The 72,089-nt window shown below is 37.6% G+C and overlaps 1 protein-coding gene and 1 long non-coding RNA gene across 2 annotated transcripts; one reads left to right on the top strand and one right to left on the bottom strand.

Annotated features, from left to right (window-relative positions):
* Positions 1-15,679: 15,679 nt before the first annotated feature.
* Positions 15,680-16,426, bottom strand: LOC129751628 (uncharacterized). The gene is made up of 3 exons (XR_008738760.1): positions 16,322-16,426; positions 16,150-16,263; positions 15,680-16,086 (listed from the first exon to the last, which is right to left on the bottom strand). It is a non-coding gene; the product is annotated as an uncharacterized LOC129751628 (long non-coding RNA).
* A 32,486-nt stretch (positions 16,427-48,912) lies between these two features.
* On the top strand, positions 48,913-50,856 carry LOC129738634 (fork head domain-containing protein FD4-like). Its single transcript, XM_055729877.1, has one exon. The coding sequence runs from the start codon at positions 49,217-49,219 to the stop codon at positions 50,237-50,239; it is 1,023 nt and encodes a 340-aa protein (XP_055585852.1). The 5' UTR covers positions 48,913-49,216; the 3' UTR covers positions 50,240-50,856.
* The last annotated feature ends 21,233 nt before the right edge of the window (positions 50,857-72,089 follow it).

Raw genomic sequence — 72,089 nt, 5'->3', positions numbered from 1 at the left:
TCAGCCCACCACTGGAGTCACTGAACGGCAGCCCAAGCTTGGATAACGGCAGAGTCATCTTCACACATCCCAACCACGGGCACGGCTAGGCCATGCCACCAGCTAGCAGCTTCCGAACTTTGAAATTCGTCTCTATTGGAATCGAATTCACTTGATGAGCAGGTCCAATTGTTTCAATGAGATCGTGATTCGTAATTGGAGAAACGAAGCGGCTTGATGATACGGTAATTATGTTAATTTTTTTTTCATTCTTTCAAGTTGGTGGGAACTAAGTTGAAGAGAAATTTGTTCTGTTGTAACTAAGAGCTACGCAGACTTACGACAAGAAAGTTATTTTCGATTGTAGCAGAAAATTGTTCAATCTATCTACAGTATGATTCAAGGATATCAATTTTGACAAATAATTGATAATGAACATTAAGATCAAAAATCGTGTAAAAATTGTTGAATTCCTAAGTGATGAAATTGGAAATGACTGATTTATTGTTCTCAAAATCCACATTAACATTAAAAAGTACATTTCTTGAATGAAATCGAAATTCAGGCGAGCATTTTTCGCATCTGATCACAACACATAGTTATTATATTCAGTTTTAACAAATCATGAACTTAAAAAAGCATTGTTTTGATTCAAAACTTATTCATGTTATTTTGCAGAATTATATTATTCTATATTTTTATGAGTAGAAATTAAAACTTGAGGTTTGTATGGGAGAATTTAATATTTTTTGTTATCCAAAACGAACATCAAATATTTTTTCACTATAAAACCGATCCATTTATTTTATCGTTTGTTTGGGAATAATTAAAAAATTCTCTCATGGAAATACTAGATCGAAACGGACATGTTTTATGGGTCTACCCACAGGCTCATATTTGATTTTTATTCCAATTTTTCTTGGGTAGTTCAGTTTGGACATATTAGAAGGAAATTCCAGCAAAGCGCTATGAAGCCAGGATCCCGTCGTAGTCTCATTAGTCTGGACTAAATAAATGATGCTCTAGCTAGGCAGGAGTTCAACGTCCTCGTAGTCTACAGCGAAAATGTTTCTGCAACCTGACCATAGCAAATGTACGGGAAAAATAACAACATTTAGGTACTCCACATTTTCGACGACGACAATACTTACTTACTTAATGTTCCCGCACCGATCCTCCGGTGCCTAGAGCCGTGGTAAAAGACCTCCACTGCTGACGATCTGGAGCCAGCGTCTTCACTTAGTCCCAGTTAAGACTCTCGTCAACAGTTCGTATTTCGGCGGCTAGGCTTCGCCGCCACGAGTTTCAGGGACTGCCTCTTCTTCGATGTCCTTCTGGATTCTATTCAAGCGCCTCGTTCTCATCTCTTCGTTCACCATCTCCAGTAACGTTCCCGAATCTCGATTTCTAACGCCCTTTGATGACACCGGCGATGTAGTTCCTCATTTTAGATCCAGATGTCAGGCCACCAAGCGCGGATGATATTCCGCAGGCATATCGGTTTACAAATATTTACTTGCAGTTTACGCGTCGTTACCGCATATGTGCACCAAGTTTCGCACCCGAACAGCTATACGGATTTGACGTTTGAGTTGAAGATTCGGATTTTCGTTCGAAGAGATATCTGACGTGAGCGCCAGATGTTCCGGAGGCTCGCAAAGGCAAATCGGGCTTTTCTGATCCGGGTTTCGATGTCTTTCTTGGAACCACTATCAGGCGTTATCTGGCAACCAAGATACTGGAAGCACTTTACTTTCTCAACTTGTTATCCAGCTACCACGAAAATGGAAGGATTTTCTGTGTTCTACCTTGGAGCGGTGAGGTCGTCGAGTTCGATACTGCATATTCGATTGTGTTTGGGCGAGCAAAACAATATCGTCTGCCAGGTCAAGATCGTTTAGTTGCTCCATTGTTGAAGGTGTGCAGACCAGTCCGGAGGTCTGCAACGCAGAAGCAACACCGGTGAAATACCCGATCTCGAACTACCGAGGGAACTGTGCGCTACCAGGCTAGCTGGCTTGCTGGCCGACTAACTGACCGACTGACTCGCTGCACGCTTGTGACGAATGACGCGGTTAATCCATTCACACTGAAGGATTCCACGACAATCTTCGGTTCGGTGCATATTCGATCGATCCAGCCAGAATCTCATCGATTACGATGAGAAAGAGTAGCGGTGATTAGATACATCCCTGTCTCACTTCAGCAGTTACCGGGATTGGATCGGACAAGACACCGTCGTGCAAGACCTTGCACAAAAATGCCTCGTAATGTGCTTCGATGAGATGGTCTAGTTTCTCTGAAACTCCATGTCGCCTTAGAGCCGCCCAGATGTGTTCATGGTTAAGTCAGTCGAATGATTTTTCGAAATCAACGAACACTAGGAAAAGAGAGTCCTAGAATTCATTGATTTTTTCCAATATGATTCGTAGCGTTGTGATGTGGTCCACACATGATCGTCCGGATCGGAATCCAGCATGTTGCCGTCGGTGTGTAGCATTGATTTTCTCCTGGATCCTGTTCAGGATCACTTTGCAGATCAATGTTACACTTTACAAAACAATGTTATGCCTCAAAGACGACACTGGGTGCCGAATTTGTCACACTTGTGAAACCTAAGTGTTACGATGAGATAACTTGCGGTGCCTCCTTAGCTCCTTTAGAAAGAGGAGTGACCAGTGGCTTATTAAATAGTTGCCCGGCAAGTTTTTCGGGGATGTTTTGCTTACCGTCGCTGAACTGATCTTGCCAAACTTGTGGGCAAACACAATCCGTGGGCAAACACTATCTGTGAAAACAAATACGAACCTTTCTGGAGCATTCCCTTTAAGGTTAGCTAGGTAAAATTTCCTACCCTGATTTTGTCCAAAGTCCATTTTGACGTATGTTCGTACATCGTACATCAAAATACCTACATTCGTCGTACTCATTGTTTAGTTGGTTACTCAGGTGATAAATCCTTATTTACGGATTGCATGCCAAGACACGGGGAGCCATCGCGTCTCCCCAGTTAGCTACGGTCCACGAGTTGAATGAGGTGGCTCATGACTTCCTAAACTTCACTTGGAGCCGCAGACCTTAGTTTTCATCTCGAACCGTTTACCACTATTCTTCAATGATGGGAGCTTCTTGCGCTGATGCGCTTCACAGCACACTCATAAACGAAACCACTTTCAGCAGTCCCTACTCGAAGCATGAATTCTTCTTTTACGTCTCGAGATCCATCATCTCCTCGTATTGGCGCAAGGTTCAACCTATACTCTTGGCGACTTGAGACCTGATCTCTCTTCTAGCGACTCGAGATCCGACCATCCTTACAATGCACGGTGGTGCAGAACATCAATCTAGCTGTACGAAATTAATAGCGCCCAGGGATGAAGAGATAGACATTTGACGTCTTCAGCAACATTGTTCAGTTTTACAAGGAGCATATTCTAGTATCAAAATTTTTTCCACCGATAGCGAGATAAAAATGCTAACTTTTTTGTTTTTCAAATTAGGGCTTTGATATCTTCGACAAAGTTGTTTATCTCATCAAAATACATAAGTTTGTTCAATATGTCAAAGTCCTATCACATCACCCTCAGGAGTTACAGTCAAAGTAAAAAAAAATCTCTTGAAAAAACAGTTTTTTGAACCTGACACGTTGTAGATTGGATAAAATGGTTCGCTGTCTTTGAAACAAAGTTGTAACAAGCCACGATCTACATTTGTCTCATACATTATGATGGGTTCAGAAGTTTCTGAAACTCTATAGAAAGCATTTAGTGTATTTTATTGGCAATTTTGGAAGGCTCGTCCATCGAAAAGTGCACATTTTCGCAACACCCCCTTTTTTTGGATTATTTTTGATGATAAGCGGAACCATTTCCATTTGAAATTAGTGCGGAAATCGGTGGAACTAGTAGAGATTTGAATGATTGAAAATACACATGTTATGTAAAAATTACTTATTTTACTCATAGAAAAAACGTTAAAACATTTAATTGATTAATAAAATGTTGCAGTTTTCTTTTTTATATTTTGTATTATTAAAAGGCATTACTAGAATAAATAAAGGATACTAGAATATGCTCCTTGTAAAACTGAACAATGTTGCTGAAAACGTCAAATGTCTCTTCATCCCTGGGCGCTATTAATTTCGTACAGCTAGATTGTTGTTCTGCACCACTGTGCAATGACTGGACGTTAATGTACACATTCCTCTCCAACGCAGGTCTCAAGGCCTAATCTCTCCTTTAACGATTCGAAATCTGACCTCTCCTCGTAGCAACTTGAGTATAACACAAGTACTCCTTTTCTTATTGACTCAAAAAAAAAAGAAGAGTTGTTGATTCAAGGCATAATCTCTTGTTTTACGAGATCCGATCCCTCAACATAAACACTGGGAGTTAAACACACAAACCTCTCCTCCAACGACTCGAGGTCCAACTTCTCATCACCAGCATTCGAGTTTCGACACCATTTGCACGTCTTGTTTTAGTGGAGAGCACCTTATACATTACTGCTATTTGTCACGACTCAAATGGCTCACTCGGCGTTGAAAGCCACTTCACTCCGTGGGTACAGTGAAGAAGGTAGGTATATTCTAATCCTTACAGGCTTGATCATTGGGGAGCATTACTGAGATATTCCCCATTGGTGGAGTATCCTACTCACGAACGTGGCATACCCATGAAAACTGATGTTGCTCGGTCGCTGGCAAATCTAGGATTTTTGGCTCCGTGGCTTTCTTTTGCCCGTCGTGTGCCGATCGAGTGTCGAGTGAGCCTCTCCATCCGAGAGCGGATTACTCCCTTCCTATAAGGTCCGCTGCGAAGAAAGGCTAGTCTTATTCCCATGCTTTCCTCTTAAGAAGCGACACTTCTCAGATTCTTTCCGACAGTAGGGTCTTAAATCTTAAATACGCGTGCGGCACACCTTGGAGGTCCGTTTTGCAGTAGGTAGAGACATATCTTTGTTGCTTCATTCATGGGGCGGACGCTCACAACACGGATACTCCCAGGCGATTGAGTCATCCTACACTGTTTGCAGATTAATGCCGATTCCAGCTCCTTTGAAGGGTAGGGAACCCATTTCAGACCGTACGCCAAGTGTTGGAATTCATGCACATTTTTTGTACTACTTTATCGACTGTCGTGTCAAATCTACTGCATGCAAGTATGTCAACACGTGTTGCTTCGAACCTTGGACAAGCGAAATCACATGTTCGGATATTACTTCACCCCACCACAAGCCGGACCAAGTGGCGAAACCACGTGTTCGAGCCGGTAGTAGTTCTGATCAAAGTACTGTGGCTGAATTCAAAGGAATCATCGACTACTTTGAAAACTTCACCGTTATTTCTCCCAATCCAGCTTCCAATGACCGGGATCAGACGATGGGTTCAGATGTCTTTCGCTGAGATGTCCTTCTACTACTACCAGTTGGACATCGAGTACCTGTTGGCGAACTCTCGCACGTTCGACATGTCCTTGTTGTCATAGCAATAGACCGATTCTTTTAACAAAATTTAGATGGGTCACTACGCAGGCCGCATCGAGTGAGACGGTCCGGTATCCACAGGTTCATCAGCCGCTATATGCTCTCTGCAGGTTACACTGTTTTCACAGGGCCTTCCTCCTGCTGCTACGGATTGCCGAGAAGTTCGACATAATCCATGGTAGAGCTTCCGATCATCAGGCCTTCCTTGGTTCTGTATTGTGCGTTTGTACACGATGTCGCACGGTCCAGCTGCAATGGTACTTTCTTGGGGGAATATCAAGTTGGTGATCAGGTATTGGTTTTGTGCTAGCTCTCGACTGCCTGTATGGCTACGGTGGTGGCACGAGCCAAGCTAAACGTCCACTGTAGAGAAGCCCGTGGTCAACCAGACCCCAGGGTATTCCCAGGCTGCCCTGATGAACTTCGCTCGTTTTTTTCGGTTTAATGTTGCACTTCAACGTTTGGTTTGTTCAGAGCGATTCATCGTCGATGTCTCGGTTACGTTTGAGCACTGTATTCAGAGTAGATTTCTTTAAGCCTTGGCGATAATTCCTCCTGACTATGTTGGGTTTTCAACGTTGATGTGAACAATTTTTTCTCGTCTTTCGCGTGCTACATTGAATAACTTTTTTCAACGCGTGTACCAAATTTTCTCAACTAAGTTCAAAAAGCTTCCAAACCAAAACGCTGTTATTTATTTTTCGGTACAATAACTAGAGGCGCTGCAGTAAATGAAAGGGAATCGGCTAAATACCAAGCGAAACAAACCTTTGCTAACACAGCGAAGGCATGCAGTTGGGATGGGATCAAATGCATTTGATAAAGGTTTTTCCAAACTGTTGGTCACATTTGGTCACGAAACCGGCTAAGCGCCTCACCCGTTCTTTTTTTTTCAATCTAAATGAGGGATGAATGACCCCGTACCTAGATATTAAAATCCCAATGATCTAAATAACTAAAAATAGGCTCACCCGCAAGATATATTACGATTACGTTAAAGTTACGACTTAGAATGATTCCATCGTCATCAAGGATATGACTACATCCTGCGTAGTGGATTTCAGCAACAGGATAACTCTATCGGAAGGGAACATCCAATAAGTGCCAAGTGGAACTGTGAGGATAAAACATGACCTTCCTCGCAATGCTTATCGTTTAGGAAGAGGAAAGAATTTTTCGCGTTACTGCCCTCTGAGTAGAGTGGCTCTCGATGCCTAGGTAGCCGGTTGAGTCAGTGTAAAATGCCGTCTGCATCGGGAATCACCCGAGTCTTGTCTTAAAAAGCTTTCGATTTTTGTCAGTAATTCGGCCTAGCAATCTCGGCTTAGCCAAGAAAAAACAATTATTATATTCGCGCTAAAATCCGTTGTCATGTCCAGGTTCCGATTTGTAAGAAAGTGGCTACTTAAGAAAATCTTGGAACGGTATAAAACCCTCTATATTTCTTTGAATTCAACTATTGCATGACGATCGTGACAGAACCAATGTATGTATGATGAATGAAATTATTCGTGTATAATTTTCCTAGTAACATATCTATATATATAAAAATGAATTTCTGTCTGTCTGTCTGTCTGTCTGTCTGTCTGTCTGTCTGTTCCCTATAGACTCGGAAACTACTGAACCGATTTGCGTGAAACTTGGAAGATGGGGGTATTAGAGTCCGGGGAAGGTTCCTATTATGGTTTGGGACACCTCCCCCTAACAGGAAGGGGGGGAGGGGCCTCCCAAACAAAAGACAATTTTTTGCATAACTCGAGAACCAATCAAGCAAATGGTATCAAATTTGGCATGAGGTGGTATTTGGAAACGGGGAATATTTTAATGAATATTAGGTACCCCTCCCTCTTCTCAGTGGGGTGATAGGAAGGGGGGAGGGGGGCTACCTTACAATTTTTCATATAACTCGAAAACTAATCAAGATATTGGAACCAAATTTGGCATGGGAAGGCATTTTGATACAAAAAATATTCCAATGATTATTTGAGACCTCTTCTTTTTTGCAGTTGAAAGGGGGAGGGGCCTCTTTCATTTTTTTACATAACTCAACAACTAATAAAGCAAATGGAACCAAATTTGACATGGAAAGGTATTTGGATACGAAAAATATTTCTATGATTATTTGAGACCCCTCCCTCTTTTCAGTAGGGAGATATATAGGGGGGAGGGGCCCTCTTTTAAATTTTTACATAACTCAAAAACTAATCAAGCAAATGGAACCAAATTTGGCATGCGAGGGTATTTGGGAACGTGACATGTTCTAATGATTGTTTGAGACCCCTTCCTTCTTTCAGCGGGAAGAAAGGAAAGAGGGAGGGAAGTTTCATACAATTTTTATCACGTAGCTCAAGAACTAAATCAGCAAATGGAACCAAATTTGGCATGTAACGATATTTGGGTACAAGAAATGCTTCTATGAATATTTGGTATCCCTCACCCTTTCAAAAAGTTGGATGAAAAGGGGGAGAAGAGGTCTCCTTTACAATTTTCAGTATAACTGGAAAGCTGATCGAGCAAATTGAACCATATTTGGCATGTGAGGGTATTATGATACGAGTAATGTTTCTATTATAATTTGAAGCTCCATCTTTTTATAGCGGAAAGATATAGAGGGGGAAAGGGGGGCTTCCATACATTTTTTTTCCATAACTCGAGAATTAATTTGAGTACAAAAAATACTTTTATGAATATTAAGTTCTCACCCCTCCATTCAATGGGGAGAACGGAAGGGAATGGTACTTTCTTTCAAGTTTATGCATAACTCAAAAATTTACAACGCAAATAAAACCAAATTTGGCATGGGATGGTATTTCAATACGAATTTTTTTTATGGTAAACAATTCCATTCTTGCAGTGGGATGATAGAATTGCGAATAAAGGAAGGGAAGAGGAAAGCTTACATTTAACTTTTGTTTTACGAAATCCGAGAAATGGACAAAACTTAACATGGACAATCATTTTGGTATGATTCTATGATTATCTGACACACCATCCTCCTTTCAATGAGTAGGTATATAAAAGGAGGGAGGTGAGCCCAAAACAATTTTATTAGCAGTCCTCAATTTATACTAACGAAGCCAACAAAACGAAAAAATGGGAATGATTATTGAAGACTAGCTGATCCCATACGAACTCCGTTTCGCTTTCAACTTGGAATATGTCATGAACAGTTTGTTTCATACTAACAGCCTATTGCCAAGCATTTTCCAGATGCACTTCTGAATTCATTGTTAAGAAATAATTGCAAAAATAACGGCCGATCACTTTGCCTGTTGTCTGCTTCTAAATTGGAAATCAGGAATCCTTTGACCGTGCCAAAAAACCACGTGTATAAATATTGACTGGATCATTGCATAACAACGCAATTATTGCCAAAAAGCAAAACCCCTTTTAGGGGGCGTTTATACAATCTTTGATGACTGAAATCGATTTCCCTTCCCTCAAAATTCCCGTGTGCCAATTTTCAAATCAATCAATTGTATAATAACGTCAATTTTGTTAAAAACAGTTGAAGAACAGTTGAAAACTACCGCGTGCAAATTTTCATTCCAATCCGATGTAAAATAACGACGATATTGCAAAAATATTGAAAGGTTTATATGGACGACCCCCTTTACCGGCCCCGTACATGAATTTAATACCTGAAATCCATTGCTCATCTTTCAAAACTCTCGTGTATCAATTTTCATCTGAATCCGATGTATAATAAGAACAATATCGCATCAACAGTGAATATTTAATATGGACGACCCTTTTGACCGACCCCTGATTTTAGTTTGGATAAGTGAAATCAGTTGTTTGTCCCTAATTACACCTATGCGCAAATTTTCATCCCAATTCGATGTATAAAAACGTCAATTTCACTAGGTTACTGAAAATTTAATATGGACGACCCCTTTTGCCGACCCCTTACACTGAACTTTAAACCTCAAATCATCAATATCGCAAAAACAGTGAACCGTTTATATGGACGAACCCTTTGACTGACCCCTTACACAAAATTTAACACCAGAAATCAATTGCTCGTCTTTCAAAACACTCATGTGCAAATTTTCAATACAATCCGACTAAAAATAACGTCAATATCGCGAAAACAATATTTGTCTTGTATGGACGACCCCCTTCAGAAGGGGTCATCCAAAAATCTGAACACATTTTTCATCTTTCCTAGACCCAATGAGCATCCATGCCAAATTTCAGACCTCTAGCTAATAAGACGACTGAGTCTATAGAGGACAAACAAACAAACAAACAAACAAACAAACATACAGAAATTGTTTTTTATATATAAAGATTACGATTTTCATTCAGCAGGGAGGGGGGGGGGGGCTCCCTTATCTGTTCTGGATTTATTTTGCATAAATCCAGAACATATCAAGCAAAAACAACCATATTTTATCAGTTGGATTGTTTGCGTACGATTAATTTGAGACCCTCCTTTTTTAGGGCGAAGCTTATAGAACCGGATTGAAATTATCAGATCTTTAACACAAATTTATAGATCAAGATTCAGAATATTAGTTTAAGTTATTTTTGTGTTGCAATCCGAACCTCCAGCTGCAGCTCTCATTTTATAACGATTGCTTATGAATTATGTTATAATTTGATCTAAAATAATGCCAACAAAACAATAAAAATTTGAATAAATTCTTAAAATATCATTCGATTTTGAAAGGTGTAGCAAAGCACACCGGGTCAGCTAGTATCAGATAAATAAGCATTTATTGGGTTGTTTGGAAATGTGTCTTTGGAATAACATACGATAGTTACATTTAAAAACTCTTCGGGAATCATTTGTAAAATAAAATTATGATTTTTTTTCAGTTTTTCAAACTTCTACGATGGCTGTACATAAAACTAACAGTTTATCTTTTACAGATTTCTATGCCAACGGACCCATCTTATCTGCTCTAATAAGCAACCGCTTGAATCAAACCTTTCCGCGGGCCGTGTCTCCAATTTTTCGGTCAACAAAGTGTATCGAAAGGTAACTAAATTGTGTCCAGAATAGAGTCCAATAGGGGCACAAAAAGACGACCCACCAACAACATTTCCAACTGCGTCCAATTGTTGCTTCCCCTTGGCCGGAATACCGAAGCACTCTTCCCCCTTGAGACGATTCGATTGGTTCTACCTGTATAGTGTGAGGCTTTTTTTTCTCATCGGAAAGATATCAAAAGTCGTTCCATCAAATGCATATCGGGATGAGATGGTTTCGCCACACTCCCTAATGGTTTGGAAAAACGACACGTTTTGCTTGAGACCACCCGCGGTTTTTTCTCTCGAACGTCTTCGGTCAATATGATCGACTTTATGGGAAAACGTTCGAAAACGGGGAAATAAGTTTGATTTTTAATTTAACACCTCGTGATTTTCTATGGACGAATTTCGTCAGCCGTAAGCAGCCGATTGGATTCGCGCAATGATGCCTTGGGCAGCATTTTTCCAGCAATTGATTTTCTTGCGGTGATTCTCGAGAGAATTTTTTTTTTGTTGGTGACCTCTTGGGTTCCTAAACCTTAGGTTACGGTGATTATTTGTTTGCGAAGAACCACTGAGCACCACGTGAGGTGAGCCCGCAGGGCGGTCGTTTGTGTTTAGCTACATTTTACTTTTTTTACAATGGAATGCAAAGAATTCGATGCACAACGTGTTTGTATTGGGTACGCAACTAAATTCGCGCAGTATGTCAATCGATGGCTCCAGCTTTTTTTTTCAAAATAAAATTGGGCTTGCAGTGAGAGATGCCAGGTGCTTTGGTCCTAAATCTGGACACAGCGAAAAAATATTAGGAATTTTCAGGACACCACTAGATTGATAAAAAGAATATGCAGCTCTGCTCACATTGTATAAATATAGCCGAAACTCAAACGAAGTCATCATTTGAACCTAGAAATCCTTTATTATAAGAGAAGCTCCATTTGATCCATAGAAAAATAAAATACCTGGCCACATCGCCGAAAGCTTAGATAAAAAAAATCACCAGCACCGTTCTTTGCCTAAATGTATAGTTGAATTTATTAAAATCAAGATAGTTTTCCAACAATAAACACGAGCTACCTGAGCAATGAAATAAAAATAATGATGGATCGCCAGAACTACAACAGCAATCACAATACTCTGCACGGTTTAATTCTCATTAAGAAAACTTAAAGCTCTCCTTTCTACAAATTGAATTTTATTTTTATTTTTTTAAATCAGGACAATTCAGTACATTTTTTGACCATTTTCCAAAATTCAGAACATTTAAAATGTTGTTGAACAACAAATTAGAACACCTTGCACTTCTGTACTTTTCGCGTTTTTTCGCTGTTCACAACGGGACTCGATCATCATTCATATTTAACCCTTCATTTCATGATTTTTTATTTTTCCGTAAAAATTATTTTTTACAGTTGGAAATGATGAGTACATCAAGAAAAAAAAATTAAAATAAAATACGATTTTTCACTTTTCCATACATTAATTGTTGCAAATTTGTTACTTTATGAAACGAATGGTTAAGTACTCTGGCCAAATTTGAGCTCATTTGAGATAGTTTCGAGCGTGAGTGAGAAAAAAAAATCTTTTTTTCTTGAAAATTTTAATACAAAGTGATGGTTGTATAATGCATAGTAATTTGTATTACATACCAAGCAACCAAAAGTTCGAATATCACTAAAAGGAACGAACTCATAAGTTCACATAGAGCTGTACAAAAGTTCTGTGGAACTTTTTTACTGTTCAAAATCCATTTCGAGGTCCATGGAACATCGATTTATTTTAAGTTCAGTCGAGTAAAGCTTCAAAGTACTATTTTGGTTTCTGTTTCTTCTTTTTTAGAACTTTAAAGTTGGTATGAAGAAACACAATCTACTTGTTGCAAAATTCTCATTTTTATTTTCAAATGAAGTAGCTATCAAAGGGTTGCAAGTCTTTTTGTACAGCTCAATGGTTTGACAAAATTTCTGTTGTATTTTTTGTAAACTTTAAAGTTTTTTATTAGTTCCAACGGGCGTTAAAAAGCAACTTCGCAATTTTAAACGGACACGCCTATCAAGCCTTCTCCTATCAAATGGTTTACTTTGAAGAAAAAAATTAAATAGGAAAATTGGGAGAGCCTAATGCCCTAATGAAGGTAAAATTTCATTTTTTATTTGTTGTTAAAAATATTTAGCAATGTTTATTATTTTTGCGCCCTAAATATATGCAGCATCATTTTCCATTTTTTTATTGTAAATGTTTTTGAAATAAAACGTAAAAAACAGCACCAATATTACAGTTTTGAATATTTTGGGATTTGTTGCAATCATGCTGATCAAAGTTACCCCAAAACATAAAATTTGGTTTTGTGATAAACATTTTATTGTAGCCACTCATGTCGTTTAAATATACTGCAATCATGTTTTATACTCCTTACTCCTTACCTCAAAATGTTTCAAAACTTTTAGATGCTCGTGCTACGAAAAAGTAACCTTTTCCAAGATATTCTACAATGAATGACAAAAAAAATGATCTGAGTTACCTCAGTTTATTTACGATACTTAAAAATATCATAAAAACAATCATTGTTTTCAAACTACTCATAAATATATTTATTTTATTCGCTGCCTGAAAATAAAACGCAAGAGGAGTATTCTAATCTTAATTGGAAATCTCCAAATCTTCGACACCGGTAAGTGTGTTTGATGAATCTTAATAACTGTTTAAAAAAATATTATCCATGCATGGTTTGTATGTCAGACATATGTTCAGTTCATAAAATTCCTATAACAAGGATGAACAATTGCGGTTCATCTTTTGAGTTTAGAAAAAATAAAATCTCTCAGGAGCTAATCGAGCTTGTTAGGATTGTTTGAGCAAAGAGCAGTCAAATCCGTGCCTCAATTGTCGGCTTAATAAGCATCTGAAACGGGTCGAAAACAATGTTTCTGTTTAAAGAATGAGAAAAGCAAAACCGCCAAACGGGGCAGCCAACAGTCGAAATAAATATTTATCCAGATTTCAAAAGCTCCGATTCCGACCAGTAACAGTTGGTTGAAAAGATGATTTGTGGTTTCTACGCGGTTAAATATCATAACAAATTGGATGGGTCTATTGATGTTAAGGGGGAGCCGAAAAACGTGTGTGTATTAGCAGGTTTAAAACGCTAATTCTGAACAGAAAATTATTTCTCCACGTCTGAATTACGTTTCGAAAAAAATGAGTGCATCTGGATAGATTGATTTATTGGATGTACACCAGGTTTGTGAGAATGTTTTTTGTTTCTTTAAGAAGCATACAAAGAGGTTTTTGAAGTAACATTTTAAACATATTTTTCGCACTTTTAGTCACGATTTCTTATCAGGTATAATGGAAGATTTTCACTTGAACAGAATTAGCAACCGTTTTTATTTTGCAGACCAGTCTAACTATCATTTTTATTGGTGGCTAGCTTAGATTCTAGTGGACATCGAAAAGAACGGTTTTTATACCAATTTTATATATTTTGTTTGGTCATGATTTGAAACAATCAAAAAATATATTCATACATGCAACATATAGTTCCTAACTTAAACATACTTAGACACCAAGTAAAATTGATTTCGAGCATTTGATAGCTGGTCTAGAGCCTTTTTCCGAAGCATGATTTTTCGATTTATTTTTTTACGCTTCGAAAAAAGTAAAAATGAATGATTTTAGCTAAATGTTGTCTGAAAACCAAAATTTAATCACGCCACGATGTTTCCAAAACAGTAAATAGAAAAAAAATCATGAAAACATTGTAATTTAGGCCAGGCAGGAGTATCAAACTGACTCTCCTTGTTCGAAGCCACCATCTTAAACACGTGCTTGAATTCTTAGGTAAAACATGTATGTTGTATGTATGTTGGTTATCCACCATGGGTGCACGGATTCACCGCAGTTTCTTTCTGCCTGAGTATGAGTTCACATGCATTCTTTAGATTATTAAGTTCGACAAATCTTCAATGCAGCGCGTACACCATACACGGACCCCATGGCTTCGTATGAACTGTTATGTAGTGGATGTATTGTGTTGATGTAGGTTTATTTTGGAAGAACGAGTCAATCAGGTGGGCTAGTTTACTTACAGGTATTCCGGCATCCGTGTATATACCTGGCCAGCTGGCAACTGATTGAACTTTTTTTTATATAGTCAGTTATATGAGGAGACTCATCTTACCTGTCGGCCACTAATGGGATTCGAACCCAAAAGTTTTGTTGCCGATACCGGGAATCGAACCCAGTACGCCTGGCATACCAAAACCAGACTCGCACCAGCCTATCCGCTAGACCACATTGGCGCTTGCTTGATTCTTAGGTAAAACATGGTTATTTAATTTCTCAAAATTAGAGATTTAGGTAAATGTAGTGTTCAGTCCGACAAACGGACTGAGAAGAGAGCGGGAGGTGAAGAACGCGAGATGAGCGCCAGCCAATCAGCGAGCAGCAGCCGACGTGACGAAGGTATAAAAACACGCGCTCCCGCGCGTTGCACAGCCAGTCTTTATTCAACCACCATCGAGGCAACATCGATCTAGGGAGATCGAAAAAGAAGAAAGAGAAGAGTCAGCCAGCAGTGGCCTTCTCTAAGACCACCCGAGGAAAGGAAACTATTCTTATACGTGTAAATAAGAGAAAGAGAAATAAAGTCTAGAATGTTCCAGCAGTAATAAAGTGTTGTTCCTCTGTGATTCCTCCTCGTTTGCTTCCGATCCAATCGGCTCTTATCAGAGCCCCCCTATAACGATATTTTGTTTGCTTGCAAAAACCTAAGCAAACTCGTTGGCTATTCGCCTTATCCGTGGCTATTCGGTTTTATCTAACCTCATAGTCTATTCTGAAAAATGAGCCCCGTAGTATTTTCGTCTAAGCCCGGCTAAAGCACTCTCAATGATTTTGAGGTACTCAAATTACCAAATAGCGCAAATGCGAAGGTTTGATTGCATGTTCATGAAGGTTCAATTATATTCATGCAAAATCCACATTTTCTTACAATTACTAAGATTTTACTTAAAGCTACTTTTAACTTACGTACTACACACAAACACATCGATCAGTAATGGCAAGCAGTCAATTTATCGCCATCGACGGTGTTCCGCTACCGGGGCAATATTCGAATGCGCTTGGGCGCGATCGTGATACCTGCTGCTGTTGTTTCACTTCAACTAGCGCGTTAGCTGCTGATTCGACCGCGCTGGTTAAATCTCTCTCGATTTTCCCGTCTCTCGCTACTAGTGGGCGATTCGCACCTCGCTCTCCTGCTAGCTGCTCTATGCTGGTTATTTGGCGCAATTTTCCGACAATGTACACGAAGCTCGCATGCACTGTGCTCTACGTGTCCGTCTGTACCAATTTTCCTCTTACAATTGGAAGTTCGCATGCACCAAACTTCTCCCTATCGCCTTGCCCAAACTTTCCAAAGAAGAACGTAAAGTGCTTGGACTGATGACGTCGCTCTCATGCAATCACGACAATTCCTACGATTCGATAATCGTCCACCTCTGCGTCCCTTCCTGCTCTCAGCTTTCGGCACAGCCACGATTTCGGAATTGTTGGAATTCGACGATTCGGAATTGTTGTTGGAGTTCGAAGATTCAGCTTGAGCGCTGGAAGAAGTATCTCAAGCTCCCAAAAACGGCCCTATAGTGTAGGTTGAACAAAATGTGTTAGGCCAAGAAATGTGAGTTTGTGATTTTAACTTACTTCACAGAGAAGGCCGTTATGATGCACGGAGCTTATTTTGCCGCTCGAGACGATGGCTACAGGGCCCTTCTTCTTCGTGTCTTTTTGTTATTGTCACTTCTGGTGACTTTAAGTCTGGAGAATACGTGGAATAATTTAGATGAGGATTTGTTATGAATTCTGCTTTCCTTACATTCATGCAGGTCACTCGTTGTTAAATGCTTCGTTCACTTATCGGTAGACGGTAAATTTATGGTGTTCTAGTTGGAGTTTACGCAGATCCACTTATTATCGGATGTTTCATTTCGTGATCGGTGAACGTTCGGCCCTCAAGAAGTTTCGACGAGGTCAATGACATGCAGCATGCAACTCGAAGAACACTTTCTTGAATGCGCAAACGACTATAAATCACGGTTTTACGTGACTCCCGATCACTCGATCTTTTCTGGCTTTCTTGCCGATCCAACTCGGATAAATTTCACAATACACGAATTAATTTTCGTGATGATTTGGCGAGTGGAATAACACCGACGTTCTCGACTGTTTACCGTACCGATCAATTCTGCTTTCTACCGGAAGCAGTTGTCCGAGAGCTGATGGATTATTCCTTCTCGATATTATTTCCAGAAAATTGTTTTCCTGATGCTTATTTTCAAGCAAGTGAGGTGTGCTCAAATTTTTGGTGAGCTTCTATGCCATTTCTCGACTTAAAAGTTAGCCATAATCCACTGTTAGCTGAGGCTAACTTGTAACACCCCTTAGAAGAGTTTAGTGCGCGATCACTGTGGTGACGGTGATCGACCGGCCTTGGCCCCTGGTACAGTCCGAGGACTTGCCTCCACCGGTGAGACAACAACAGAGGTTGTCTAGGAGAGGCTCACTCCCATGAGGGGAATGAGTCCCATCGGTGGTTAGTTTTCCAAGCGCCGCCCCTACAGTCCAACGGCTTTTCATGGCCATAGCATGTAGAGGAAAACTACCAACTGATTTTGAATGCTAGGATTTGCCATAGCAATAGCAAGTATGATTTTTTACTTGAAATACCACTGCGTTTTTTTTTATTTTACAATTATTATTTAAATTTATTTAAATGATGTTTCGTCTAACGACATAAACAATATTCCTTCAATTCACTCGGTCCATGGTAACCGTTCTAAAATTTCTCGGGCATTTCACATTCACCAGATCACGCTCCACTTGATCTGATCACCTCACTCGTTGCGCCTCTGCTTGTCGCAGCGAACTCCTATTTTGCAGGACAGTCGTCCGGCTTTCTCGCATTCTGGATACTGAGTTCTCCGTAGAGTTTCGCAAACTCGTGGTTCATTCATGGCCTCCACATTCCGTTATCCTGCACGCCGCCAAAGATAGTTCTTAACACTCGTCGCTCGAATACTCCGAGTGTACGCAGGTCGTCCTCGAGCAATATCCACGTCTCAGGCCCTTAGATGACAACCGGTCTAATTTGCGTCGTGTACAGGTTACACTTTGTGCGAAGGCTATTTCATCTCGACCGTAGTTGCTTGTAGAGTCCAGAGTAGGTGACGACCGTGACCTTGTTATTACTGGACAAGCGGGCTCGGTCGGTCTCGGACCCGAAGGCCAGCATATATTTTGTCTTGGACGTATTATTCATCAACCCAGTTCCAGGTTCAGTTTGCGGTAGATTTCCTCCACCACCGCAGATGATCAGCCGACTATCTCAATGTCGTCGGTAAAGCAGAGAAGTTGACTGAATGTGTTGAAAATCATGCCCCGCATTTCGCCCACTGCTCATCGAATATCACCTTCAAGCACCACGTTGAACATCATGCAGGATATCGCCTTGTTGAAGCCCACTGCGCAATGCAAATCAAACTCGACAGTTCACCGGAAATCTGCACACAGCATAGAGATCCATCCATCGTCGCCTTGGTCAATCTACATTTTGTAACAACATTTTGTAGGCGGCATTGAAGACAGTGATCGTTCGGTAGTTCTCACAGTCCATATTACCCCCGCCTTCCACTCCTCCGGTAGCTGTTCTGTGTCCCAAATCTGGACCATAACTTCTCTCAACGTTGGGTGTAGCTCCTCAACGTCGTTGAAAATGCCAATTCCCCCATAGTGTTGGTCTTCTGCATGTGCACCTTTCAAGTGTTCATCGAAGTGCTGCTTCCACCTTTTGATCACCTCACGATTGTCGTCAGGTAACCTCCGTCCTTATCTCGGCACATTTCGGCTTGCGGCTGAAGCCTTCGTGGGATGCGTTGAGCTTTTAATAGAATTTTCATGTTTCCTGCGAATGATGTAGCTGCTCCAGTTCTTCGAATTCCTTACCCCCACGCGGCGCTTTTTCTCCTAGAAAATTTGGACTCACTGCCTCTTCCGTTGTTGGTGATTTTCCACCTTTCCAAGGGTGCTTCTCTACATTACTGCCGCCCGCGCGGCGTTCTCTTCGTCCATCACCTTCCTACACTCCTCATCAACTCATTCGCTCCGTCGTGTTCGTTCCACACTCCCGATGACCCGCAACGCTGTTGATAGCTGTCTGGATAGTATCACAACAGTCCTCGAGAGGGGCTTCATCCAGTTCGCCCTCTGCCGACAGCGCTTCTTCGAGCGATTTCTGGGTTACTTCAGTTGTTCAATATTTAATCGAGGCGAGCGTCGTTTCGTATATTACTCACTACGGAGAGTTTTTGGGTGCAACTTCACCATCGCCAGATAATGTTCTGACTCGATGTTGGCGCCTCGACAGGTTCTGACGTCGATGATGTCCGAGAAGTGCCGGCTGTCTATCAAAACGTGGTCGATCCATGATTGTGTTTGGTACGATGGTGTACTTGTGAGGGAGGCATTTCCTGATACATACATTTCTAAAGGAGAATTTGAGCTATGATTTGATGATTTTATCAAGGCTCATTCGCTCTCGTTTCAATTTTTGTTTAGTCTGTTGGCATTGTAGTTCAATTTTAACAATTCATTTTACAATTATACATATTTAGCATTTGAAGCTGTACTTTCTTTTAACCTTTTCATCGTACTTTTGTACCAAAAATCTCATCATCGTGTTAAGCTAGATTAATTCATCAGATTAATTTATCAGATAAATTTATCAACATTACGGCTCCGTACTCAAATGACGGAAGCTCAATACTCACAGTCACTACTCTTGAGTAAGAGAGCCGTCACCCGTTTATGGGTCCCATGGCGACGAACGTGTTGACGGGTTTTCTGGCAGGAGCAAATTAGGCTTTATTCTGCGCCGCACGTGAGGTGACAATAGTCGCGTCACCCGAGTCACTCGATTCCAGGAGCTGCTTTGGGTGACTCGGGTGACGTGGGTGATTCCAGGGTCGCACCGAATATCAAAATAAGCTGACTAGAGTCCCGAGACGGTAAGGTGACTCGACTATCATCACTTCACGCGCGGCGCAGAATAAGGGTCAAAATAATAAGTGCGTTTCCAGTTCGGTTGCTAATTGAACGACTTGCTGGCAGGGAGCAATAAAAAAATGGGCTTGCTGGCTGGAGCAATACTACCAATAAATGCAATTCGTGTTCGTCTTCGGTTGTTTGTATGCGATTGGTGAATTCTTGACTTTAAAATTATTTTAACTTCACACAACTGGGGGATGAGTGACCGCCAAACGGAGAGGAACTCTTCTGAGGAGCAATCAAGTGAGTATGACGGAGTCTCCACAGTCACAGCTTCACGACTCATATGGTGGCGGACAGCCCTGGTAATGTGTATAAAGAACAATGATTGGACAGGATGAGACGGGATTGATTAAAATCCAAAATCAGGTCTTAACCCCAGACAACCAGCAGTCGTATATTATTTGGTCGGGATTCGACCAGACCGAACTGAACGCCAACAACATTTTTTCGAGGTACTTGAACCTAATGTGTAAATATTCCCATCTAGAGTCGAAATTTTTGAAGTTTATGAACCAGAATCGACAGTTTATAATCCAAGGAATTAATTTCAGTCAACTATATTCGCTTTTTCGATCTGGTATATGAATTACATGAAATTCTCACTCAGTTCGCTCTGGTTGAAGTCCGGCCATTTTACAGATTATATCAAATGAATGTTATTTAAACTCGTTTTCGTATATCTGCACCTATAATGTGCGGCCCATGATTATTCTTTATCGTATTTACAGTTGCGTTCAAAAAAGAATGAAATCGCGTGAAGCTGCGCACCCACTTCCAACTTCAACAAGCTGCCATTTCTCTCTCGGTTGATATTTTTTCTTGAAAATTTCACACAATTTAGTTCAACTATCCAACTAACACTCTACAAAATTTGAAGTCTTTACAATGACGGCAAACAAAGATAGCGCTATTTCCGTCAACAACTGATAAATGTTGATAGAAATTGTTCTCAGATACGCCAGTTCCATACTTTCCCATAGCTCTTAAACTTGTGATTCATAAATCTTGCACAAAGTAGTCAGAAGCTTTTTGTTATTCTCAAATTAAACAATGTTCCAATAAAAAATAACAGATAACCCAACACCAAAGACAATCTTCTTGACGATGGAAACCACCACCTAATCAATCTCAGCTTATTCAACAAACTTAGTACATCCGGTGAAATAAAAACCACAAAGTATATACAATCACTTGTTCCAATCTAGAAATTTCCCACTCGACTTTCAAGCCTCGACATTTTTAGCTACCAAGATTGGCCCCAAATTGTGATGCTGGATGAAATAAAAAAAAAGAATCACAACCGACAACAAGTGGACAATCCACCATTTGATGATGAAAAATGGCCCATATCAAAAGCATCGGAATTGCTTCTTGATTCTTTTTCGCCCGATTGCGCCTGGACTGTGATGTGAAGTGTGGATCCGTTGAGAGCAAATAATGTCCGCATTCAAGTGGCAGCTATATTTTTTTCGCCGTGATCTTCAAACACGACCGATGAATTGTGACAGGTAGGTACTTTTTGCAGGGTGGCGCAACATTGACTTCCCAATAGTATGATGATACGTTTTTGTGGAAACGCGTGAAAGAAATTCGATGTAGTGCATTATTCTGAAGTAATGTTTAAGATAACTGATATTATTCAGCATTAATTTCATGTTTGGTGTATCTCTCAAGAAAACAATCCCTTGATCAAATAGTTTTTCATAAACAGTAATTATTTATTGTAGTCTGAGAGGGTCATAGCCCTTGAATACTTATTTTTTAAACGGAACTGCAATTCGCTGACAAATAAATCTTACACTGATTCAATCAGGTGTCTACAGTAGCATTTATATTGCGTGGGAATAAATTTTTCTAAATAACCATGGGAAAGTTTAATATGTTATACCACTCGGTTGCATGTTTATTTTTTATTTCTTTCATGTCTTCCTCCTAACGGTATCATCATTACAAAAGTTTAATTAATTTGCAATCAAAAGTCTCGCTAAACAAGCACTTCTTTCGGATTCCCTATCTCGCTACACCCGGTTCCAATCTTCCAAAAACATTACGTACGGCCAGGAATCCGAGAGGGATGGCCAACGAAAAATAAATTGTCATGAAAAGTCTGCCTCCTCCCCAGTCCAGCTAGTGATAGACATTCCGGTGGATTTTCCGTTCGGTGGTTGGGAGGGGAGAAAAACTGACATCATAGAAGACAAAAATCCAATTTAACGGCAGATAATTTACTTCTCCCTACTTTGTCAGCAATTTTTGATCTGCTTCGCAGGTACAATGAGAGAGCCAAACTAAGTGTGAAACTCGAGTCCTGCATGGATGACAGTGGGAAGAGAATTGGACAAAAGTTTCAGTGGAATGGGTTGTGGGAATTTTTGTGTTCTGTTGAGAAAATTCATATACCTATCTTTTTTTGCTTAACAAGATACGAAGTTACGAACAAAACGTGAGTTTTTGTAAAGTTTACTTATTGGAAGGTAGTGTTTACTGTAAAACCACGGTTTATACTATGGATTTTTATTCTGCTTTTTTGAGAAACTGACCACAAGCATGGCGATAGCGACTATAAAAATATCAAATATTTACTATTTCTTGATTTTCTCGAATGGTTTTGTTAACCAACACCTTAAGATTCGTTCAACGGCAAATAAGGTTTTACGCCATAAAAAAACATTTTTGTAACGATTTTAACTTTTCTCGAACAATTTGACCTCAATTATTTGAAAAAAAAAAAAAATACCACGATCCATACAGAACTTCAGAATATATTGGATCGTGCAACAATTGGTCCGCTCTATCTTTTGTTACCTACCTACCTAAGGGTCCGGCGCCGATTGACCGACGCATAGGGCTGAGTTAAAGATCTCCATTGCTGGTGATCCGGAGCCAGCGTCCTCACTTGCTGCCAGACAAGGTTCTCGTCAACTGTGCGGATTTCAGCTGCTAGACTTCGCCGCCACGAGCTTTTGGGCCTGCCTCTTCTTCGATGCCCATCTGGATTCCAGTCAAGCGCCTAACTGTAAATATCGTTTTCATCTCTGCGCAGCGCGTGCCCAATCCATCTCCACTTACGTTCCCGAATCTCGATTTCTAGCGCCTTTTGATGACACCGGCGATGAAGTTCAACGTTTGAGATCCAGTTGCCAGGCCACCAAACGCGGATGATATTTCGCAGGCACCGATTCACAAAAACTTGCAGTTTTCGCGTCGTCACCGCATATGTGCACCAAGTTTCACACCCGTACAGCAATACGGATTTGACGTTTGAGTTGAAGATTCGGATCTTAGTTCGTAGAGAGATCTGGCGTGACCGCCAGATGTTTCGGAGACTCGCAAACGCAAATCGAGCTTCTCTGATCCGGGTTTCGATGTCCTTCTTGGTTCCATCATCAGGCGTTATCTGGCTACCAAGATACTGGAAGCACTCCACTGTCTCAACCTGTTGTCCAGCTACCACGAAATTGGAACGATTTTCTGTGTTGATTTCCATCGACTTGGTCTTTCCGACATTGATTTTGAGACCTGCTGCCTTGGAGCTTTCGGTGAGGTCGTCGAGTTTGCTCTGAACATCTTGTGTGTTTGGGCGAGCAAAACAATATCGTCTGCCAGGTCAAGGTCGTTCAGTTGCTCAATTGCTGAAGGATTCCACGGCAATCCTCGGTTTGGTCTACAGTCAATCGATCCAGTCAAGATCTCATCCATTACGATGAGAAAAAGCAGCGGTGACAAAATACATCCATGTCTCACTCCAGCAGTCACCGGGATTGGTTCGGACAAGACACCGTCGTGCAAGACCTTGCACGAAAATGCCTCGTACTGTGCTTCGATGAGATGGACTAGTTTCTCTGGGACCCCTCGTCGTCTAAGAGCAGCCCAGATGTTTTCGTGGTTCAGTCGGTCAAATGCTTTTTCGAAATCAACGAACACCAGCAGAAGAGAGTCCTGGAATTCGTTGATTTGTTCCAGTATTATTCGTAGCGTTTTGATGTGGTCCACACATGATCGTCCGGATCGGAATTCAGCTTGTTGCCGTCGGAGTGTAGCGTCGATTTTCTCCTGGATCCTGTTCAGGATCACTTTGCAGAGTACTTTGAGGGTTGTACAGATCAAAGTTATGCCACGCCAGTTACCGCATTCCGTCAGGTCTCCATTCTTCGGGACCTTTACGAGGTACCCTGCATCCAGTCGGCCGGGAATGTTGCAGTATCCCAAATGTCAGCGAAAAGACGGTGCAACATTTGTGCTGGCAGGGTCGGCTTTGAGCATTTTAGCAGGAATGCAATCGATTCCAGGCGCTTTGTTGGATTTCATGTTCTTGATTGCCGCTTCTATTCCAGCCAGCGATGGCGCTTCCGAGTTTACGCCATTAAAGCGACTTACTGTGGGCGCCTCGAGCTGCGGGTTCTCGCTATTTGTAACTCGAAAGAATTGTTCAAAATTCTCAGTCCAACGCTTGAGCTGATCTGTTCGATCTGTCAGCAGCTAACCTGCTCGGTCTCTCAGCGGCATTCTTGCATTAGTCCTTGCACCACTGAGGCAGCGAGAAATGTCATAAAGTAATCGGATATCTCCATTGGCGGCGGCTCTTTCTCCCTCATCGACTAGAGAGTTTGTCCAGGCTCTCTTGTCTCGTCTACAAGCTCGTTTAACTGCCTGTTCCAGCTCCGCATATCGTAAGCGGGCGGCTGCTTTGGCTGACCCGGTACATGCCTGCTCAATCCTGACTTTCGCCTTTCTCCGATCATCGACCATCCTCCAGGTTTCATCCGACATCCATTCACTTCGTCTTCCACAAACTTTACCGAGAGTACCATGGCTCGTCGTGATAAAGGCATTCTTGATCCCACACCATTGTTCTTCGAGTGTTCCGTCTGTCGGCAACTCCGAGGCTCGGGATTCTAGCCGTTCAACGTATGCCCTTTTCACCTCTGGATTCTTCAACCGGCGGACGTCGTATCGACACCCGACTTTCTCCTCGCGCCGTTGGACACGCGCAACTCTCAGTCGTATCTCGCCAAGGACGAGGTGACCATCAGGCATGGCCGTAGGAACGGGGGGGGTTTTGGGGGTTAAACCCCCCCCATGAAGGTCCAAAAATGCCAAGTGATATATTTTTCAACCAACAATAAAATTTAAAATTTCTAATCAAATTTTGATGAACAACTAAAATAATTCTAGAGTAACAATAGTGTAACAATCCCTACACCAAAACCTCGAAATCTCAAGACCAAAATTCTACAACATTTTTTCAAAAAAATTCTCACTTGTTGATAGTCATTGAGTACCAAATATTGAATCCCAAAAAAGTTTGACGTAGCTTACCAGATTATCCGTTTTTTGACCAGATTTTCTCACTCTTCTTGAAAAATCAAATGGAAATATCAATAGAGTCCTAAGAATAATAATAAACAATAAACATAAACGATTTTTGGGAAGCCTTAATTATATATGATTCTGAATCGGCTGATGAATTTAAAATAGTTTTCATGTGTTTTTCTTCTTGATTTTAATGGAATAATGTATGGAATTGAAACTTGCCTGCATATTGGCCGGATTTTTTGAAAATTTTGAAACAGCATGCCCAGGATACTTGCGGAAAATATAAAAGTAAGTACCCAGTTTATTGCTCTTGATTTTCAGTTTGGATAATTATTTGTTTAGTATCCTGCTTCAAAACTTGGTGTTGAATTTCAATCTAAAATGCGATGGATTTTCTACATTCGAAATACATAATTTCGAAATATGAAAAGAATTTGGATCTGAAATTTTCATCCTAGACTTGAATTCCAGAGTTGAAACATAAGAAAGTTTCATGAGTCCAGAATTCAAAAATGTGAAACAATTTCATTATTCACAATTTTATTTAAATTCACAAGTTCAACTACGAAAAAATAATTGAAAAAAAAATCATATTGAAAACCACACATTCAGAATCAAATAAAAGATTTCTGGTTAAAGGTTCTGATACAAGTTTTCCTTTTTTGTTCCAAATTCATTGGATTTCTTATCTGGAATTTGGATTCAGGTTTAGAATTTGGGTTCATAATGCAGAATTCAGACTTGGAACTAAAATCCAAGGTTTTTATTCAGGCTTAGCTCAAATTTAAGTTTTATAATGAATATTAAAATATCAATGTTAAAATTTCATTAAGGATTTAAATAGCATGGATCGCAGTTTCATGACTTTGATTCTTGATTGAAAATAAAAATTTAAAATTCAATCTTAATCAGTTTGGAAACACAAACCTGGCAAAAAATACATAAAAAAAAACTGAATTCATTTCAAAGAATTATTTTTTTTTAAATCTAGATTTTAATTTTGGAAACTTTCATTGCAGGATTTAAATTATAGGATATTAAATATTAAATGATAATTTTTGAACTTGTCTTTTATCCTCCGTCAAAAATTAAGCTAGAAATTTTATTTAACTTTATATACATACATTGCAGATTCTTCAAAATCAAAGGTTCTATCTCAAATCTTAAGTTTTAATCGAGTTAACAAGAAAATTAACCTTATTTGAACCGTAAATATAATTTTTCATTTTTATTCCTGAATATATGATACATTTTCACTCATGCTCATGATTTTGAACGCTTTATTTAAAAAAAAAACTTGTTTTACTCACTTACATTAGCAAACTAATTCGTTCGAACCACAAACAAAACCATCTGCTTGTGGTTCGAAAGAATAAGCTTGCTAATGTAAGTGGCTAAAAAAAGTTTTTTTTTTTAAATAAAGCGTTCAAAATCCTTTTTTATTGGTTCCATTATTGTCGCATCTTCACCATTGTGCCACTCGCATATACACACATACACATACACACACATAAATTTTTATACTTGTGTATGCATTGTTCAAGCAAAAATGTTATAAGAAAAAAGTTGTCACCAAAACCCCCCCCATGAGCCGTTTCTTCCTACGGCCCTGCCATCAGGATGCAATGTCTGCGCTTCGTTTGTTGCGGACATCAAGGAGGCTCCTTCTCTTTTTTTGGCTAATGCAGATGTGGTCAATTTGATTTTCTGTTCGGCCATCTCGAGATACCCAAGTGACCTTATGTGCTGGTCGATGGGGGAAGAGCGATCCTCCGATCACCATGTTGTTGTTGCCACAAAATTCTACAAGCAGCTCTCCGTTTTCGCTCATCGGTCCTAGGCCATGGCGCCCCATGATGCGCTCAAAGTCCTGATTATCGGAGCTAATCTTTGCGTTGAAGTCGCCTAAGTAGATTTGAATGTCACCCTTCGGAATTCTCTCTACCACGCTGTTTTGTTGACTGTAAAACTGCTCTTTCTCCTGCAAATCGGCAACGTCAGTTGGCGCATAGCACTGGACCATTGTAAGATTTCTAACCCGTGTTCTGAATCTGGCTACGATTATTCTTTCGTTGATCGGTTCCCATCTTAAAAGGGCCGCATGGGCCTGCGGGCTTAATAGGAAACCAACTCCTCGTTCCCGAGCAGCGTGTTCTCCTCGTATGCCAGAGTAAAGCAGTACTTGCCCAGACTGTGTCTTGTGTTCTCCAGTGTTAGGCCAACGGACTTCGCTCAGTCCCAATATCTCTAGCTTGAGGCGGCTAGCTTCTCTTGCAAGTTGAGCCAGCTTAACTGGCGGGGCAAGGGTCAAAACATTCCAAGTTCCAATTCTAGTCCGTGTTTTCATGCTAAAAGTTGTTGCCAAAGTTAAAATTCGATTATTCCTTCTCTCAGTTTCCGTAACAATACAAGATATTAGGCCGGCACCGCGGGTAGGTAGAGATAGGAGTTGTGAATAAGAGGTGATATGACCACTATGGGGTCTCGTGTTGCACATTATCCACCGTTTACTAGCCAACCTTTTGTTGCCCCATTATTATACATCAATCTATTCTCTTCCTGGCCGCAAAACTAATACGATTGATAAGATATGATAATTAAACGATTAGCTAACCCGAGCAGACTTTTATTGCAAAATAATACCTAATTTTGCTATCATGCCTTGAAAGTAAAATAAGGTATCATTTTGCCCGAATAAAGGTGGTACAATGCCAAAATTTGGGTCTCACTTTTCATATATCGATACCACAATTATACCAACTGTAGGTTTCACTGAAACCTTAATGATGCCTCGTTTCAAAACAAGTTTTGAGGGCATAATGATACCACGTTTAGGTGAAACTCTCAGCCAAAATTAGGCATCATTTTGAGATCAAATCCATTTTAAAACCGCTGGCTAAACGTGGCATCATTAAGCTTTCATTGAAACTTAGATTTGGGGTATCTGTGGTATTTACGTATGAAAATAGATAGCAAAATTTTGGTATTGTACCATCTTGATTCAGACAAAATGATATCAAATTTCGCTAGCAAGTCATGATAGCATTTTTTTTTTTATAATTTTGTCGCAAAAGCCTTCTCGGATATTAATTTTCAACCTTAATGCATTATTATTCAGATCTGAGTCTGTTTTTTAACACATTAAGGACTATGTATACATATCAATAATGGAGCATGTACCGGCGCATAAAAACGCCTTCATGTATGCAATTAATGTTATTCGAGTAAATCATCCGGAGGTAGCATATTATTAAAACAAACCAATTATTGGAAAATTTTATAGATCATACACCGGTGTGTTGTATCAATTCAAAACACATTTCATTAAGTAAACTGGATTGTAGCAGAAAACAACTGATTATGTCTTCTAGTATTATTTAAAACTTCATCTAGAATTATGTAAACCTTTCTAAAATGAGATAAAATTAAAAGCAACAGATTAATTAAATCATGTTATTTTAACAAATAAAAAAAAGTTTGAAAAAAATCTCCTCACGGTTTTGATTTCAATGCAAGTCGCTATATAAAACAGTTGGATAAACGCCTGAATGTATATACGGATCAAAGGTTATGGATAAAAAAACTTTTTTTTCGTACTCGCAATAAGAAAAAAAAATTAAAAGCAAAAGTTGATTGATTGAAATTCAAATGTTAAAACTAACATTATCTGCTTAAAAGTTGTAAAATTTGTGTTTACATAATTGTAGTTAATTACTTACGTAGCATTAATATTTGATAGCCTCGAGCATAGAAAACCTTCTGCAGCGCTGCATTCTTCGGCGCGATCCGGATGACGAACGTTTGGCTGGAATAGCTCAGACATCGGTAATGGTAACATCCGATAAGTAACATCAACATTACACTTTCGTTCTTGGTGGTTCTGCTCTGGACCACCACCATTTCTGGTGACACTGTTGACGCAGGCTTTGTTCTCCAGCAGGAGCAACCGAAGAGTAAATTGCATCCTCTTTCAGAGTGTACGTTATTTGAACTTAAGTACCCGGCAGAAGTATCGTTCAGCCAGGTTGTTTTTTCGAAGCAATCTATCTCGATTTTCCGATTTCAAAACAAATGTAGAAAAAATTGTTCCGTGCAACTAACCAAACATCGACACCTGAAATTTAAATTATGATTTTATTTCACATTATTTTTCCAACTATTCAATGAACAGATTCGATTTGAGTAGCAGAAAAAAAATCGTACCTTTGTGTGATGATAAGCGGTTTGAGGTCCGTCGATTACTTGTATACAACGATGTTCCGGAAGCTCCGACAATCAGAAATCTTTTCGTGGTATTTCCAGTTCCTTGAAAACTCCTTAAGGCGAAAGATCCCCGGTTTGCGATCGCGTGGTGCCGTACCAAACGCCTTGTGTGAAGTCGTCAAAGTTATGAAACCACTCTTTTCCGCATTGTTTCCGGTCGCCTTCTCCAGATCATATAGTTCGATGTGGGTATGATCCATCGTCCGGAACTTTTTTTCACATAAGTTTATCACAGCTTACCTCTCCTAGCAGTCAGGTCAGCTCGTGACCTAGGATAGGCAGGAATCGATATTACATAATCGGCTAAACTTGTTTCCATCCGTGCATTGCAAACCGTACACAGGAAAGGTCACTTGTGTAGGACGTGTGCCTCTAAATGGAAAAAACTGTTTTGAACTTACCTGAGCCGATTGTTTCTCACCTTTCATATTTCCTGGAAAGATTGCACTAAAGGACCACTATTTTCCTCAATAGCAACGGCAGAAAACGTAAAACGCGTAAAACTTAACGAATGGTTCACCCGCTCGCTTGTCTGCCGCTGCCGGTATTTTGTTTACATGCGTGCACTCAACACCAACAACATTCAAACTTATGGAAAGCAATCCTTGGAATATTTTGGGTTCCAGCAACCCAATATTGTGCATATCAGTAAAAATTTTGGACACTTCGATGGTGAACTGACAGCATTCTTCCGACAATCTAATATTTGCAATATTATTTTGTCAGAAGTTAGGGAATTCAAAATTCGAATATTTACTGTTCAAACACGCGATGCGTCGTTATAATTTTCAACGTCTCGACGTATGCGACGTGTCGCTTAGTAGGCAAAGCTACTCATATTTTGGTTTTTATCAGCATGTACAATAAAGTTTAGTGCTGGCGTGATAATATGATTTTCCATTGCAAGAGCTAAAAACAATGATTTTTTATTTTGTTTCGTAGTTCATCATTGAAAAAAAAATTGATAATGTTTATTCTCGAATACACTCGGTTCATTTTGCAACTTACAAATAACAATTAACAAGAAAAACAAATTATACCGCGTGCGTCATTGAGCATTATTTCAAATTCAGGATACCTTAATGACGCCAAGTTTTACTATCCGATCAATTTTAATCAAAATTATGCTGTTATTTTGTTTTCGCTTTCTTCTCAACAAAAACAAATTCACGATACCTTGTTAAGCTTGTTTTCAGTTCGACTTAATTTTTAACACCTGTAATATTTCTTATTTTTCACCACAGAAATTTGAATATCAAATCATGCTATAATTTCAATTTCATTTTTCAGCTTTATCATTATAAATAAAACTTTAATTTTTTTTTTAGGTTTTATTTTTGACACTCTACCATCATTATGGCATTCGTGTCTAGAAACTTTAATGATGCTTCTTTTTGCTATCGAGAAAAAACAAAACCAAATAGTGCTTTCATTTTGGTCTCAATGTCTTATTTAAGTATTGGTTAGGCATCATCTTTCGACATTTTAATGCTTCATTGAAACCTAATTTTGCCATCGGGAAAAATGCGATACTAAATTATGCTTTCATTTTGGCATTGATGGCTTATTTTGGTTACTGTTTGCTATCGATTTAGGCATCAAAGTCTGCTCGGGAATGCAACTGATAGAAACTCGATTTGTCTTTCGAAATTAAATGTTTTTTACCTCTATATAAGTAGATCACTATAGTATACGTTTAAGTAGTAATCATAGTAACTCAATGTTCATTTTCAATCATTTAACTTAAATTCAAGGACACTTTAGTTTGAAAGAAATTAAAATTCGTTGTCATTTGATGCCCCAACCGCCATTTTTTATGCTTAGTTAGGGCTTTATAGTTACCAGGGGTGAATCTCCATATTTCAATAAATATAATTTTTCTACTGCCATATCTTTTAGTTGGAAGTTTGAGTTTATTGAGCCTATCGAAAATGTATTTAAATATGTAGGTATCGATAGTTGGGCGACTGCGATGTGTGAAGAGTTGCCTTAAGCAGGCTTGCAATTTCTCTTACGAGAATCACCCACGTGCTCGGTTTTCGATTCTCGGTGGAGATTCTCTGAAACGCACCGCAGAGATTTTTAGCCGAACCTCTGTAGAGAATCTGTAAATCAACACGACAGAGCTAACACACACTACAGTGAAAAAATGTTTTCACCACGGAGAGCGACAGCGACGGCAGCTGGCTTGGCTTGTTGCGTTTACCAACACATACGAAGCTGAACCACTCGCCCGAAACATTCATCGTTTGTTGATGCTATTATTATGCACACCGTCGTCTTTGTTTTTGTCTTTGCTTTTTGGTGGCTTCAACTAGTCGGTTCTGTGTTTTCACCGGGGTGCTCTACAGTGGCAAATCGTCGCACGCCGGAGCTATTGAACTAAGGTGTGTGTGGCTTTCGAAACCGGGGTGCGAATAATGTGTGGAGAGGATCGAAAAATCTCACCCGGGTGATTTGCAACTATCGCACGGGGGTGTTTTTTTCTCCGTTGTCCGTTTTTCTCGGTAGAGAATGGCATCTCTGGCCTTAAGGCACTAAAACTGCTTTGGATTTGAGGGACTACATTTTTATCAGATTTATTTTGAAGTCCCTCAAATTTCTCAAATTTCGAGATGATCTGTTGCATAAATACGACTAATCCTGAAGAATTGTATTTCATGTCAACAGCGGACCCCTTGATTTTGATGAGAATCTTGTCTGGTGGAAGACCTGAGATACCTAAAACTATTTTTTTTTCGTTGCCGGACAGTCATTGAAAAATTAATCCGGTACAACTATTCCAAGCCACAAATAGCGATAGCCAACATAACCCGCAACTCGTAGCGCCAACTGTAAGTCGCATTAATGGCGTCAACTCGGAAACGCCCTCACTGGCTGAAATAGAAGCGGCAATCAAAAGCATGAAATCCAACAAAGCACCTGGGATCGATTGCCTTGTCAACACAAATATTACATCGTCTTTCCGCCGACATCTGGGATACTGCAACATTCCCGGCCGATTGAACGCAGGGTATCCTCGTATAGGTCCCGAAGAACGGAGACCTGACAGAGTGCGGTAACTGGCGAGGCATAACGTTGATCTGTACAACCCTCAGAGTACTTTGCAAAGTGATACTGAACTGGATCCAGGTCTCTCTTCTACTGGCAGACGGTATTGTTTTGCTCGCCCGAAGACAACAAGACATGCAGAGCAAACTCGACGACCTCACCGAAAGTTCCAAGGCAGCAGGTCTCAAAATCAATGTCGGAAAGACCAAGTCGATGGAGATCAACACAGTAAATCCTTCCAATTCCGTGGTAGCTGGGCAACAAGTTGAAAAAGTGGAGTGCTTCCAGTATCTTGGTAGCCAGATAACGCCTGATGGTGGTATAAGGAAAGATATCGAAAAATCGATCAGGAAGGCCCGATTTGCGTTTGCGAATCTCCACAACATTTGGCGGTCACACCAGATCTCTCGAACGAAAATCCGAATCTTCAACTCAAACGTCAAATCCGTATTGTTGTACGGGTGTGAAACTTGGTGCACATATGCGGTGATGACGCGAAAACTGCAAGTATTTGTGAATCGCTGCCTGTAGCGTATCATCCGCGCTTGGATCTGAAACGGATCTCAAACGTGGAACTTCATCGCCGATGTTATCAAAACGCGCTAGAAATCGAGATTCGGGAAAGTAAGTGGAGATGGATTGGGCACACGCTGCGCAGAGATGAGAACGAGATTTGCAGAGAGGCACTTGAATGGAATCCAGAGGGACATCGAAGGAGAGGCAGGCCCAGAACCTCGGGGCGGCGAGGTCTAGCCGCCGAAGTACGAACTGTCGACGAGTGTCTTGACTGGGATCAAGTGAAGGCGTTGGCTCCGGATCGTCAACAGTGGAGGTCTTTTACCACGGTCCTGTGCACCGGAGGATCGTTAAGTAAGTAAGTACAACTGTGTTCGATGTTTACTCTTGAGCTAGAACTCGCGGGCATCGGCTTAGAAAGCAGCTGATTTGTCAACTGAGCTATATCACAAGTTCAACTTCTACTTCTCATATGTGGAATTTTCTCAGAAATTCAAATCTGCTGTCGGTTTAGACAAAACTGTAGACCAAACGTTAACAAATTCCCTACGAACGAAAATCCGAATCTTAAACCCAAACGTCAAAAATTGTATCAACTGTGTCAAAGCGCGGAATATCATCCGCGCTTGGTGGCCTGGCAACTGGATCTCAAACGTTGAACTACATCGCCGGTGTCATCAAAAGGCGCTATAAATCATCGAGAACGTAGGAGGAGATGGATCGGGCACACGCTGCGAAGAAATGAAAACGAGATTTGCAGAAAAACGCTTGACTGGAACCCACATGTGCGTCGGAAAAAAGGCTGGCCTAGAAGCTCGTGGCAGCGTAGTTTAGCTGCTGAAATACATACACTTGACGAGAACCTTGGCTGACAAGAAGTGAAGACGCTGGCTCCGGATCATCAACAGTGGAGATCTTTTATTTTCGCCCTATACGTCGAAGGGGGATAATAAAAGGACCTTATTAGGCCGGAACAAATCTCAAATCCTTCTTTTGTCACTCGAAACATCGCAAGGGGGGTGGGGGGACAATAAAAAAACAATGCGAAAAACAAATAAATTGGAATAAATTGCACGAAAGCTTGTATGTAACTAAATTGCATACTATATCATTGCACAAAACCTATAAATCAAGTAATTTTTTATCGAATAATTCAATCAAATCAAGAATACAAAAGGTGAAAAAACTTCCATCTTCCAAAATTTGTATTTTGGTCTGGTAATCTTTTGGATATTTGAATATTTTGTCAAAATTTATAAAATACTTCAAACTTTATTTATTCCCCCCTTCGGGTTTTTTGGAAATTTCGAGGGGGGGGGGGGGCGTTGTGACAATAGAAGAAATAGATATTTGTTCCAGCCTTACCGAGAAAAAAAAACAAAAAAAATCCATAAAACTGAATTTGATCAAAAGTGTTTTCCAACATTGTTGCTTAGAAACATTTCAATGTGATATGAATGTTTATGAAGATTGATCAAATGCTTCAGAGTTACTTTCATTAAAAATATTCCCACTTTCAAGTAAAAGGAATACATTATCTTTTTGATAAGATTCTAATTCTTATACAAAACTGCATATCTTGAGCATAAATCAGTCGAAGGATTTGACCCTTTGAGTGCATTTTTCAGCTAGAAATTGATATTCAAAATGTAAAAATCGATCAACTTCCAAGTGCGACATTCTGCAATTATTCAATGAAATTATATCTTCATCATAGGAGCAAGGTTTTCGAAAAAAATTCTGTGTTTTTTGAGAAAAAAAATCATTCTGGGATTTTACCCATAAATTGTGTGATGGTTTTCTGCTATTTCCTTTAATTTCATTGAAAATTCATAATATTGGGTCTTTTTGCATTTAAGTTGGATAAAATCTATTAAAATTACCAATCTTTTCATACTTTTAAAGTTCAAAATAAAAAAAATCTTAATTTTATACTGGCCAAAAAAATTAAAATTTTGGAAATCCATTCAAATTTAAAAATTCTGTGAATTTTTCGTAATTCTGTGTTCTGTGAAATGGATTCTGTGATGAAAATTTTCTCAAAATTCTGTATAATTACAAATTTTTCTTTGATTTCGGCAACCTTGCTTAGGATTATAGGAGCGCAAAACAGATCACGATAGTTTCCTCTAAAATATTTTCAGTTATTATTTGATGTGAACAAACAAGCTTATTTCTTAGTATGTAATTAATAATACTCCGCTCAGATGGATTCGGACCAATCCGATGCAGATTTTAATTTCTGGAAACTTTACGGATAATAAGTGAGTATTATTCTAGGCCTACAAACAGGCGGATTATTTTTTTTTTTTTGGGATTTTGGAAACATTGACGATCCCACGCAGAAGGGTCCGTCTTCTAATTGTATCCCGATCAGGAGGGAAAAACAAAATTTTATCAAAATGAGATATTTTGATACTTGTTTTTTTTTCTATCTAAATGAATTATAATTCAGTACTCGTAGGATGTTAAAATATCTCAAATTATATCAAAAAATCTATACGATCATAGCTAAATTATATCAGTTTTTGATATGCTCCTATCAAGATTATATCTCGTTCAGATAGCATAGTTTGATATTGGACAGAACAAATTATATCAAAATTATAACTTAAAGATATGAGTGCTTCGAGAAAATTTTCTAGAGGAACGTCAATAAACCACATTATTTGATAAACCCGATCAGAAGGGAAAAACTAAATTATATCAAAATGAGATATTTTGTTACTAATTTTTTTTCTATCTAAATGAGTTATAATTCAGTACTCGTAGGATGTTAAAATATCTCAAATTATATCAAAAAATCTATACGATCATAGCTAAATTATATCAATTTTAGATATGCTCCTTTCAAGATTATATCTCGTTCTGATAGCATAGTTTGATATTGGGCACGACAAAACCTATCAAAATTATAACTTATCAATATATGAGTGCTTCGAGAAAAATTACCAGTGGAATGTCAATAAACCATATAATTTGCTAAAACCATGTTCCATTTTTGGTTTCCCAAAAATTGGGTCGAATTTTAAAGATCTGTTGAGCGAAACTCATTAATGTACGGTTTGGGCCGTTGACTTCGATGTCCGTGTTTCAGAAAAAGTTGTACATATATCAAAATAAGATATAATCATTTTATTTTGGGACAACCCGAAAAAATTCTTTATCATTGAAAATTATCTCAACCCCATTCAAGTCTGTCAATCAGAATAAGATATAATTCAGATTGGAGAAACTTAAAATATAAATTTTTCAGTACTTAATTATAACTGAACCAGATGTAAATATCTTGGCGAGATACGTTTGAGTTATTATTTTGATATGCTCTCCTGATCGGGATTGCATTTGAACATAAAGTTCTCATAATAAGCTTCCGTTCCGAAAATCTGCTCCTTACACCACATGGTGGCTGAGCCTTTAGCTTTGAAGATGTGCAACCATTGGAAAAAAAATCGGGCAATATTAGGCACGAAATCAAATATGCCTGTGCAACTATTGGGTACAGACAAACTGTTCAATCATTATGAATTGATATTTTGATGTCATTGTTTTCAGAAACTTGAATTCATGGATCTTGTTGACTAACACTGTATGAATCTAATCCAGAAATTGAACGACTTTGATTGAAATGACCAAAATGCTGCATAAAAACCAAAATCATGTGCTTTGCATTTTAACGATTGGCAAATCATCCTTCTAATTTTCCACCAATAACTTTTTTTCAATAATCGATTTGTTTTAAATGTAAGTCTTGTTTATGTTTTATTAATGACACTTTAAATGAAAATCATTTAATATAAAATTACACCTCGACTAGAGTTATTATTAAAAATTCCTAACGGTTTGAATATTAACTAAAGCTCAAACTTAATGAAATGAGAGTATGATAGTTTACGTATCTCACGCAAAATATTTGGTCATAAAATATCATCAGATTAAATGTTATGGAAGTTCAAAGCCCAAATGTCAATGTTGTGATTTCTTACAAAAAAAAAACTCCCAATAATTCCGTTCATAAAAACACCAAACAAGATGTTTTTCCGTTCGGAAACAACAGATCCTGACTTCTGACGCAGAAACAATATTACATTATTACGATAATAATCTCGTTTTCATGCCAGAAGCCACCAGTCTCCAGCTCGAGAAAACCCGAGTTTGGCGTTAGGGACGCAAACCCGAAGATTACGGCCATGCGATAGGGTTCAAGCACTGAAGTGATGACCCAAAATGGATATGTTCCGAGGCTGAAAACAAGCGATCAATAGCGCGGCGAATGATGTCCGTAGATAGTAGCCCCGGCTGCGCCATTTTTCCCTCTGTTCAATATTTCCACGATATGATAACTTAATAACCCCAATTATGACTGTCCTTTTGCTCAACCTTCTTCCACCCCTTTATTCTCCCAGTCCGACCTTTGGGAAAATGGGGGTTAGGCAAAAAAAATACGGTTAGATTGTTAGACATTTTTTCACTCATAAAAAATGACGACAGAGACAGTAAACGTTTGGTCATTAAAACATCATCAATGGCGCGTTTTCATGCAATCTAAATCAATAAAAACGGGAATTGCCAAACAGAACGGGAGAGAGAATAAAAATAATAGCATCTATTACACATTGTATGTCCGTCGTCAAATTAAGTTATTATAAATTCATTATTTGTGGAGTTCGAGCGCCCCAAGAGGGCTTTCATGGTGCAAATGTCGGAACCGATAGAAAATGACTGTTCAATGTTAACGGAATTGTCACAGCGTTGGAGGGCAATGAAGATATTTCAGATCAAAATGATCACGACATTCATCCTCGATGTCGATCATATCTAAGCCAAAAACCTGAAATGAAACATAATACTCATGTTTAATTTATCGGGTAAATATTGCTAGAAAAGGATCTGGCTCTTAGACAACAATTTGAAACAGTTCTCGAATCATAGTTTCTCGCATCTAAAGTGGACCAAACCGAGAGCCAAAAGTACAAATGAATAATTTATTATTTTTTTAACCAAATTTAGACAATAATATAACACAACGAGCTTGTTGATTTGTTCTCATCACAAAGAAACTGAAATGACTAACCAAAAGTTCAAGTTAGCTCATATTTTGCGTATAATTTTCGGAAATCCTGAAAACAAATTTCATACAATCTTGGAAACACTCACTAATTCTTCTATCTAAATATTACCAACTGTTTTTATCTGCCGTCAACATGCCCCTTTTTCAACTTCAATGGCTTCTAAAACACTTTTGTCCACAGATAATCATACCGATTAGGCATCAAAAGTTTTAAAGTTGATGGGATATCAAATTGATGTAGTCAGAAAAGTTATTGGTTTCACCAGTAATTTTTAACTTTCTTAAAACATGCGTTTTTTGCCTTACTCAGATACAGGGATAACTTGCAATCATTATTGTTTCTAATGAAAAATCTGATGAAAACGTTTGAAAATGCATACCTTTTTTTTATAAAATTGAGGTGCCATAACGCGTAAAATACCAATTGTAGTATTTTTTGTATTGTTCGAATAACATATTACAATTTATTGTCAAAAATGCTTTTATAAGAAAAAGCATTAGGGTGCATACATTTAGGGGTAAAAAGCACTGTTAGCTGAAATCATAAAAAAAAACTTTTGGATGAATGAAATTTTGACGTTAGCAAACGTGTGATGCAAAACAATCATTTGAAAGCAAATTGAAACGAGATTTACAAGCTGTAAATTTGATGCACCAATTTTTGCATCTAACCTCAAACAAGTTACTGAATTTTAAAAGTATTTATTTAAGAAAATTGGTGATGGTCCGAATAATATGTTTTTACCAACAGTGTTGGTATAGGACTAAAAATCAGCATGAAGTTTGTAAGTGATTTCATTAAGCCAATTCCTCAGGAGAGGTAAACTTTTTACGGCATCAAAAAATGTTATAATTTGTATGGTTTATGCACGATTTTTTTTTTATTTTCTTCAAGAATTAAAAGCATCAAAAAACGAGCCTTAAATGTGAAAACTATCTCATTATCATTTCGTAATCATCAAATGATAACTCGATTACATTATTTTAAAATAAAAATTCAATAAGTGCAGTGGTATACAAATGTTGCTTCTAACCCCGCTGTTGTATCATGCCTCTGTTTGTATAAGATCTTACGGTATGGCCGAAAGTTTACGTAAAATATGAATCTGTTCATTGAAAGGACGTTTTACCACAGAGAACAGACGTACAAGCTCAAACAAAAAATTCTCAAAAAAGTGTGTAAAATTTCAAATCCTGACGTCCAAAAAGTATGTAGAAAATTGACTTGAAAGTTGAAACAGAGCTATCGATTGCGCCGTTCAAATGCTACAAATCAAATTTTCAAGAGCTCAGTTTTCAAAAAGGCGTAATCGTATTTGAACAAATTAATGATTGAGTTGATAGATGAGAAATCTTACATCGTTAAAAAAGTTGAAATATAAATATAATTGAACAAAATATAAGGTCCAATCAAATGTCACTGTCTTGCAAGGACAACATATGTGAACTTTGGTTTTTTTTTAACTATTTAAAAACCGGTATTTCTATATAAGAAAAATGATCGATTTTAACAGTTTCGTTAACCTTCGATATCGGAGTTAGGGAAAAGCACTAAATAACTATTTGTCAAATGAAAAAAAAAATACAGGTTTGCTTTGTTCAGAGGGGCGCCAATATCTGAATCTAAAGAAAAAAGAAACATTATTTTATAAAATAAAATATGTTACACGAGACACACCCTACATAGTGTACTTTTCCAATTTTCGTTTGTACTGAATTTAAAAGGTTCTGTATCACGTTTTACTTATCAGCATGATTCAACAGTTTTCCCCAAACGTTTGACTGCAGAAGATTCAATCAAATGACTTAAAAGAAGGTTTGATAATGTTGAAAACTTTTTAAGGTTTCAATATTTAGAAACTGACAACGACGATTTCATTTGACGATTTCAGTCACAAGTGAACTAGATCTGGATAATTAGCAATTATTCAAAAACGGATTTTGAAAAATCAGAGAACTCAATTTAAATTTATAGTTTAAACATAATATTTACAATACCCTTTATACTTTTTAATACATTTCCAGACGCTAAAGGATTTTTCAAACCGATAAACTTTTTGTTGAAACTTACGGTTTTTCTTGGTAGCAGCAAGCAGCAACTTCTGCTGCCACGAGCAGAACCAAAACAGTTTGTTTTGGTTTCGCATGCTTTGAGTCAATTCGCAATTGAAACAATAGCGGTGATGATTGATGATGACAGCTGATGATGGTAAACACGGTACAAATGTTTACGATATGCGAAGGAGGCCATGGACATTTTGGTGAAGACGTACCAGCGCGTTGGCACCTATTCTTGGATAGCGATGCGCGATAGGCTCCATGACCTTAAACACCGGAGGAACATCAGATCGTTGAGTCAATTGTTTGAGGAATACGATCTGATTGTTCGGGAGCTTGAGCGCATGGGTGCAAACATCCTGGCGGATGAAAAGGTCCACGCGCTGATCTCGGCGGTTCCCAACGATTACAACCATCCCGATCAGAAGAGAAAAACTAAATTATATCAAGATGAGATATTTTGATATTAAATTTTTTCCTATCTGGATGAGTTATAATTTAGTACTCGTAGGATGTTAAAATATCTCAAATTATATCAAAAAATCTATACGATCATAGCTAAACTATATCAGTTTTTGATATGCTCCTATCAAGATTATATCTCGTTCAGATAGCATAGTTTGATATTGGACAGAACAAATTATATCAAAATTATAACTTATCAAGATATCAGTGCTTCGAGAAAATTTTCTAGTGGAATGTCAATAAACCACATTATTTGATAAAACCATGCCCCATTTTTGGTTTCCCAAAAATTTGATTCAATTTTATGAATCTGTTAAGCGAAACTCGTTAATGTAAGGTTTGAGCCGTTGACTTCGATGTCCGTGTTTCAGAAAAAGTTGAACGTATATCAAAATAAGATATAATCATTTTATTTTAGCACAATCCGAAAAAAATCTTGATCAATGAATATGAGCTCAACCCCAGTCAAGTTTGTCAATCAGAATAAGATATAATTCAGATTGGAGAAACTTAAAATCGAAAATTTATAGTACTTAATTATAACTGAATCATATGTAAATATCTTGGTGAGATACGTTTGAGTTATTATTTTGATATGCTCTCCTGATCGGGATGTCAAAGGGGCTTTGACCGTTCTACCGATTGCGGACCTTTGCGCGAAACCGATACTGGAGCTCAAAAGAATGTTCCTGGACGCAGAGCAAGCATTCCAAAGTCGAGGGGACTTTCCAACAAGGAATGCAGCACCAAACTCCGCGATGAAGGCCCGAAAGGCGGAGAAAATCATTTGCTTCGGGTGTGGCGAACCGGGGCACTACAAAAATCGTTGCCCAGCCCAACGTAAAGGCCGACGCGGAAAAATTATGGTGGCTGTTGAAGCTCGACGTTCAGCTGCTGGGTTTACCAGTGAACGAAAAGAGCGCAGAGTCAGATTTGTCGTCGATTCCGGCGCCACCCAGCACATGGTCCAGGATGAAGGACTTCTCCAGGACGTCAGAGACCTTGCCGAGCCCGTCATCATTGAAACGGTTAAATCTGGCGAGAGTCTACGTGCGAAGAAAACTGGCAAAGTTGTTTTGAAAAGCGTAGTTTGAAAAATTAATAAAGCCCATAATACTCTACAGCGTTCTTTTTATACCCGAACTGGAAAAGAATTTACTCTCAGTTCGAAAATGCACCGAGAACGGGAAAAGGGTGATTTTTCTGGGCAACCAAGTTCGGTTCGAATATTCTGGGGTGGTGTTTGCTGAAGGAAAAATCATTGACACTTGTATTGTCTTGATTTCCTGTGGTCTGGTCAGTCTCATCGGAAAGCGCTGCTTGGAAGCCATACGACGACACAAAAATGGCATATGAGGCTAGGTCATCTTGGTCTCGCGTCAGTACAGCAGCTTGTTCGCGATAAAATGGCAGAGGGTATCTGTCATTTACCAGCCAAAATTGAAAACCAAGCTGTCTGCGAAAGCTGCATGGCAGGAAAACAGACAGCCAACAAATTCAACAATGCAAAGCTCCCTCGGTCGGTTAGACCACTCGAGCTTGTGCACTCCGACGTTTGTGGGTACATGGATGTGCCGACGTTTGACGGATTCCGCTATTTCGTCACCTTCATCGACGACTATACCCACTTCATGGTCGTGTATCTGCTCAAGCACAAGAGCGGTTAGCTGATGTGTATGAGCCAGAACAACAGCCCACATCCGAGCAGCCCATCGAAGTGCGTGCACCTGAAAACACATTCGAGCGGTCAGCCGATGTGCCAACAACAGAAAACACATCTGAGCGGTTAGCGGATGTGCCTGCTGATCCCGATCACACTGTGGTTAACAGTGTGGTTGTTGACGATCACGGCGAGAGCGACTTCGAGAGCAGCGCGGAATTCCCGGACGATGACGATGATGACCAAGATTCCGTCACCCGTGAACCGGCCCTGAGACGAAGTCAACGAACAAGAGGGACTACACAGCGTTACGTGGCTAACGTAGCTGCTGTTGTTGATGAGGAGCTACCTCAGAACATCACGGAGCTGAAGCGCCGGGAGGACTGGGATTTCTGGAAGGTCGCCATCGACGAGGAGATGACAGCCCTGATGGAGAACAAGACTTGGGAAGCGGTTAGCTTGCCCCCGGGTCATAGGAAACCTATCCTGTCCAAGTGGGTGTTTACCGTGAAGGACGATGGTCGCTACAAGGCTCGATTGGTCGCGAAAGGATGTTCCCAAAGACCCGGATTGGATTACTGGGAAACCTATGCACCGGTTGCCAAGGTGGAGAGTGTCCGATCCGTTTTGGCGTTTTCGAACGAATTCGACATGGTCGTTCATCAGATGGACGTCAAAGCTGCATTCTTGAATGGAAATTTAGAAGAGGTTATCTTCATGCAGTTGCCAAACGATGACGTCGGCAAATCGAAGGTCGTTCGATTACAGAAAAGTCTGTACGGCTTGAAGCAAGCGGGTCGTGCTTGGAACCAGCGATTCGACGACGAGATAAGAAAGCTTGGTTTCTATCCGTTGAAGAGTGACTGCTGCGTTTATAAATCCTGTAAGCGAGGACTCACCCTCATCCTGTACGTGGATGATATCCTGATTGCCGGAAAAGACGTTTCAAAGGTTATCTGGATCAAGACCGAGCTTGGGAGACTATTCCAGATGAAGGATCTCCTGGAAGTCAAGACTTTCTTGGGGATGACCATCAAGCGAGACTTTCCGAATAGCGTCATCGAGATTTCCCAATCAGGATACGTCGAGAAGGTTCTGCAACGATTCGGTATGGCCGATTGTAAACCCGTAAGCACACCGCTTGACACAAACGTTCGCTGGACGAAGCTGAACGATGGTGAGGTTATCACCGAACAACCGTTCAAAGAATTGATCGGTTGTCTACAATATCTGGCGACATCTTCGAGACCAGATATCTGTGCTGCGGTTAGCGCACTGAGCAAGTACCAAGCCAGCCCGGTGGATAGGCACTGGCAAGGCCTGAAGCGTATTCTGCGATACCTTCAAGGTACGACCGATACGGCGTTGGTATTCCGCAGAAACGCGAAATCGAAACCACTCATCGGATATGCTGATGCAGATTTTGCCAACGACTCCGATGATCGAAGATCTGTATCAGGCTACGCTTACATGATCTTCGGGAATCTAGTTTCGTGGTCAACGAAACGTCAGCAGACGGTCAGTCCGTCGTCGACCGAAGCTGAGATATGAGCCCTTTGCCATGCGGTCAAGGAAGGTTTGTGGTTAACAAACTTCCTTGGTGAATTGGGTGTGGTTAGCACTCCTTTCAAGTTAATGGAAGACAACATCCCTTGCATCCAGTATCTGGAAGAGGCGCGGACTCATCAGCGGATGAAGCATCTAGATGTGAAGTATGCTTTCATCAGAGACATCATAAGAAGCGGTCAGCTTTCATTGAGACACATCTCTACTGAGGATCAGCCAGCTGATGCATTCACGAAAGCGTTATCAAGGGCGAGGCACGTGAAGCTGTTCAGCATTCTCAAGCTGCGAATTGAGGGGAGGTGTTGAAACTTACGGTTTTCCTTGGTAGCAGCAAGCAGCAACTTCTGTTGCCACGAGCAGAACCAAAACAGTTTGTTTTGGTTCCGCATGCTTTGAGTCAATTCGCAATTGAAACAATAGCGGTGATAATTGATGATTACAGCTGATGATGGTAAACACGGTACAAATGTTTACATCATCACACTGTGAAGCCAAACAACTCAACTTAGGTTTATGGTAACACAACAGTGTTGCCAAATATTCTGGGTAAGAATATCAAAGTACTCATTGAGAAATGAGTACTTTCCCGGTTAGGGAATATAAGAAGTGGAAAGTGACAATTAGCTATCGCTAATTAATATAGTTGTATTCTACTGACCTCACAGACGAAACATGAATAAAGATAACTCTATTCCACCACTGAAACCTGCGTTTTCAACACTTTTTTTAATAGAAGCGTGAAAAAATCGAAACAATAACCGTAATAAAATGGTAATAAAAACGGATAGTTATAAAATTGAAAAACTTCTGGAGAAAATTTTAAAATATATGACCCGAAGCGCACATTCAAATCATCACAATCGTCTATCGTTCGACAAAAGTTATTCTGAAATTAACGAAAAATTTCAAATTAGAGTTTTGAAAATTGTTAAACTGAAAAATGAGACACAGCGATGCAAAGCTAAAATTTACAGAACTGTTTTTGAAATTGAAATTTATCCACCGGAAAATATAGGATAGCAGTTGAAGCTTAAATTAAACAGTAAGGTTTTCTTACGCGTTTTTAGCAGTTTTTTACACGGCTTTTTTACGTGGCTTTCGGGAATTAACGCGATTTTTGGAATCTACGCAGTATTTGAGAGAAAATATTCCTTTTCAAAGGAAAACACTTAGAATCTTTTTGAGATCTGAGACCTAAGACCTGAGACTTGAGACAGGTCTCATGTCTCATGTCTCAGGTCTCAGGTGTCAGGTCTCAGGTCTCAAGTCTCAGGTCTCATATCTCACGTCTTTGGTCAGAATGTCAGTATATTGTCATTATCATGCCATTGTCATTCCATTGTCAATGTGATATCATGTCTTAAATTTCAGTTCCTCCGTGTCCCAGCTTCAAGTATTTTTTACACGGTTTTCTGCAATTAGCACGGTTTTTTGTACGCGGTTTTCGTGAATTAACGCGGGTTTTTTTACATTCTTAATACTTTTTTATCAACTACTAATAAGCTTGTCAAACATATCGATTTATTTTTGAATGTTGAAATTCTAAAATTGATTTTAGTACCTTCACAATGAATCTAATATGTATCATAAAAATTGGTCAACATGCGGCCAGGGAAACACAAACAAGCTACAAGTCAAATATCCCGGATAAGGATATTTCTTGCGAACAGCTTTGGGAGGTTAGCTTGATCAATACCAAACAGTATGAAAATCATAAATTTTCTGAATCAGTGGATTTCTTGCATTCATAAAGCTTAGTTCTTTAGAAATGGGACACTTTTTTTTTGCTGATAGCTCATTTACTAGTGATCGGACATTCAAAATTTCGACAGCATATTGCAATTTTCAAAACGAAAACTTTGGGGTTCGCTGTTTTTTAAGAGTAATCTTGCCACCTAAGATCTATACTAACCGATTATACTTTAAGTTCAATCTCATGATGGTTTAACTTCGTTGTTATCAGATTTTGTCAGCAGTAGAGGTCGGCATTAAAACGATATTCGCTAATTAGTCCGCTACATTTTTGTTAGTTTATTTATTTTTTAACTTAATTTTGGGAGAACTTACGGATGAACAAACTGCATCACCTTGTGGAGAATAACATTCATCAGCAATCTTGCTCGAATAATTTCACCTAGTGGAGTTTGCTTATCCGTTACTTTACCAGAAATCTCGAGAGAAAAAAATTTGTCAGCAGAAAAGTAGCGGACTAATATGCGATTAGCGATTTAAAGCCAGACACTATAAAAAAAAAGCATGTATCAGCATACTTCTCTGACTGATTGCTTTTTATGGAGTTTGTTAACCAGCTACTATAAAAGTTTCATGAAAAAATAAGTGAAAACGAATATTATTTAACAAAAACGGAGCAGGTAAATTAGCGATTAGCGTTTTAATGCCGAACACTGGTCAGCAGAAATTCCATTAGAAACGCTTTTGAGGGGCTCAAAAATAATCAAGTTTTGTTAATTTCAGAACAGCTGTATCCAATAAATTTCTCTCAGATTCTAATCAAAGAAAAGTATTATACGGAAAAGTTGCAGAAATCGAAGACGGAGGATGCAGACACCTTAAATACAGATTAGATGAAGTATGAATAAGAAAAACTGATCCTTATCATGACTGAAAAAAGTGTGTGCCGGCCTTTGGGAGATACCAAGAATAAAGTAGAAATGTTTCTATCAAACACGATATACTTTTTTTTTAAATTTTTTCATTAATTATCATAAGATTACCTTCATTTTCTTCATAGAAAGTATTTCGATCAAACGAACGGTTTTTTGGGATACTCGCATTCATAACTGTCCTATTTCCCAAATGAACTTAGCTTTAAATCGGGAAAACTAAGAGAACAGAGCTCCATCGTACAGATAATATTTTTTCAAAACAGTGTATTTTTTCTCATTATTTATTACCATGTTCAAGACTCATTTCCACTTCTTATGAGATTTTTCGTCACTCACTCATATTCATTATTTTTATATTTGTTCTTTAAAATTTTATAATTTTTGTCATTTATAGAACTCTATAGCTTTTTTTAATTATAAGTGTTATATTTTTTGACATAAGAGAATCTTAAATATATGAATGTTGTTTGTCTAAATTCGATAAATTCTGTAAAAGCGAAAAAAGCAATGTTTTTTTTTTAAACGTTTGATTATGACACATGAATTTTTATTTCGGTTTGCACAAAATGAAAGTATTATAGTTCAACTATTGATTATAAAAGTGCTTGTGAGGGATATTTCGTAGAAAATTGTAATGCTTGCTTCACATACATTTTTTTAAGTGTATGTATATACACAAACATATTGAGAGACTGTTAAAAGGAAATGAAATGTGAGATTTAAAGGGATAAAAATACTATTTTGGCCAATCAACAATGGTTTGTTTAAACGATATCTATAAAAGTGAAACATGTAAAATTTACGATGAACATAGCATATACTTTTTTTTAAATGTTGTCGATATTAAAGTTTGTTGTTTCCTGTGCAGTAATCTTTTACAGAATTATAATTTGAGCTGGAACGAAGTAGATATGAAGATAATAACTTTTTCACATGTGAGTAACCCTCATTTCTTTTGATCGTAATGCTAGCTCAAAATAACACCCATTTGAAAATCTACAACAAAACAGTGTCAAACCTTTTCTCGAGCGGTCCATCCCATCACAAAGTTCCACGGCATAGATAAATGGCGCGAAAAAGCCATCAACCATTGCTAAATTTGATTATGCGCTCCACTGGCTGGGACCAAAAAGCTGGGTGGCCCGACCGGATAGCCGACCCGAACCGACGGACGGACAGACGACATCTCAGCTCGCTGCACATCCTACCCACCTTGCAAAGGTGTAATTCAATTAAATTCGCACCAACCAACCCCCGACTGGTTTGCATAGTTTTTCTCTGTTGAAACCCGAAACCGTGCCAAAAGTGCGGAAAAATCATCGGAAACCGAATGTTGCTCTTTATCACGTGTAGGTAGGTTGTAAAAACACCAAAGTTCAAGGCGTGAAAAAATCGATAGCCCACCCTAGAACTCGAGTATTGAAAAAAAAAAAAACAACCACGTGTACATATGTCTATGTATGCCATATTTGGTGGGTGGTGGGAGGTTGATGGCCCCCCGATTCTGGGTTTTCTTACCTTTGTAAACCAATCGACACAAACAGATTGTGGGTATTGCCACAGACCGCCAGGTTGATTTATTCATTGTAATAAACTATTCAATGAATTATTGAAACTAGTAGGAATCGTTCACAATTCATTGTGTACAACCGAGGGTAATCCTTCGAGGGTTTTATTTTCTGTGGAAACAAATGCCTTTTTAAGGATAGTCCGAGAGCCCGGAATCGTGTCTTCTCCCCATTTTGAACCGAGCCCACATGAAATATGGTTTGTGTACTTTTCGCATCACTCACCACTACCAGTCCATGGGTGCCGATGAGCGAGAGCAGTCAAACATTGGTTTTCCACGTTTTCCACCACACACCGCTAGCATTGGTCTTTCGGGTCTTTCGGGACCAAGACTCCGCCCCTCGGGAATGGATTCGCTACGACAGCGAGTGTGAGAGAGTAGGACAGCAACTGTGTGCTTGTTTTACTCAACTACAAATGGAAAACAAACGCTCCGGGCTGCTGGCTGAGAGAGGAATGAAGAAACGAAGTCCAGAGTATAGGTAAATATGTGCAGTAATGTGGCGAGGAAACCATTCTTCCATTGCACGAGTTCTTCAAATATTTTGAGAGCGCTAGGAGTTTATTCTGCTTTGTTGAAAGCTTCGGAGAAAGGAGAGCGCATCGAAGTTGAAAAAAGCCGGTTTTGGAGAGTTTCTGTTTGAGGTGTGAAAGCTCGATCGAGCTTATTTGGATTACTCAAACACACATACACATATCCGAACAAAGCAAGCCTTAACCAAACAGCCACTGGAGAGAACTTGTTTGCGATAGAGAGGAAACCGCAGCTGCCTATCATCCAAGTGTGCTTTGCTCAATCTGAACCGACGAGCACGATGATCTTCAACGCGCGGTCGCCGCATAACGGAGGCTTTTTCCCTGCTCTAAGCCCACGCCTATTTGTTGTTTTTGTTCTGCTCGCAATCCCTGCAAACAACAAAAATCGGAGCCCTTCGTGTTTACTCGACTCTAGAGAGGCATCAGCACGAAGGACGTGCGCGGAATCCGGGTGGGAATCATGTTTCATGTTGTTTTTCCACCGTTCCTTTGCGTTTCGCGTTTCGCTCAGCTTCTTGATGCTCTTTTTTGCGGGGCCTTTATTTCTGTTTTCTTCGGTCGCTTGCTTGTTACCGCGCTACCGCAGCCACTGAGCTTTAACATATCATTCTACATTTCAACACCTTCGGTTGTTGATTTGATAAAACAGTCTATAACAAACAAGCGAGAGAACGGAACGTGTGCGTTACCAGGGAGTTGCGAACCGGGCCTACCGACTAGTCTCGCGTTGAACTCACACCGTCCCGCGTGTTCATCTACTCCGGTCTTACGCGAACTATCGCTGATAGAGTTCAAAGCTTGCACGATACTATCCAGTGATTTTGTGAATATCAAGAAAACAAAACTTGAATGAAAATGCAAAGGATTACCATGTGTGCACAAAAGTGATCATTGCTATAACAATCGTTCCTAAACAAACAAAAATACAGTAATTCTACGAATTAGGTGAATCTTAATCCTATCATTATGCCGCGACCTTCACGTGACTCCTACGGTGACCAGAAACCTCCGTACTCTTACATCTCTCTGACGGCGATGGCTATTTGGAGTTCGCCAGAAAAGATGCTACCACTCAGTGACATTTACAAATTCATCACAGACCGGTTTCCGTACTACCGGAAAAACACCCAACGGTGGCAAAATTCGCTGCGCCACAATCTGAGCTTTAACGACTGCTTTATCAAAGTGCCAAGGCGGCCGGATCGACCTGGTAAGGGTGCGTATTGGACACTGCATCCACAAGCCTTCGATATGTTCGAAAACGGCAGTCTCTTAAGGCGCCGGAAACGATTCAAACTGCACAAAACCGAGAAGGACATCTTGAACGAAGAACTTGCCGCTCTGGCTAACATAAATCGGATATTCCTGGCTCAAAACTCCGGTGCCGACACTTACTGTCCTTCTATGGTGGATCCCATGCATCAGCCTATGCTGCACTCGCCCATAGAATCTCACTCGCCTGTTTCACTACCGGCTCCCATATCTCCCATCTCATTCACCGAAACCACAACTCCAATGCGGCCAAAGCGAGCCTTCACGATCGAAAGCCTCATAACTCCGGATGGCCGGTCCACCCCACTACACCATGTTCCAAAGAAATCGTCCAAATCACCTCAACATGACAAGCTGAATCTCCTGGACGACCATCCCCGGATACCGACTCTCCTACCGCCGGCCACAACACTGCCTGGTGCCAACATTCCACCTTTCCTTCATTATCCACATCCAGCACTTGTTCCCTACGATCTGCCCATTCACCCGCTGCTCATGATGGGTCCATTAGGGGCGATCCCACCGCATTATTTTCATCACACCTCCTATCACAACCTCACGATGCCACCAAATCCCGGAGGAAGCGGAGGAGGAGACAGCAGAAACGGATCGGATCGATCTTCTACGGAATCCCGGCGCACCGGAAATTCCGTCGATCACAACCCCGGGGCTCCCACCGACCTAAGCCGGCTAGGCCATGCCTTGCGATCGGTGTAAGGCTTCAGTGTCACTCATCACGTCCACAACTGCGATCTGTGAACGGTAAAAAAATAACCCCAATAGACCAAGGCTGTTTGTTATTTACTTCTACTGTGACTTCTCGGAGTTTTGTTTTATTAATTGTAACAACCCAAATTAAGATTAAGTGTAAGTAGATACTGGAACGATGCTAAGACACAGCGGAACCGTACCTTGCATCAACCCTGTGTCAGGATTAATCTAGAAGCAACTCGCAATCGCAAGGCAAACCAATACGTAATACTAAGGAAGGCAATTTTGTGTAAAAACTAAGTGTAGAAAAAACCTATCATATTTGTATATTAAATGAATGTTTATTTATCTATACGCGTATAAGGAAAGTCAAAAATCTAACCTCCAAATTGGAAGAACACTGACTGAGACACTCGTGTGAAACGGAACAAATTTGTTCTCAATGAAACCGAAAAAACAACATTAACAAGTTTTAAACATTCAAACTTGTTCAACTACATAACTGTATACCTTGCTTATTGTGGCTCTATATCTTTCTCTCTTGTCAAAATGTATACAAACAAAAACTAACAAAACAACGCCAATAGCACGATTTAATTTCTAGAGAAAGTAAACCGAAAAAAAACCAGAAACATGAAATATAAATGATGAATGTTCCAAACCTATCCTGTTGATTTGTTGATTTTTTGAAGAAAATCGTTGGGAAAATCCTTACATGATCGTTACTATTTTCAGGAACATGAGTATGTCCTTTAAACTTTTAACATCATCGGCTGAAATTGATACTATGTGCTACAATTTTTCTCACTTTTAATTTAACCTTCTTAATCATTGTTTTATCAACATAGTAAAAATATTGGTCAAACCTTCTTCTCATTACAATGCATAGAATTTGTCCGGTAAAATCGAAACAAGTCTTATATTTTACACATGAGATCAGATTTGTTTGTGTCCTTGTTTTGAAAACTGACGCTGGAAGCATTTGGCGTCCTGAATTTGAATCTTTTGTCGGATTTTGCTTCCCTCTTTATTAGGCTGAAATGAGTTTTGACAGTTTAACCCTCCAAAGCTGTTCGAAAAATATCCGTTTCAGGAAAATTCAACATGTAGTTTGTTGGCACTCCCCTGGCCGCAAATGTTAACCAATTTTTATGATATTAGATTCATTATGTAGGAAATATATTCCAAATTATTATTATTTAGAAATTAAGTATGTTTCACCAAGTTATCGGTGGTTGGTTCTGAATGAAAATAGTCACAAAATAAATTAGTTTTTAAATATTCATAATATTGACATGTTTCCCATATTTGAATATCTCTTCGATCTTTGAAATTGTCAAAATTAAAACTATCCGGATTCGATGAAAATTATGACCGCTATCCTGGATTTTCTGGTAGAAAAAATCTTACTTGAAAATGATTACATACAATTTTTGCTTTGGATTTTTTTTTATCGCCGCGATAGATTGTGAATTAATTAATCGACTTTTTTCGGCGAGTTTTCAAATGATTAAAACTTTTTTAAGAGTTGTCCAAAAGTTTCGAGCTACTATGGCATTCGCTCTTCTTCAGTGTACACTAATATTATGTTTTAAACTATAAATTTTAACTTGACTGACAATTTTTAAAAATCTTACAATTTACTGGCCTCCGCCTATTTTGTACAAAAATAAATTGGTAACAATCATGAATCCAGGACCAAGTAGAGTATTTGTAAATTCTCTGAGGAAAACTGCTTAAATCTCAAATAAAAAACCAAAATTGAACGAAAACCTTTTATAATCTGGATGATGAAGTGTGTTAAATATGAAAATTTATATCACTTCTCATGATTTAATACTTGAATGCGCAACATATTCCAAATTTCTTTGAAAGGCCTAAGAGCTATTGATTCACAAAACATGATAGCAATTTCCAAAAACTGAAGAAAATTGCATATTATATGATTCCATGGATTACGGCAATTTTGTTATGTTCTAAATACTAAGGTACTAAATACATGGTTAAAGCAATGAATTGTATGCCGTCTGCAAAAAAAAAAACATTTTAGTCTTATAACCTTATTCACTTATTTGATTTTTCTTATAGATTTTCTACCTTAGAAATTCAACCAAATACATAATTCATAACCTTCTGGCAAATCCTTCAAAAAAAAGGCATACAAAAAACCATTGCTTGTGATTAATTTTGTCATAAGACATGACAATCTTTCAAAAAACAAATTCAATTTCACCACTTTAAATACCTCAATAACAGTTATGAAAAGAAATTGAAAGTTGGAGCTGTTTGAGTTTGGAAGACCGGCTTTTTAAGACATTGGGCTTTCAGGTGTTAATCTAAAATTGAATTGTTGTAAAATTCATTTACATTTTGCATGTATACCAAATGATTGAATTCGAAAAGCGTGTTTTCAGATTATTTCTCAAAATCATCAGTTAAATTCGAAAATTTAAATCCTATTGTCAATCACAGTATGTGTTAAGTGAAATTGTTTTTAACTATAGATTTCTCCATAGAATTCTGTTTAAAAGTTCTGATTCTTTATTATGAATTCTTTATTCGCATTCTTAAGCGAATCACGTTGCAGAAATCAGAATCCTTTAATTCATATTCTGAATTCTGAGTTCTTTATTTTTAACATCTGGTAATAATTGCCCTCTATAATTTTAATTACCACTTTAGGAAGCAAATACAGAAGCTAACAATTAGCCCGACGTTCAGGCCTTGTCCCTCTTGAAGAGATATCTAAAATTATTTTATTTTTAATATGCAATATTCCTGTATGTTGTATTTTCTGATTGAAAAGTCTGACCGATATGCCAAATGAAATTAAAAAGAAATCTTAGTTCTGCTTCCAGAAGTCTGAAAACTGAAAATAACTCCAAAATTTCGAGCCCTTATTCTGTATTAAGACTTTTGAGTCTGAATTCCAAGCAACAGCTCTTTTTTTATCTCGGATTATGGATTCTGAAACTGGTTATAAGCAAAATTATTTTAAACCGAAAAATGTTGCATAACAGCAAACTTCCTGAAATATAAAAAGACAGTCATTTCCCTTGACAGTATGGGTAGTTTTGTTGAAAATTATATTTTCTACTTAATTCGAAACGTCATTTTAATATGCTTTTTTTGAAGAAGAAGAGTTAATCAAGTAAGGGAAGTACTTATTTAAAAAAAAATATACCAAAATCATTGTACGTACACTGCCGGACAAAAGTATCGGATCCTGATGATAATCATTTGTGATATATTTTTCGAATTAAGCCTTCTAAATTAAGTGCAATTTATAAGCTTCCAAATAAGCCAATCCGATCGGCAATAACTTGTAAGACAACTAAATTATGGTGAAATCAAATTTGCATATTTTTTTTAACGATCGGACTTTTTGGTGAAAATCATCAGAAAATGATGAAACTTTAACTAAAGTTCTACAGAAGTTAGTCTTCAAAAATATTCCAACTAAGAATACAAAAAGTAAGTTCCACTCATAAGCTTCCACATCAGCTTCAAAACTGAACAAATGTATTTAAATAAGTATGAAAAAAGCATTCGAATGCAACTCGAATTTTGAAATTTGATCCACCCCACCCTGAGATGATCGGGTTTGAATTTTAAGTTCGGTTTTTGAAAAATGCCGCAACTGTAAGCTAAATTTAAGTCACATAAACTCAATATTAACATTTTGTCATATACATACAGAGAAGATTTTGTTCACGATCTCTTGAATGAGATCAAAAGAATTCCAATATCTAGCGTAACATTTCATAAGGGCGAAATTCACAGTTAGCTCGAAACGAGAAAAACGCGTTGGAAATATCGGAACATCTAATAAAATCCTATTTTTTAAAAAAAAAACGAGAACTTTTCGTTCAACAAAATCAAAAACTGATTATGCACATTTTTCACTTATTTATCGTTGGTTATCAAGAACTTTAACTTTTTTCACTAAATATCAAAGATTTACGAGTTTCGCCCTTTTTGTTTTCGATTCCAGTTACGCCTGCAAGTTTCGCCCAATTGATCGGCCGTTTTTGTTTTGGTTTTGAAGTTTCGCCTTTTGATCCTACACACAAAAACTAATTAGGCCGTTTTGTCACATAAGGTCAACTCAGTTACGCCTAAAGATGGGCTTATGATATAGCTAAGTTGGCAAGTCTGTTGTCTCCTGAGCCGATGTCCGCGAGTTCGAGTCCAAGAGCAAACATCGAACACAGTTGTACCGGATAAGTTTTTCAATAACGATCCGCCAACTGTAACGTTGATAAAGTCGCGAATGCCATAAAGATGGTAAAACGACAATAATCGAAACAAAAAAAAATTACGCCTAAAGAATATTTTCTGAGACAGATTGTGGTAGGGTAGCTTTTTGTTTTTGTTTTGAAAAATGTAAACACCAACTGGTCGCCATTTTGGTGATAAACACTGTTCAATGCTTTCTTTTAAAAACTTCTTAAATTAAAAGCATCAACATACCTTAATGTCTTAACTTGTTATGAATTTACAAATCATTAAATGGAAAATTTATATTCTCCTCGCCAAGGTGCGCTTGCAAAACTACTACAATTGCATTGCTAATTTTATTTTGTTACTATCTGGTCATTGAACATGCGTTATGTTGTTGTTATGTTTACCCTACCACGATATGCCGAGAAAATATCTGAATTCATCTGTTCGTCTGACAAGTGGGGAAATGCCTTATTGTCTCTACACGAATAGAAAAATTAACTCCACTTTGAATAGGCGTTACTTCACGTTCCAACGAAAATGCATCCACAGGCAGTTTTTCCCAGTTGAATCTTATCAATTTTTTTTTAAAGATTTGAGTAATTTTAAGACGGTAAAGATGGTTTTAGGTAAAGTGCAACCGCGTACATCCGGAATGACCTTTAACTCGATTTGTTTACATTTGGAAGTTTCGCCCTTTTGAAATGTTACGCTAGATATGTAATAAGATGGCTGAGATAAGGCCGATCAAAATTTTCCTGTTTTTGAGGGAGTAATCCCAAGCTTTTAGCCGGCAGTGTAAGTTTAGATTATTCGAAGCTCTAGCACTTTGGCTCATCAAAACTGTAAGGTACGAACCGTTTCAAATGAAATAAATTGTGAAAAATGAGTTATGGCATTTGTGCGTTCTTAGTTGATTTCCCAACTTGAAGGGTTTATGTTGAGAAAATCGCAGGTGAACGAAAATCTCTTGCGAGATATTCTAACGGATCCAAAAAAATCTCTGCTCATAAAAACAGAAAATGTCCTGTTTATGACAGAACATTCCAACAGTGGTTGGAACATTGCCATTCCATTATGACCAAGGCACGGTTCCAGGAGCTCAGAGGTATCAGAATGGGGGTAGGCTTAATAGCGGCACGTACCATACCATACCATATTCTAAGAATAGCGCCTTATTCCACAGGATTTAAATGTTGCTATTACCTTTCCATTCCATTATTGGTATGAAAAAACATGGAAAGATAAAAGCTGAAAAAATCTCTGTTTCTTTTACCCAGCAAACAATTTTGCAGGTATATTTCTCAACAACTTTGTTATACGTCTCATATACATTATGGAATGATCGTATGAAACTCGAAAAAAAATAGCATTTACCCACCAAAGTGGAGGCAATATACATACATATTTTCAATTTCGAGTAAAAGCGATAAGAATATACGATTTGGACGATATTCGACACAATATACAAACATACTGAAAGAATGCAAGAGAGCACAACTATCATTGGGCAATTCTTGCAAATACACCATCTGATTTTTAGCCATCTGGTTGCACTGCTGGTCGCAGAGAGAACAACAAAGCTGTTCTCTCACTTGATCCACGGGGGAGAAAGCAAAGGAACGAAATCGTCTTCAGAATCTGCAAACATGGCGGACTTTTCATCATATCCGATATAAACCATTTAATCCGACTTCGAGTAACGATTTTTACGACATTTTACTTGCGTTAGCTGGAATTACGATTCGCAGTAACGTTTTTAAAGACTTGAGTTATCATTTTTAATGCAATTTATAGAGAAGAACTGATGTTTTGGGATCATAAGTGAAGATGGGTGTGGCGAAAAATTTAACAAGGCGTCTATCTGGCTAATCTGTGCGTTTTGTGCTGAAAATTTTGGGAATGCTGTAATTCAAATAGTGTGATGGTTTTGAAGAAGAGAGGTTTAAGTTAATGGAAGCAATGTGTTGTCTGGGCATTAAATTAAGGGGACTAAATCAGAAAAAAGACCAAATCCATACAAGTTAAGGTCGGGCTATGTGTTAGTGAACAGCGGGGCAGTGGAAGGATGGTACTTTCCACTACCAATAAAAGTGCTGGTTACATGTATGTGACTATGTGAGTGTTATGAGGAACCCCTCGGCACAAAAAGAGAAATTGATGATGAAAGAGAACTTGATGCAGCTGATGTGGTGAGTGTTAAGATGAGATGACAGAGAGCTTCAGGATGGCAGATGACTTAGGTGAAGGAATGGAATAACACGAGATAGATGGATGCTAAAAAATCAGGTGACATTTATCCATAATTGTTTTTTTTTTGCCGTCAATGTGTAATTTATCTATTCAAAATTGAACTTTTATACTTAATAATATAATTAGTTCTTTATAAATATTTTCAGAAGCTTCTTCATTTTGCCATTGGATTAATTTACCAAAATTTCATAAGTAACCTTCAAATAAAACCTTTGTTAAATTATTTATATGCATGACATGGGTTTCGCTGAGCGGCATAATGTTTGTTAACTTTCAGGTTTTGGTTGCTACAATTTTTTTTAAATAACATTCCTACTATAAAGCTGTTATAAAGAATCTATGGAATACGAGATGTTTGTTTCGAAAGAAATTTATAACTTTTTCAGCATTTGACGTTGGTGAACCTTGATTTATTCATATCATTTTCAGCTAAATGTTATTGAGGCGTCGTTGTTCCTAATAAATATCTGCATCTAAAATGGAAAAAGTTAACAAGACAATTTTTCCAGAATAATTATTTTCAATTTTCAGCATAAAAAAAGTGAAATCCACCTGGCATCGAGATTTTAAATAAAGAAGCTCAATTAAGTTCAAATTTTATTTTGCATGATTTAATCATATATTGATTTTCAGTATCGAGAAAGCAGCTCAGCATTGAAAGAACAACTATTTTTCTGATAGTTATCATTTCAGTTACACTATTTTGGGTTCTTTTTTCAAATACATTCTGTAGGATTCTTCCCGTTTATCTTCATTCACATGATAGCGAATCAACATAATTTGATAAATTATTCTTAACAGTTATTTTTTTTCCAATACTATTATATCGAATATTATTTTTTTATTTCAGTTTGTGAGTTGTCAAGCTCATGGCAGGCTGTTAGAATACTGATGAAATGACCATCGACTTTTTCGAAATAAATTGACATCTAAACCGTTATGTTTTACCATAACGCTTAGAATTTTTTCATAATAGTTTCATTTTCAGAGTATCAGTAATAAATTATGATATTTTTAGCGCTGATGTGGTATACAGATGGGGGAATGCAGTGCAAGTTTTTTTTTTTTTTTTTTTAGAATTTACATCAATAATGTTATAACCGAATATTTATACTAACAAATTTCAGTTTCAGCACCATTTATAGATTGCATTTTAATCAAAGATCATTTAAATTTCCTTTGACGATGTAAGTTTTTATTTTTCAGGTGATGGGATTTCAAACAATATAAGCTGATTTCCAGGGAGCAGAAAAAAGGTTTAATTTCAACGATTTTTTTTTTTTAAGTTTTTGATCATTCCCCGGTTGGATCCTACAGTATGATATATTTTTGGTTAAATAATGTTTTTATGTTTTTTTTTCAGTAAAATTATATTAATTCATATGTCACCTATTTGTTCATATTGAATCAAGGTTAACCTTTCCTTGTTATAACTATCATCAGTTTGGTTTATTTAGTGAAATTGTCGTTGTTGTGTTGATCTTTAATTTAACTTTTCAATATATTTTGCGATTCATTTTGTTTACAATTCAACCGTTAATCACGACAAAATTTCACTACTGTATTATCTATATTTTACATACTTAATTCTACATCATTATTTTAATTCCATCCATAGAGGCAGTTATACATAATATTTATTCGGCAAAAATTCCATACATATTTCATCATATTGTTTTGCATGGTACATATTCTATAATATTATATTACATTTCATTAAATGATATTGCATTATATTGTTTTTATTATATTTCATTTTATTATATCATATTATAATTATCATACAACATGTCAAATCAATAGGGCAGGGGCACCAGGGTATCTTTCTTCTGCAAAGAGAGCGGGTTACAGTATGTGCTTGTTCCCGTTTCGAATACTAGACGTTTCTAAATTTGTGTCAAGGGATTTGGCATATTTTAGGAAAATAAAGTTTTTGATTACTTTTTGTAAAATAAAGACGCACTCTTTTTTCGGAAGCCTTGGCGGCGGGATTATAATTTGCATGCTAGCCTGGTTAAGCAACAATGTGGATATAGCTGCTCGAGACTTTTATCCTTCATAACCCTGGATACCGTAAGTGCCTCTGCTTACGATTCCATTCCCTTGAAAGTCTCATTGAGTTGTTATGACTATGTTGAGTGGTAGCCAAGATAGACGCGTGGATTATTTTTTTGGCCATAACTGCGGCGCTGCTGCAAACCCAAGGTGGATATATACATACATACATACATACATACATACTTGAGTTATCATTTTTAATGCGATTACATGTTTGCTGGGTAACGAGTGGGTCATAAATATTTCATGGATTTTTAAATTTGGATTCCATTCATCCATTATTTTGTGCATCAGAAAGGTTTGCAATGTTCAACCTAGACGGCATAAATATACAGTTTGACCGAATTCAACTATGATTTTTTTCCTTTCTTCAAAGAAATCTAAAACTTTGCTAGTATTATTTCATCAGATTGCTTGTTGATAGATAAGTTCCAAAATAGTTGGAAAATAACAATCACCCTATAAACAAGTTTCAAGTTGTTTCGTTCTGCAAAAATTGATTTACACGAGTTTTAATCGAAATTTTTACCTTTTCTTTAGAGGTAGGTTAGATTTTATTTTATTTCAATAACCAAAAACCTAAAAAAATTCTATTGCACTGTTGGTTTGGAATTAACCAAATATGAATTGAGAAATGTTGCTCCCGTATGTTGAAAACATTCACAAGGTTGTTAAAATCTAGCTTGGTATCAATAGATTTCTTTTTTCTACTGTTTAAATTTCAGCTTCTGCTATCTAGGAACAGATGACTAAGCAATAAGGTGCACAAAATTCGAATTTCAGGAAAAACGTTTAAACACTTTAACACTCAAGAACTCAATTTTTTTTTTCGCGAGACTTCAAAATGATGATTTTTGGTAAAATGGTGTTCATTTGATCGTTTTTATTGGTTTTTAAGCTTTTGGTTGCTAAAGCGAATGCCACGCGCATGTCAAACGGCTGTCATCATTACGGAATCTTAGAACAACATCTTTTTAAGCGTTTAGCAATCACAAAAAAAAATTAAAATTCTATTCGATGCGGTTTTATGAAAATTTTAGTAGGTATATAGGAGGTGCGAACGGTTGTAATATTCCCGATTCGGCCATTTTGGTATTGCAACTGCAGAACTCATGGAGTTGGTTTAACAACAAACTACTTACGACCCGCGCAATCCTCGCCTTCTTACTGTGAAATTCGAAGAACCTTGTGTTTCTAAAAACCGTGGGTTAAGGTGCTTTTTATTTTTATTGTTCTTCAATATCAAACAAAAATGTAATCCTTGATATTGTGCAGCACTTACATGTAATTTTGAGGTTACCGTAATTTCGATTAGATTGGTAATATTGAATTAGTAAATCCGGATGTGTACTTTTCACCAACCCTTAGGTCATATTCATCATTTGATCAATCGTGAGTTCGTGACAAGAATTGATTATATAAAATCACTGGACCACTTGATCAATGAATTGCTATATGTATAATGTAATGTATAAAAGCACAATTCTAGGCTTCCCATCATGATAAGCATATTTCAGAACAGCACGACCAATTTCCTCGAAAACATTGCGGTAAGTCTTCAACTCATCAAATATCGCCATTGTGCGTTGGTTGCTCGCATTTTCCCGAAATCACAAACACAATAGGCGCAAACCAATTCTAACTCCGAACGGAATAAAAAGAAACCTGTAACATGAATGAACGGATCAAGTTTGTTTGGTGGGGGTGTGACAAAATGCTTCGAGAAATGAGATTAATTTCTTCATTCAAAATCACACCGGCCGACCCGATATTGTACTAACAACAGCCATGTTTGTGCTTCAGGGCAAATTGCCAAAAAAATAAAATAAATGAGAAAGGAAAACTTAACCCGTTGTTATCAAAACAATAGAAATTTATGTTTTTTTCTCGCTGGTTTGTGTGCCCCTATCGGGATTAGATGAGTTGAGGGCGGATTTTCGACGCTGGTTTCTTCGAATGAACTTTTATTTTCTCTCTATCGCTCGGTTCCGTATCTTACAATTGCGTGGTCTTCTTCTTCGAAAACGGTGCCAACAAATGGAAACGACAAAATACCGCTTTTTCGGTTGCAACTGTCAATTTCCTGCTGCCGCTTTAATTTGCTGTCGATTTTGAATGGTTTATACGATTTTCTTCTTCTATTGAGACCACTTAAACATCTTCTTTCAATTACTTGTTGTGGGAGACCGTTGCATAAAAAAAAAGTGGAAAATAAAGAAAACGGGAATTGAATGGGAACTGAAATCTCGTTTCTTCCAATCCTGACCACCGACCGCTTTGAAGAGCTTTGAATAACAACAAAAAACCATTATGGGCATTCAAATTGCCGAATGGGCGGAGTTGTTTGTGCTAAAGGTGATCATTGTTAATTTTTTCAACATGCTCGCAAGATCAGATTTTGGGCTCATTTGTTGTTCTAATTGAAGGAACGTGTTCTATTGTCGGTCGAAATGATTCTGCTCCGCATTCCGAGAACGCAAAACACGTGATATCAGATTACTGAATCCAAATAATCGTATCGATTTTTTTTCCATAGATCTACTAGCAAAAATATGGGATATTTTAACAACCCGTGTGATATCAAATTTCCGAATGCGAAATGAGTGGAATCAAACGAGAGTACAAAAAGTGAACAAAACAAGAACAGTGCCTTTATGTGTTTTGATTGTTAGATATGCATGATTGATAATCATAAAAATTTTCTTCTACAGTTAACTTCAAATTTTTCAACAGATAAATGAAGCACAACATGCTTTTATTCGATTAACCAATTGGCGTTGAGGGCCGAAAATATGAAAAGAAAAAAAAGGTTACGAAACAAAAATAGTAACAATGTAATCACACAAAACCAAGGTTAACTATTTCTTAAAATCAACTACATTCAAGTGAATAATAATGCTTCTAGTATTTAGATAAATTCATTTTTAGGCGATTTCTACTATTCCAACAGGTTTTTATGAGATTTTCCTCTAGAATTCATGAATTTGATATCTGAGCGATAATACTGCTTAATTTTTTCGTTAACATGTAATGATGAAACATAGATTCTGTCCCGAATTTGAATCCAAATAGTAGGTTTCTCATTTAAAGATGTTTAGATTTTAACAGTACAATACTATTTTTCCATTGCATCAGGCTCACTAAAAAGTAAATTTCTTGGACAGTGATGTACTTTTGGTTGATACTCGATGGACCAGATGGCTAGCAATATTATTGGCATGATTTGCACTTGATTCGGAAGTTGAGATGAGCAGAAATTTCGGCGGTGGCATATTATTGGGCTGGTGAGCTTTCTTCAGCGTTAACTTCAACAGAACTGAAATGGAAAACTACATCAAAATCATATAATGATGTGCTACGTGTCCTGGATAAAGCTTAATTCATTTAAAATCCTGGGTAAGGCTTAGTTCGTTTGATCATAATACTTTCTATAAAGGAAATGTAGGTAATCATATGACAATTCATGAAAAAAATTATTTATCGTCTTTTGTAAGAAGAATTCTACTTCATTCTAGGTATCTCCCATCGGTCGGCGCACACTTTTTTCAGTTATGATATTGATCACTTTTTCCAACTTGTACTTCGTCTAATCTGTATTTAAGGTAGATGCATCCTCCATTTTCAATGTTTGCTACTTTTCGATCGAACCCTTCTCTTTTGGCAATTTAGTGGATATGATGTGGATTGATTATTTTTAAGCCACTTGAATGCGTTTTTAATGGAATGTCTGCTTGAAAAATCTGACAACAAGGAAGTAAAAACACAGATGAACAGATGTACAAGCTCGAACAAGAAATGTTCAGAAACTTGTATAAAATTTCAAATGCTCTCTTTTGACGGAACCGTTAAAAATTTACGAAAGACAGTGCCATCTGTTGCTTGATTTGTATCTTTTCAACGGCGCAATAGATGGTACTGTTTCTAGATAGCAGTTTTAAAAATAAACAATTTTTCGAAAGGGCGCAATCGTATATAAACTTATAAATATATATACTCAAATTAAGCTTCAACTGGCTGATATATTCAATATAGTAAGAAATACTTGTTGCTGAAAAATTGCTTCATCAGAATTTTGTTCAATACAGAAACTGCCGAAAAATAGGCCTTGAATACCTTTTTACACTTTTTGAACGATCATCAAAGTCAGAAGAACCAACCTAGTGCTAGCTGTCTCCAATCCAATAGAAACATTAAAGGGTGATACGGTCAAAATTTGGTCCATATCAAGTTGACATATTTCTTTCAATTTTGCATTTAAAAAACCTGAACACTCCTCATTTTGAAGGTGTGTGTGTGAAGAATGTTGCTCCTATTTTGATTTTGGAATTCACTCTTCGGTTGTCAAAATGCCGTTCATGGAAGAAGAGCAGCGTATCAAAATTTTGCGAAAATCCGAGCTACTTGCACGCAAAGTTGGGAAAATTGCTAAAAGTTGCAAAATCAACCGTTACAAATGTAATTAAAGTGTTTGGGCAACGTTTGTCAACAGCCAGGAAGTATGGATCGGGGGGAAATCGAAAACCGGAAGCTGCTGAGACGACAAAGAGAGTTGCCGGTAGTTTCAAGCGAAACTGTAACCTCTCTCTCCGAGATGCCGCGAATAAGCTGGGTGTATCGTCTACAACCGTGCATAGAGCCAAAAAACGAGCCGGACTATCGACTAACAAGAAGGTAGTGACTCCAAATCACGATGATCAACAAAATACGACGGCCAAAGCGCGATCCCGGAGCTGTACACGACGATGCTGACGAAGTTTGACTGCGTGGTAATGGACGACGAAACCTACGTCAAAGCCGACTACAAGCAGCTTCCGGGACAGGAGTTTTATACGGCAAAAGGAAGGGGAAAGATAGCAGATATTTTCAAGCACATGAAACTGTCAAAGTTCGCGAAGAAATATCTGGTTTGGGGTACCATCTGTACCTGTGGATTGAAAAGCAGCATTTTCATAGCTACCGGGACTGTCAACCAAGAAATTTACGTGAAAGAGTGTTTGAATAAACGTCTGCTGCCTTTCCTGAAGAAACACGGTTGTTCCGTACTGTTTTGTCCGGATTTGGCATCTTGCCATTACGGTAAAAAGGCCATGGAGTGGTACGCAGCCAACAACGAGCAGGTGGTTCTCAAGGACAAGAACCCTCCCAAAACGCCAGAGCTCCGCCCAATTGAGAAATACTAGGCTATTGTCAAGCGAAACCTAAAGAAGACCAAAAAACTGCTAAGGACGAGCAGCAGTTTAAGGCAAACTGGCTATTTGCGGCGAAGAAGGTGGACAAGGTGGCTGTACAAAATCGGATGGCAGGGGTTAAGCGTAAGGCCCGGCAATTCCGATTTAGAAAAGCGGAAGCCTAACTGAATATTTTTCCTGAATTTTATACTAATTAAACTTGAAAAAGAAATTTAATTTGATTTTTTAAATAAACGATTTCACCGATTTACTCGCGTTTTCCCTTGACCAAATTTTGACCGTATCACCCTTTACTGGCGAACAGTTTCACGTAGCGGTACCAATTATAAGCATTGTGCACTTCCATGGTTGACTCTTGTTTTTCTTACTGTACAGCATTCAATGCTTCAAGCAAGTTCGAAAGAAATAGCGAACAAGTTTCAGACTAATATTTATCATATGCGGAATCTTGAATGTGTTTCGAAACTTCATCAGTAATTTTATCGAAACTCATCAAGTACGTACCTATTTCAGTAAAAAGAAACTTTTCCGTTTACCTCATACGACTCGTTCAAAACTGACTGGATGTTTGTATTTTGTTTTGTTTACACTGAATTTCCTAACAGTTCGCTCTTCTTTTCTTGGAGACATCTGGTGGCTCAATCAAAAAACACAAAATTGATACAAAATGGTCGTTGGGATTTTACAAACCTTTCAAGGCTTAGCTTGTACATTTGTGGTAAAAACATTAGAATATAGAATTTAAAGTATGATCGATTAGTATAGATCGTATGTTGCGAAGGGTACATACAAGATATCTCTTTTAAGGCTTTTAAAAACATCAAAAACCAACGCTTTCGTTTTGAAAATTGTTATTCGTTTTCCACAGGAGCAGAATTTTGTCAAATTATTTTATTTTTCACAAAACAACCAGCAAAAACATATTTTTATCTGCTGGTGACCTTGTCACGAGCAGAAATGTTATAGAGTTTTTCATAAATTTTGTCCTCCATCAGGAATCATCTGTCTCATAGTCTCGGTACCGGCTTTATAGCTTACGAGCTCTGGAACTAGCAAAAATTTGTTATTTGATGCTAGTTCTAAATGACTCATAGGAAGACAATACATTCCGCTTATCGGAAAAAAAATTTTGGACATTTCAACGATATCCACTTAGTTTTTCGTTTTTCTAAATTAAAAATTCTGGTATTAGATTTGACTTTTCTGATGACTTTTCACCGTAGTTACTAATCATGTGCTTCACTCCAATGCTTGATTTTAACTTTGTGGACATTTTTGACAGTGTTTGCATACTTTTCCATCACTGACACACAATGATTCTTCGATTAATCGACGGTTTTGTCAGCTATCTATCTGATAATTATCGATTTTGAAGGAAACTGTACCAAATTATTTGTTTGTTTTTCTCTTGCATCAGACATATTTCAAAAACGCTTAAGTTTTTAATTTTGAAAAAAAAAATAGGTTGAATAGTACTTTTCACAGGCTGCAAAATTCTGTCAAAATTTTGAATTTTCGATTACTAGCAAATGTGCTTAATATTAGCAATAGAAAAGATCCCATTCCCAAAAGAACTAAGCATTATTATTGGAGCTTACTCTGCGACTTGAGTGACGTGACTTACGAAATTTCCTATCGTTTTGCTGGCTCTCTAGCCTTGAAATTTTCGTTCAGATGGGCTGCTGTTGGTTTCCAGAGCTCACGATACACAAATTTCGTTTCTGGAGCATTTCCTGAGGTCAGGACTAAGTAGTTAAATTTCATGAGTCATGTCACTCGAGTCGCGGATTAAGCCCCATGGATTTGTTCTGATTTTCAAAAGACCGTTCTGATTTTTCAAAAACGCTTGAATTGTTCTGATTTTTGTAAAATGATCTTTAAAATGTCCCCATTCAAAAAAAAAACCTAAATCATAATTTAATGTTGATTTTTTAGATTTCAACTTTATGTTTTGGTACTTTAAATGAACGGCTGAATTGGACTGATTAAATTTTATTGAATCCAAAAACATTTATTTTCGATCCAACGTTTTCATGTTGGTTAACACCTTCAACAACCTAACAGTGGAAGATCTATATAGCAGAGTGAAGGGCCCAAAGTATTGGTAAGAAGTTCAATGTAATATATCAGCAGATCCCATGTGAGGTTCCATGCCCCTATGTTTACATCGGACTCACCAAAAATACTCTCGATCAACGTCTCGCAGGTCACCGGAATAACATCAAGTTACTAAAGAAAAAACGAGACGGTAATACAAACAAAACAATAAATACAGAAAAACAGAAGAGAAGGACAACACCGTTCTAGTTGAACACATAATAAATCCTGTCTCTTTTAACTTGGAGAAAACAACTGTAGTAGACTCATGTTTCAACAAACACACTCTCAATTTCCTCGAGATATGCCATATTTTCAATACTACAAAAATATTAAACCAGAAAACTGATGTCCAAAATCTCAACTCCAACTTTGCATCCGTTTTATACATCTTACACAAACACAATTACGAAAAAAACCTATAAAAAAACTTGTCAAAATTAATATCAACGTAGGGGAGATGAGGGCATAACGAGCACCCAGGGCATAATGAGCACTACTCTTTTCTACAAAAGTACGAATTTTCTTAAATAAATTTTCATGAGGATTTGTTTCCAACTTCCTATAGCATTAATTTTTCACAAAAAAAAAAAGAATCTCCTTATCATCTTTACAGAGATATTTCAAAAAAACTAACTTGGTTCTCAAGTTACGAAAATATTATAATTTTTGAGCACCACGAAATAAGCTCTTATGATCTTAAAATAACCTTGATCTATAATGTACGCACTGCAACATGATGTACACATTGTTTCTCAATTTTTACCATCATAAAATTTTTGATTTTTCACATTTATCAATTTTAAAACACGTTTTTACTTAAATTTGTTGACTAGGGGCATATAGAGCACCATATTATCGAGGCATAATGAGCATTTTCTGCCGTAGAATCTAGCAGCGAATTAAAATTGATTTATAGCGCCACACCTTGACTAGTTTTCATCCGACGATTTAGCCTATTGGTAAGGTGTCGGAGAGGTAATCAAAAGACTAGCGTTAGATTTCTGTTCGAGGTGATTTTTTTCCATTTACAATTCATGATCGATTTTTTATTGTTACATTATACGGCTAGTAGCATCATCCTCCGAACAAAGCACATAATGTATGAGAGTGCGTGAATTGTTTGTTTTCTACAAACAGACCTAGATTATTTTGTTATTGCTTTTTTTGATGAATCTACGACTCACCTGACTTCATCGAATTGAATTCGCTGCTAGATTCCCCGGCAGAAAATAGGAAAATAAAGGAATTAAATATTGTCGCTGAATCCCCAAACCGAAGTTTTTTTTTTTAATATGATAACACCAAGAAAAGTCCATGAACCATGATTCTCGTATTTTTTTTTCTGGGTCACACTGTATATCATATTTATTGTATTTTAATCTAACTGATTAATCTGCGATCAGATATTAAAAACAGTTTGAGGATCTGGGCGCAGATTCAAGATAATTACTATCAGAACGATGTCATTCAAGCAGTTTATTTTTTTTTTTCAAAGTATCAACATGTATGTATTAAATCAAAAATAATTATGGGAAAAATTTTAGTATTAAATAGTTATCGAATCAGATAAAAAGTTGACAAAAAGAAGAACGCAACAAAAAAATACAAAAAAGATTACATTGAATAAAACAAAATAATGCCCTTTAAAAGAAATTTATTTTCTAAATATTAAATCCAATTTTATGACAAATGCCTAACATTTCTCCGAAACTCAATTTTTTAAGGTGAACACTTATCCTCCTGAATTGAGATGTCAATCAAAACAGTTCCGAATTCTGAAAACCAATTAAGGTTTTGATTAGCTAGTTATAAAAAAAAATATTTTGATTTTCACGCATTTTGATTTGTTGTCGTCGGAATGTTTTTTTCAGGAATCGATCACGTTGACTAAACGGAAACAAGGGGCCGTCCATAAATGATGTCACGCGTTAGGGGGGGAGGGGAGGTTTTGATTTTTGTGACAATTTGTGACATGGGGGAGAGGGGGGTTCAGCTTGAGCGTGACATCACTTATCATTACAAAAAAAAACGCAGCAAAACAATAACAAATAATTTTATCCTAAATTCAATAAAACTATACTTGCAGCATTCATTTAATGAATAATAATACTCACGTAATCACTTTTGATAAATTTGATTAGCATAGGAAAGTTCACAAGAAGACTATCACTGCAACACTCAGGAAAGTCCTTTCCACTTAAATTGTGGCAAAACGGGAACAGGATTGCTTGGCAATTCTAACCTGTGGAGAAGATTTGGATTGCGAATGGATTGAAGAAGAGGAACTAGATTTGGATGGTTGGATAGAGATTTGGTCATTGATATGGAAAGTCATCAACATAATCCTTGGACTCATTATTGAAATGTGTTTTAAGCAATGATTGAAGGATTGTTAAAAGTTGTTAACCTTTTTTCAATTCTTTGAATAAAACTGATGAATTTAAAAAAAAGCAACATTTTTAATCGAATTTCTATGAGTTGAAAATTTTACTCCAGGGGAGGGAGGGGGGGGGGGGTTAGGAAAACGTGACGTAATACAAAAGGGAGGTTACGGAATTTGTGACAATATGTGACGGAGGGGGGAGGGGGGGGTAATTTTTTTCCAAATTTTGCGTGACATCATTAATGGACAGCCCCCAACTCAGGATTTTTTTTACGGTTGCAGCAGTTTCAAATGGAATTTTGGATTTTGATACATGTTATGTTATGTTATGTTATGTTATGTTATGTTATGTTATGTTATGTTATGTTATGTTATGTTATGTTATGTTATGTTATGTTATGTTATGTTATGTTATGTTATGTTATGTTATGTTATGTTATGTTATGTTATGTTATGTTATGTTATGTTATGTTATGTTATGTTATGTTATGTTATGTTATGTTATGTTATGTTATGTTATGTTATGTTATGTTATGTTATGTTATGTTATGTTATGTTATGTTATGTTATGTTATGTTATGTTATGTTATGTTATGTTATGTTATGTTATGTTATGTTATGTTATGTTATGTTATGTTATGTTATGTTATGTTATGTTATGTTATGTTATGTTATGTTATGTTATGTTATGTTATGTTATGTTATGTTATGTTATGTTATGTTATGTTATGTTATGTTATGTTATGTTATGTTATGTTATGTTATGTTATGTTATGTTATGTTATGTTATGTTATGTTATGTTATGTTATGTTATGTTATGTTATGTTATGTTATGTTATGTTATGTTATGTTATGTTATGTTATGTTATGTTATGTTATGTTATGTTATGTTATGTTATGTTATGTTATGTTATGTTATGTTATGTTATGTTATGTTATGTTATGTTATGTTATGTTATGTTATGTTATGTTATGTTATGTTATGTTATGTTATGTTATGTTATGTTATGTTATGTTATGTTATGTTATGTTATGTTATGTTATGTTATGTTATGTTATGTTATGTTATGTTATGTTATGTTATGTTATGTTATGTTATGTTATGTTATGTTATGTTATGTTATGTTATGTTATGTTATGTTATGTTATGTTATGTTATGTTATGTTATGTTATGTTATGTTATGTTATGTTATGTTATGTTATGTTATGTTATGTTATGTTATGTTATGTTATGTTATGTTATGTTATGTTATGTTATGTTATGTTATGTTATGTTATGTTATGTTATGTTATGTTATGTTATGTTATGTTATGTTATGTTATGTTATGTTATGTTATGTTATGTTATGTTATGTTATGTTATGTTATGTTATGTTATGTTATGTTATGTTATGTTATGTTATGTTATGTTATGTTATGTTATGTTATGTTATGTTATGTTATGTTATGTTATGTTATGTTATGTTATGTTATGTTATGTTATGTTATGTTATGTTATGTTATGTTATGTTATGTTATGTTATGTTATGTTATGTTATGTTATGTTATGTTATGTTATGTTATGTTATGTTATGTTATGTTATGTTATGTTATGTTATGTTATGTTATGTTATGTTATGTTATGTTATGTTATGTTATGTTATGTTATGTTATGTTATGTTATGTTATGTTATGTTATGTTATGTTATGTTATGTTATGTTATGTTATGTTATGTTATGTTATGTTATGTTATGTTATGTTATGTTATGTTATGTTATGTTATGTTATGTTATGTTTTGTTATGTTATGTTATGTTATGTTATGTTATGTTATGTTATGTTATGTTATGTTATGTTATGTTATGTTATGTTATGTTATGTTATTTTCAAACTTTCGCGATATTTAGTCTTAAAGGACGTTTGAATGAAAATATGTTTGTAAATACATATTTGCTTTAACATTTTGGGCAGATCACAGAAAATGTTTTCATTCAGACCGTTTTTGGCTGTACATTAGAATTTAAAAGCGTAATAATTGTTTTCATTCAATTCCCGTTAATTTCATTAAATACTCAAACATTACTTAACTTGAGTGTTTTTTTTTAAATTTTTACTCGAGGGCATTCAAACCCAGTTCGATTTTTTCATACCGATTAAACTAGAGTTGAATCCATTAGCCATGCGATAAACACTGTCGTATTAGTCTGGAGTAAGAGAAGTTATCAAAACCATCGAATCCCATCCATCCCAAGCCCAAAAACACGTCAATAAAAGATTTAATCTTGCGATTTAAAAGTTTCTGGTGCAAACTGTACTGCAGATTTACTAAACTAACCGAAATAGGGCCAATAACTTACAGATTGACAGGCCCCGATAAACAACAGAAGAAAGCCGCCAAAGAGAGTCGCCGCGCCGCACAGTAGTTGAGGTGTCGAACTAGCGATTCCGATAGACTAGATAGTAGGCACGTGAGTTTTGGGAAAGGTATAAGATTTTTTTTAAATTTAATTCAAGTGAATTTGAGGTAACATTGATCTATCAGCAAAAGATGCGGATAACGCACGAATTTTTAGTTTCTTTTTCCAAAAAAAAAAAATCTTGACTGGGAATTCAAATGCTGATTTTGTTAATTTAAAGTGAACTCTAGTGGAATTTTCGTTTTTATCTGCTTACAACATTTTAGCATGACATCTTATATATAAAATTTGAGGCGTTTCCTTTGTGACACCATCACGTATAAATGGAAGGTCGGAATGACGTGAAATTTGGTATCCCAGGGTTTTTCGTGTACTGGTTTGTACAATAGTTTTACGAATCTCACTTTTTATGGAAGAGGGGTCCATACTACATAACTTTTGCCAGCTTTATTCTATGCTCAACATCACACGTGCATCTCTTGACGACGATGGCAGTTTACCTGTCTATCCTGATCCGAATTTATGACGAAGCGGAAATTAGTGAAGCAGATCACACGCGAAGTGCATGGCAAGCTTTCATCTAAACGTTTAGACCCAATCAGACCGATCGCTTTGAGCGGCCTGAAAAGGATTTGAAACAAGAACTCAATCGATTAAACATCTGGCAGTGTTGATGGATCAACATTGCTAGGGTTGGACTAAATTTAAGGATAATTTTGACGTTAGAATTCGGATAACAAAATAAATCTAAACAGGAAACCAAACTGGAAAGAAACTTGTTCTAAGAATTTAAAAATTGAACAATCATTCTGAGGGTAACCCTATCCGGTCATAATTACATTAGTGATAAAGACCATCATCCAGATTCGACAAGCCCTCAATGAATGTATGTTTTATTGAAGACGGCGAATAAACGTCCGACTTCAAGAGCGGTTCCATTTATGTATCATCGGATGAGGTGCTTCACGAAATTTCGAAAGTCATCATCTGAGTGCGCACTTTGAGCCAATGTTAGCTTTCAGAAGATTTCAACCTCGACCGCGTAATGTGCCGCTCATCGGCTTTTTTTCCTCTCTCTCTCCCTCGGAGATGCTGCTGATTGATCTTGATCCCTCCGAGATTCGACTCAACTTATCGTTAGCTTTCTTGAACCCTAAAGCGCGCCAACCGGGCAGGGTGAAATCAATCTTCTGAGATATGTCGATTTTTGGAAGCTTTAAATTGGATAATTTGTAAAGTGATATAATTATT

Source organism: Uranotaenia lowii, chromosome 1 (genome assembly GCF_029784155.1).
Source record: "Uranotaenia lowii strain MFRU-FL chromosome 1, ASM2978415v1, whole genome shotgun sequence".
NCBI lineage: Eukaryota > Metazoa > Arthropoda > Insecta > Diptera > Culicidae > Uranotaenia > Uranotaenia lowii.
The sequence above is the reverse complement of the archived record's forward strand: the minus strand, read 5'-3'. Positions and strand labels throughout refer to the sequence as shown.

Coding starts and splice junctions, on each gene's coding strand:
- LOC129738634 (XM_055729877.1), top strand. CDS start 49,217: ATGCCGCGACCTTCACGTGACTCCTACGGTGACCAGAAACCTCCGTAC.